The sequence below is a fragment of the Tauraco erythrolophus genome, chromosome 3 (genome assembly GCF_009769465.1).
Source record: "Tauraco erythrolophus isolate bTauEry1 chromosome 3, bTauEry1.pri, whole genome shotgun sequence".
In the NCBI taxonomy this organism is placed as follows: domain Eukaryota; kingdom Metazoa; phylum Chordata; class Aves; order Musophagiformes; family Musophagidae; genus Tauraco; species Tauraco erythrolophus.
In genome coordinates, this window is record NC_141467.1 from 73,353,684 (window position 1) to 73,411,952 (window position 58,269).

At 42.2% G+C, this 58,269-nt stretch overlaps 2 protein-coding genes across 2 annotated transcripts; both read right to left on the reverse strand.

Moving 5' to 3' along the window:
* Window positions 1–11,089: 11,089 nt before the first annotated feature.
* On the reverse strand, window positions 11,090–14,547 carry LOC104371294 (myelin P2 protein). Its single transcript, XM_009989890.2, has 4 exons — window positions 14,475–14,547; window positions 12,798–12,970; window positions 12,435–12,536; window positions 11,090–11,140 (listed from the first exon to the last, which is right to left on the reverse strand). The coding sequence occupies exons 1-4, from the start codon at window positions 14,545–14,547 to the stop codon at window positions 11,090–11,092; spliced, it is 399 nt and encodes a 132-aa protein (XP_009988192.2).
* Window positions 14,548–20,556: 6,009 nt separating this feature from the next.
* LOC104371269 (fatty acid-binding protein, adipocyte) lies at window positions 20,557–23,803 on the reverse strand. Its single transcript, XM_086609428.1, is given in 5 exon segments — window positions 20,557–20,607; window positions 21,932–22,034; window positions 22,263–22,350; window positions 22,353–22,433; window positions 23,692–23,803. Coding segments are annotated over 5 exon segments (396 nt in total). The 5' UTR covers window positions 23,765–23,803.
* Window positions 23,804–58,269: the final 34,466 nt, after the last annotated feature.

Genomic DNA, 58,269 nt, shown 5'->3' on the forward strand with positions numbered 1-58,269 from the left:
TCCCCCAGTAATATCTCAATAACTCTCCGGCAATCAGGGTTGGTGTTGTCTTTTGCCAACTGCTTTGTTAACAGGGCCTGTAGTCTACTGTCAAATATCTGCTTTTCTATTGCCCCCTGCAATCTCTCAACAAACTGTAGAAAAGGTTCATTGGCCCCTTGTTTAATTGTCGAATATTTTGCCTTAGGCTCGGCCATTTCTGTTGTATGTATTAACACCTGCATCCCTATTTGTTTGACTTGTTCGAGGATCTCGGGATGCCATTGAGCTTGTATTACCGGGTTACTAAATACTTGACCCGTTCCCATCAACACATCAGTGCCTACGGCATAGCATGGGTCGCTTTGGGGCAATTGGATATTCTGTAATGCCTGCTGGTTGGCCAACTGTCTCCAAACATTCATGAAAACGGAGCGCTGCACTGGTTGAAACATGACCTGGGCTAGATGTTGAAAATCATACGGCACCAAAACTTCTAAGTTTAATAATCGTAATAATTGCGCTACTGCCAGGGAATTTGGTCCGTATTGTGCTACCGCTTTCTGCATGTCCTGAATCACTTTCCATGACCAGCCCAAATGTTTATTGGGCTGGTTAGAACCCGGGAGGGCCAGTTCTATGGGGAATGCACTCGGCCCTCTCCCCATTTCCATTACAGATAATTTTTTATTACTGACTGGTAACCCCAAAGCTTGCATCAAATTCCAGTCCCCGGCCTCTGTTGCCTTTGTCTTAACTGCGTTCCAGAAAAGTACTGGATCACGATGAACTGTCATGGCAGCCTGGGTAATTTCTGTCGTTTTCAATTGTGGAGCGGGGGATAAACATGCTTTTAGAGGGGCCGTCCGGGCGGATTTCGGCGACTTTTTCCTTGGTGGAGAAACCGGTGGTAACTCCCCAGCTGAGCTGTCACTTGCTTTGGAGGTTTCTCCTAAAATCTCTTTTACTGCAGGGGGGGGTCATGGCCTGCTGCAATATCTCCACTACAGCTGCTAACTGCTGGGACACTCCTTGCAGCATTGTCACGGCCTGGTGTACTAGTACTGGCTGCATAGCTCGTACTTGTGCCATATATGTGGCAGGATATGAAGTTGCCGGGGGTAGGGCCATTTGGTCAAGTGGTGGAGCTGTAGGCGTGACAAATCCTGAGGAGGAAGGGGGGGCTGCTGGGGCAAAGGGTGGGGGACGCTCCAATATCTCCTGCAGGGTGGGGCAGAGTCCCTGCATAGTCCCCGCAACTTTATTGATCTCCGTGAACAGCGAGGATACATCTAATTCGCTGTCCACACTGTCTGGGGCCAGTCCTCCCTCAGACAGTTCGTTGTTTCCTTCATACCCTTCGCTCGCTGATGCATAGTCTGTTAATTCATCTTCCTCCTCTTCTGCCAACCCCTTTTGAATTATGTTATTCAGGGCCCTCCACGTACACAGCAGGTCAATATCAGTTAAGTCCTTTTTCCAAGGACTACTTCACAAAGTAGCTTATCTCCCAACCTTTTCCAAAGTTCTAGGTTAAAGGTGAAAGTAAGGCTAACTAGGTCTTCGTGTCCCGCTGCCCAGTTAAGTAAATTATATAAATCTTCATTACTTATATTGACCCCTGCAGCCATTCCCGCAGATTTAAGGAAGGTGAAGGTCTGGTTTTCCTTCACAAAGTTTCGTCCCATTTTTAGCTCCCAACAGCTCACCTTGTTCCAGGTGTCTAGGTCGGTCCGCAGCTTCTGCCGCTTCTCAAGCTTCGTTGGGTTTTGTATCTTTTGTCTACTCGCGTTTCGACAAATCACGTTGGGGTCACCAGATGTCGCGGACTGCCTGTATCTTCTCACAGTGGGTCGCAACCAAACGGCTGTTGCGACCACGACGTATCTCACAATCAGAAGGCTGATCCAAACTCGCTGCTATCTCAATCCAACAGAGAGCTCCAACTCACGCTCTCCAGGGGCTCCTACCACTCCAGTCTCCAGGAGGGAACTGCCCCCCCTCCCTCTTGGGAGTGCCCTGCCTTTAAGCCTCCATGGGTCACGTGATCTCCGGCTGACCAATGTGACTCAGCACCTGTCTTGATGAGGCACAGGTGCTTTCTGTTTAGCCCATGTAGCAGCCAGAAACTCCCCCGACAGACTGTTTTTTCACTATCCCCTTACATCCTAATGACAAACCAAAATTTGCCTTTACTGTACCTGCGGTTAACAACGCTGAACCTGCAAAGAGATATCAATGGAAGGTCCTACCTCAGGGCATGAAGAACAGCCCGACTATCTGTCAATGGTACGTTGCTCAAGCTTTGTCCGGAATCCGTAAGCAGTTCCCTGAAGCATACTGCTACCATTACATGGATGATATCCTGGTAGCAGCATCCACCCAGGACGAGCTGCTGAAGATACAGCCTCAGCTACTCGCTGCTCTGCATTCTTATGGATTGCAAGTGGCTCCGGAGAAAGTTCAACAGCATCCTCCTTGGAGATATTTAGGAGTCAAAATTTTGGACCAAACTATACAACACCAAGAGGTGCAATTCTCGAGTTCTATTAAGACCTTGAATGACGCTCAGAAACTGTTGGGCGTCATCAATTGGTTACGTCCCTATCTAGGGCTAACCACGGCGCAACTTGCGCCGCTCTTCAATATTTTAAAGGGAGACCCTGAGTTGAATTCACCTCGAAAATTGACTCCTGAAGCGCGACGGGCACTAGAGGAGGTTCAACAGGCCATTTCTGCTCGTCAGGTTTACCGAATAGATCCCTCCATTGATATTACCGTTTTTATTACCACTCCAGATTCTCATCCAACAGGTATCATTGGCCAATGGAACAAACAGTGGTCTGACCCCTTGCATATTCTGGAATGGGTCTTTTTGCCGCACCAACCAAAAAAGACAGCATCTACGCTATTTGAATTAATTGCTTGTCTGATAATCAAATGCCGTCAGCGCTGTCTACAATTGATGGCAGCAGATCCTGCAATAATTGTTCTGCCAGTACAGCAGGAATACTTTGAGTGGAGCCTTACTAACAGTGCTCCTCTCCAAAGTGCGCTGGAAAATTTCTCAGGACAAATTGCATACCATCTGCCTAGCCATAAATTGCTGCAATTGGCAAGATCGACAAGCTTTACCTTGCGGCCAAAAAATAGCCGAGCGAAAGTCTGGATACGGGACCTACTCACTAAGATGTGGGAAGGCCCATATGAGCTTATTGCTTGGGGTCGTGGGTATGCTTGCGTTTCCACAGATACTGGGATACGATGGCTACCCGCAAGATGCGTCCGCCCTGACCTGCAACATCAGAAACAGAACAGGCAATGTCCGAATGATGGCCAGAACAGAGATCATCCATCAAATGACCCTTCTAATGGAAATAATGACATCGGCCATCAACCTGTTCCTTCCATGAGTAGAGACTAAATTTCAAGTCTCCGTCGGAGTCAGAATGTTAGAATTAATAACTAAATGTATGACTGGTTTGCTAGATGTATCTCCCATAGTATTGCTGAAAAATCTCCCTGCTTGATTTAAACTAATCTTAAAACAAAAAGGGGGAATTGTGGAGAAACCTTATGGCTGCTGCAGCATCCTGTGAAAGTTCTTTCCCTATGCAGGCTAACTAAGAAACACCTGTAGCTCGTTACACTGGGAAAGTTGCCTTGAAACAGGTGCTGTAGCATCAGCCAATCACTCTGGGAGATGGATGGTCAAGTGACCAATAGCCTTGACCCATCTAGCAAACCATGTGACTCCTGACTATTTAAGGCAGGGCGTTTACTCCTAAGGGCAAGGCATTTCCTCCTGAGCCTTGGAGGAGTGTGGGCCTTCCTTAGAGTAGAGCCTAAAGCCTTCGCATTAGAACATTGGTCTGCTTGGAGCCACCTGAAGCCTTCCAGCTGTGACACTTCAACAGTTTTCATGGGCCCCTCTGAATAATCTGAAACTTGTATCAAAGAACAATGCAGCAATTCTTCGTTGATTCTAGAAAAGCTTTGGAAAAATGACAATCACCATTTGGTCACTCCCTCTGTAACAATGACAGGGTGATAAACATACCTTCCTTAGGAGTTACAGTGCCTTCTACTTTACAAGCGCTTCAGTATTTCTGAAATGATAACAGATTTAAGTTTTTTTTACTTACTCTCTCTCTTTCTGTTATCTTCTTTTTTTTCCTCTCTAACTGTTTAGCATCCAACTGCTTATATACATTGTCCGAAGGAGTATCTTGTACCAATATATTTCACAGAATCATAGAATAGTTTGGGTTGGAAGGCACCTTCAAACATCATCTAGCCCAACTCCCCTTCAATAAGCAGGGACATCTTCAACTAGATCAGGTTGCTCAGAGCCCCATCCAACCTGACCTTGAATGTTTCCAGGAATGAAGCATCTATCACCTCTCTGGGTAACCTGTTCCAGTGCCTCACCACTTTCATTGTAAAAAAATTTCTTCCTTATATCTAGTCTAAATCTACCCTTTTTTAGTTGTGCATTTCAGATGCAAGCAACTTCAACCTTCTATTTCATATGACAGGCCAGTTAGAGAATATGAGTAATAGAAGGTAATCAGGAGTGTTACTCATGCTCTGAGTGATCTACTCTTTTGGTATAGTTCTTGTTCAAATTGCCTCTTCTTCTTTATATGCCGAGCTTTTGACCTATTAGCACACGTACTTGGATACCTGAGGAGACTTCCACTGTCCTAGCAGGTAGTGCAGAGGTGAGGTTAGGCTCATCTGCATTGACTTCTGGAAAGTTTTGGTGATGGAGACCAGTAGTCACAGGAGCTTGGTCCTGTGTCACAGACTGACTAAAATTGTGTTTATTAACAGATAATTCTCTGTGTGTGGTATGTGTAGATCTACATATACTACTATATATCTTACCTATCCAAGGAATCTGGCATGTCACCACAGTTCCTTGGCCAGTCTCCCTTCCCTGAATCCCTTCTCCCTGGTAATTTCACACTTCCATTTAGAGTATGTTTTTTAGGCCTCATAGCTTTTCTCTGAACTCTCTCCATTGATCCATTCATTCTACACTGCATTATCCAGAATTAGGCACGATAGCGTGCGTCCTTGGAGGCTTTACTGGTGACAAGCAGAGCATGAGGATGACCCCAGCTTGCTGGCTGTCCTCCTGACTGTGCATCCCAGGATGAGGTTTGCCTTTTTTGTCTAATGCCACATCTGTCACTCATATTCAGCCTGTGATCCACTATGAACTCCCAGTGTTTTCACTGGCTTGTGCTTCTTCCTCATCTGGTATTTGTGCTGCTGTCAATGTTGCCTAAAGCATTTTTCCCTCTGAAATGTCCCCCAGACTGTTTCAAACTATTTCCTGAGTTTGTTGAGATCATCTGAATTTGAACCCTGCCCTCCGATATGCTTGCATTTCCTCTCATCTCTGTACAGACTCTAAATAACATCCTCGTTATTACTGAGGAGATTAAATACGACTGGACCAGCACAAGTCCATTTCATACATCCTTCCACTTTGACAGCGAACCATTCACAGTACAAGTATGTTTCTTCCATCTCTTTGTACCCCTTCTCTGTAGCAGCAGCTTAATCTAGCCTAAAATTCACATGTCTATGAATACGTCTTATGGATTGCTGTCAAAGACTTACTGAAGTCAACAGAGGTGACTACCACTGCTCTTCTTCCATCCACAAGACTTGTCACTCTGTGTAGAAGAAAATGAGGTTGGTTTGAAATTATTCATCCAGATAGGCCCACGTTCTTAAGAAAAAGGGAGATAATACAATCTTAAAATTATTCCTCTTCCTTGACCCAAGTTTTCCAAAGTCATTAGCTTAGATTAAAATGATTGCCTTCTAATTTCACAACACGCTCTCTGCCCAACTGGAGACAGAGCCAGTACAAACTGTGATGGTGCTTCTTGATGACACCAAATTCCCCAGAATGAGGAAGCGCTGGGGAGAGGCTTAATATTGGTTCTTGTGCTCCTGGCCAGAGGGCTCAGATCCTATCTGGAAAGTGGAGACATTTATGCACTGAACCTTTCATAATCTGGCTGCTCCATCTCTTGTTAACGTAAATGAAAACATTTGTTTTAACTGGGTAATTAGGGGCCTCAAATGTTATGTATTAGAATGTCAAATTGCTTTGTAGTCTTATTTTTCCACTGTTCATAAAGAGAAGAGTGACAGAATTAATATTCCTCTTAAAGGAATTTGCCTATACAAAATTGTAAGAGTAGGCTGTAAAACTCTGAACACTATATGGTACAAAATACGAGAAGGTGGCACAACGCCTCACAAATCTGTGACCCTCTGCTAGGAGATTGTCTGTACAAGGTGACTGAGGGCTCCACCTTCACTGTCTCACAGATTTTAATATCAAATGTGCAGAGCTTTCAAGTGAAGCATGCATATGTATTTTAGATTTCAGCTCTGGAAATTCATGCTAGGATCTGAGAGATAAATGAGATTATTGTTGGCATGTATAAGTATTGTATATTAGCTAGATACATTAAATATCTCTCCTTTCCAGTAATTGCGTCTACAGATTTCCCAGAGAAACCTCAAAACTCTGTCAGACTTGATGCAGGCTGTGCTTTAGCTGGCATGTTCCACAGCTGCACTACAGATGTCTCCTCCAGTACCTATAACTGACAGTAAGAGTGTTTATAACCTTGAAGGACAAGATCAATTCTTGCAGTGTTTTTGACCCATTGCTGACAGAGATGCCCCTAAGGAAGTCTTATCCAGAAGGGAGTGCACCAGGAAGTAGACCTGTTCACTTGGAAGTAAATAGAAAACCTTTTTTCCCTCCCTTACACTTCTCAAAAATAATACGGTCAATATTGTGATCACGTTATAGCAGATAATATGAAAAGTACTTTAAATACTTTCGATTAATACTCCATTGAGGACCCGAAAATAAATCTAACTGTAATCCATTCACCCCACCCTTCCTAATCCCTGAATCTCCACATTCCTCCTGATTTTAGTTTTTAAAATTTTCATAACATTTGAGGAAAGAATATTTAAATATTGATTTGCTATTTGAAAGGTAAAAGAGCACAGCTACCTTTGAAAATACTGTGTGAATAGTGTCTAACACAGCTTTCTCTCTCTGTAGTGTCTCAGGGACTGTATTATTCCCAATGCTGTTGTGCCCTTTAGTCCAAATAACATCATTTTCTTGTGTTTCCCATCTGCAGCACAATGGCCAATAGCCAATCACAACGTTTTGCATTGAAATGGCAAGGATATGCTCTAATTGCCTCCCTAACAAAGACCTTGATTACATCTAAATTCCAGGATTTCTGAAGGCAATATTTTCATGGCATTAGCCTGTTTGTTTCTGACTGATTACCCCTTCACTGCTGCTAACCTTTCACTCCTTTGTATCGCAGACCAACAGAACATCTTTAATCCAAAATGAAAATCAGGGAAGGTAACAAAGCCTTAAACGACATAGTTGAGTAATTTCTATACAGCACAGTGTTTATGAGCGTAACAAATTTTCTCTCTATGAAAAAAAACCATGCTAAGTTGTGAGGACTTCATCTGAAGCACAACTGAGCTTCATAACACAGCCTAATCCTCCTCTTGAAATCTTTGCCGTTTCTTGAACTGCTCAGTCGTGTGTTTTCTGTCTCGTGAAACTGTCCCTGTAGATGGGAAGGTTTCTGTGAGACTGAAATAGCAGCAAAGGCCATGTACTGAGCCCCTGGATGGCTGCGAATTCACTTTGCAGGAATACGGTTGCCCCGAAAATGAACTTACCTAAAACAGCCAAGAAAAGTATAAAATTAGTAGCTAAGCTATCAGCAGGGACAAAGATGCTCTTGCAGGAGAGTCAGTGGCCTTGCCTCTCCTCTCTGCTCTAATCCACATGGAAAAGACTGAGATATCCCATGTTTAGCTGCGCATTACCAAGGGATGCTTCCTACCCCAAATTGCCAAGTTCCGCCCAGTCCGAGACAGCAACTATGGTACCCAAAGTCCAGATGCAGCTTTTATTAGATTTCAGTGCTCCCTATAGGAGCACTGGGGATGAGGTGGGCTCTTGCCGTGGCTGCTTGCTTCTCCTGCCCTGGGAGATGTCAGACAGGGCAGAGGCAGGCAACGCTGGCAGGTCTGTATCAACTGAAGGACGAATATCCCATGCAGGTGTTTTCCAATGCCTTGGGAGATGCCAGCGAAACAAGGTGTGATGGAGTCTTACAGCACTCGCAGAAAGAGTGACCAACAGAAGTAGCATGTGACTGTGGCCCTCTAAAATCAGGTTCTCATTACCTGGCGTGGGCACTAGATCAAGCTGATTGCTTTAAATAATGCTGTTTATATACCAGCATCAGGCTCTCCGTATTTCTAGATTAAGCTCTAGAAAGACAGGGAAATGACAAGCACTCCTGTCAATGTGGAAGCACACTTCAAGACACAGGCATCATACCTCAGGCTAGATGTTTGTTCCGTAAATAACCGGCCCTTGTAAAAAGTTTAGGAAAGAAGAAAAACTAATACACAATAAAACATAAAAAAGACATTGAGACTACACAATTCATTTTCCCCCCTGAATTCTCCTGGAGACCCCAAGGATTGCTTTACGGACAACAGTATCCCAAAGCGCTCCATTTCTGTGCTGATTTGTACCACCTGCCTTATTGTTTTTGCCTTCAACACTATCAGTTCTGTTGCACTTTTCCTGCTTTGGAAAATCTCCAGGTCTCATGACATTTTTAAGTGACCTTCGTATAGAGTGAAAGTGCCAAATACTAGGCTCCTACTAGCATTTCTTCATTACATTAGGAACTTAAAAACACAAATTTATCATTATTTTAATTCCAAATCTCTGGAAAAATAAATGCAATTAAAAGTTCCATAAGGAAAAGAGGACAGAGATGGGTTATGTTACAGAAAAGGAGAAGACAGCGAATAAATGAACGAGGACTAGGTGAGCAGTCCTTTGTTTTTTCTTTTGTTGCTGTTTCCAGATTTGGAAAAAACACAGTTCGTATCAAAGTGAATGTTTATTTCCTTTTCTCAAGGAAATAAAGAGCTGAAAATGAATATTTTATTGGAGAGGAAAATTTTCCGTTTAACCTCAGAGAAGCATTTACAGGTTGCAGCAGGAAAAGCAAAGGAAATACAGAGCTTGTTTGCAGCAGTAACCACTCCTTTGCCTGCGGCTCAGAGGTGGGACACAAGCTGTGCTTGAAAGACTCCAGACAGCTTCCACCTACCCAGAAGCAGCCAGAGCAGGCAGCTCTGACAGCCTTGCTGGGACCAGGTTGCACTGTAAGGGGAGGGAATGAAGAAGCTGCAGAGCAAAAATCCAGATTCATAAGACAGTTTAAAGCCACAGCAGATTCTGAGCTGTAAGAAATTTGATTTCAGCTCTCTGTTAAGAGTCTAGCAGAGTAAACCGGAAGCTCAGCTACAACAACAGCTCATGCTGTATGACGGTTCTTACAGAAGCCCAGTGGATGATTGTCACTTAAAGTACGTGATTATAATCTGTTTGCAAAAGATGATACAAGAGGTATCATGCTGCCTCCATTCCTCGTTACAGTCACTGAGGACTTGGAGTCACAGAAACTCTGATAGTCACAGAGGTGAGTTTTAATGGTAAGGCTAAAGATGGCGAATTTGTCCTTCCATCTAGGTTAGAAACCAGGATAGACACTTCCTTAAAACTGCTGTCCATAAATCTCACAGCCTTCTCTCATAGCTCATATTTTCTAAGATTCACTCTCTTTGCCTTCTGGCAGCTGTCTCCAGTTAGTCTGCATCTACGTGAAAGTGTATCCAAAGCTGGACCCAGTCTCTGGCTTTTACAGTGCTGAGTAGAGAAGAAAGGTGATGTTTACATTTTGCATTCACATATGATATCCATCTCTTAACTATCTGCCTAGCCACACCAATTTAGATTCTGACTTCCAGGATCTCTCTTAGCCTTGAGAATTCGTGTTCTGGACTGTAAAGGTGGTAGGCAAAGGTTCACATCAGCACTGCAGCTCTCAACAAGCCAAAATAAACACACATGCCTCTCACAGTTGTTTTAACCCCACAGAGAAGGTAGGAAGAGCCCTGCATGATGGCATGGAAGCCACGGAAAAGGATGAAGTACTCCACGTGGTTAGCATGAATGCTGTGGGGTTACTGAACACTAGCTAATGGAGGCAAAAAAAGTTAAGCTGCTACAGTGCTTTTTGGTTAAATAGATTTCCAGAAGTCTAGGTTAGATTTATCTGTTTTTTCTTTAGTTAAAAGCAGAGTAACTGCAATGGGAGGAATGAATATCTTAGCTACTCAGCTGGGCTTGGTAGCAAACTCTATCCAGCGAAAATCTCCTTCGTGTGCTTAACATCACGCACATGTTCTAATTCTGGGCTAGAAGCAGACTGGATTGCTGAGCATTTTCCAAAATGACACCCTCTAGCCTTAAGACTTCTGAAGTTCATTCACAACTACTCCACACTTTGTTTCACAGGCCAAGATCTCTTTTGACATAGAAACATTGAATATATGCTGATATTTTTTCCCTCCTGTTCTCTTCCAAATAAACATCAGGATATAAAAAGTGGTACTGAAGGAAGTACAAATATTTTTGGATGAGAATGAAACAATGATGTGGTAAAACCATAAGGCTGAAACAATAAATCCGACTGAAAGTCAAAATTCTGGCGGTAAAGATGATTTTCTCTATAGGAACTATTCAGCCATAAAATCTTGTACAGGAAAGGAGTATTGAATCCATGAGATGAAGGATAAAGGAAGCAGTGTTAACCCGCTGTCAGAAGCGGATCAGTTGTGTTTCACCATTTTATTCAAAAATAGTCTGACCACTTATATAGACAGGAACAACAGAAAAGATTACGCCATCCAAGGAAAAAAACTTAAATCATTCATGTGGAGACAAACACTCTATTTTATCTGTTGAGAAGCTTTTATTGAATCACCACAATACTTTGGATTAGTTAGACTATGGCTCTGAAATATCAAATTATAGTGTAGTCATTTTTCCAGTAAAAGGAAATAAAATAAAGCAGCACAGTGCATGAGGCTTTGGTCACTGAACTAAGCCGAGTTTTAAGAGCCAGTGCCAGTCTGGTGCAGAGAGGGAATTTCTTCATGCTCTTTCATAGACTCTAGTGCAGACAACGCCTTTCATGGCACATTCCTAAGGCACAAAGGAAAAGATTAATATAAACCTGTTGCTGACAGCAGGTGTGTCTGCTGCAGTAACCTCTGAAGTCAATGAAAATCCAGATGCCAGGTTTTACATCTTTACATATTTACATAATTTTTTAGAGCAAGCAGCAAAGCTATTTTTATATTGCAAATGGAGTGGTTTCTGTTTTAACATCTTTGAATGCAATTAAGAGGCGTATAATGACAAATAGATTGTAAAATTAGTCTCAGCATCCAGAAACAAATTTACCTTCCTTGGTATTATTGCTGGCTTGACAGAAATATCAGCCCCACCTAGTTTATTATACCATGGCTCACAAACACTTTAAATTTTACAGAGGGTTTTTTTTTGTGGAAGCAGAAGTAGCCTGGGTAGCTCAGAGGTCACACTTCTGGCCTAAAAAACTGCATTTCTGAGTCACTTAATATTTCTCCTGATCCTCTTGCCCCAGTGGCCTTCAGCAGCTCCTGGTGACTCACAGCCACAGGACGTGCGTGACAGAGGTGAAAAGTGAAATCTTAATTTTAGCAGTGGACTTTAACATTAGGGTCCCTAAAGCGCGTTTTCTCCCTGGCTTGGCCAACCCACTGCTTTCACGTGGCTGCTAGGGAAAGGCAGGTTGAGAAGGGGATGAGGGAAAGACACTGTTCCCCTGCCCTCGGGAAAGATGCAGTTCCCAGACGGCAGCGGGTGTTTCAAAGGAGCCGTCTGAACCTGTCAGTCCCCATTGCAGGTCACCATGCAGGCAGGTGTGGGCACAGAGGTGTTGGCGTACACTCAATAAACCTCAAGCACCTGCTCAGTATGCTTGACATGTCCACGTGGAAAAAAAAAACAGTCTGTGAATTGATTTGCTGTAGTGGAAATAGATGTGTGAAAAGGTGTAAAATAAGTTTTCTAAGGTGGACAGGCTCTATTCCAAAGACAGCAAAAAGGAAAGAGCCAGTCCAGGAACAGCAGTACCCAATTTGCAAACTTTTATTTGCATTTCACAGGTCTCTGCTATTTGAAAACCTCATTTCTTTAAAGATTAATAATCTTGAAAGCAGTAAGTATGCTGTCAATTTATGGCAGCTCTGCTAATATAGTAACTTTAAAGACAATTTGCTGTATGGAACAATATTTATTTTCTTGCAGCTTGTTTTCTAAGCTTGGTTCTTTTTCTCCCTCTTAATTTATCTCATCAGCCAGAAAGGGCAAAATTGACAGTTTATTTAGGTAGAACCAAACTGAAGGCTGCTTCCTTCTGACCTTTATCAGCATACAAGGAGTGTGAGCTTACCACCACCATTTTCCCATCAACCAGTCTTCTCTTTATAGTAGTCTCTTTGCCATTCCACTTCTGCACTTGCACCAACGCTCCTTTCTCCAAGGTTACGACACTCTGTAAAGGCCAAGGGAAGAGTTTCAAACCACAGTCTGAGCTTTGCAGATTAGAGTAGCAATCACTTTACATTCAGCAAGATCAGCATTCTGGGCTAATGACACGCTTAGTAACATTCATTTCAGCACTATACTATTTCTTCTTTCAATGCTTTCTTTGAATAGTTTGGAAAACTCGTAGTGCTCTAAAGGAGTAGAAAAAAACTGCTCCTGGTGCTCCTCTAATATGTCAAGACCGCTCAGAGATCATCGCCCCCCTTACCTTGACTTTCCGGTCATCTGCTGTTGTTTCATCAAACTGCTGGCCCAGTTTGAAAGAGATCGTTGTATTTTTGAAGGTGCTTTCAGTTCTGATAGTTACTACGTCCCCTTTCATACTAATGATCACATCAGGCTTTGCCAGGCCACCTAGTTTCCTGGTAGCTAAGCCCACTCCTAGAAATCAGAAACAAAACTATCATTACATTCTAGCAAGCAAGAAACCCAGTATCCCTTCATAAATCTTCAGTGGAAGAATAAGGAACAGTTTCTTCTTGAATACTCTAATGACTGATTCAGATGAGACACTAACTCTTCAAATGTAGAAGTACTGCATTCAGAGGCCAAGGCAGCCCCAGAGGATAGAGTGCACCTTCAGCAAGAAATGAAGATATGCATGAATATACACTTGTGTACATTTAGCTATGAAGAAAGATAGATGTTTACAAATATGCATGAATTTGAGTAGAGATAGATTGTGTAGAAAAATTCAGATTCAGAGGAAAGGTCTATTTCTCATAAAAGCTTGCAAAAATCCTTTAAAAAAAAAATCTTGACAAATCTGAGAATCTGCACTTTTTTTAACCAGCTGCATGGAGAAAACTGGATGATGAACTGCCGATATGCTGGTGCTTGTTCATTAAAACACTGGAAATTGGGCAGTTCCTAGGTTGCTACTAACATTCCTTAAGGATCCGTACATGTAAACCTCAGTGAAAAATACAAGTATGAAATCTAAAAACATTGACATATACGAGCAAAGAGCTGCAGAGAGCTTCGGGGAAAATCCCATATCAAAGCCTTTTATATTGCCTAGTGCTTCTCAGTCCAGTTCATTGTCTACAAGTTGTGAGGTCCGGAGCAAGTTAGAATGAAGGCCACTGATGATGTATCGCTGGTTTATAAATGCAGAAAGGGGATAGCTGTAGTTATTGCCTTTGTTAATGCTCTGCTACTCTCAGATGAAAAGATCTATATAAAAGGGTGTAAAATTATCTGTAAAGTATAGCACTATTTGCAGTAAATATTTTATACTAAGAATTCTGTTCAAATCTTTAGCTCGACTTTCATCCACATTTACTCTGGTTAATTAATTAACTGCAATTCTGTTGTTATTCAGTGTAACATTTCAAATAAAGGGAATCAGTGTCTCAATGAATCATTTATAGAGCCGAAGCAATGCTGTAGCTGACTGTCTGTGCACTTGTTATATAGGAATGAAGCCAGCATTAAAATGAACAACAATGCCTAATTTATTACATTCCTGGCATTCTTCAGTAACAGATAGATTCATTCATAGGATTTAGACCTCTGAAACCAAAGTGTCATGAGACATCAGCTCCATTATATATTGTAAATTATCATGAGTTTAATGGTGCAATCAAGAGAAACATAAAAAAATGCTGCATCTCCATAGATTCTTCTCATTACAGGAAAGCAAATTAGATCAGGTTAGTTCAGTAAGACAGAAGTAAATTTATTGTAGTAATTCAGCACCTACCTTTCTGTTTTCCATTTTAGATGCTAAAGGAAAGAAATTAAATTATGCTAGAAAAGTAATTAAAATGCGTTTGTGGCCAGGAAGAAGGCACTGTCCATGAGCAAAGCATAAGGTGAAGAAGAGGTATTCCTAAAGAAAACTCATTAAAAAAAGAAAAGAAAAAGAAAGACCGTTTCTCACCCAATTCTTTCATATAGTCATCAAAATTTTCACTGGAGACAAGTTTCCAAGTTCCCACAAATCGGTTACACATCGTATAGCCTTTGCGAGGCAGCGGTCCTGCAAAGAGAGGCAGTGGCCACAGCAGCTCTTGGTGGGAGTCAGAGAGATTGTGTGCCCGACTCAGATCTCACTGGCCTCCTTTTAAAGATGCCTGGTCCCTCAGCGGTCAGGACGGGCCAATAGGAGAGGCAGTGCCAGGGCAAGACAATGTGTACCTTGTTAGAGGCAGCTGTGTCGCTACCAAGGCTCTGGGTGACGCTTGCCTCGGCTTCCTCCACTGAATAGATCAGGACACCAGGGATGCATGGGGATGGGAACATGAGGTTACCACTGCATCTGCAGGGTAACGCTGCGGTAGGGTCTCAGCAACACAGAGCCACCAAGCACAAGAGCACTGCATCCATACAAAACTCAGCTCTGACTGTCCTCAGTGACACTCTCCTGCTATCACCGAATAGAATAGAATAGAATAGAATAGAATAGAATAGAATAGAATAGAATAGAATAGAATAGAATAATTTTAGCTGGAAAGGACCTGCCATGATCATCTAGTCCCGCTGCCTGACCACTTCAGGGCTGACCAAATGTTAAAGCATGTTATTAAGGGCATTGTCCAAATACCTCTTAAACACTGACAGGCATGGGCATCAACCACTTCTCTAGCCTGTTCCTGTGTTTGACCACTGTCTCAGTAAAGAAATGCTTCCTAATGTCTAGGGTAAACCTTCCCTGGTACAGCTTAAACCGTTCCCACATGACTTATCACTGGATACCAGGAAGAAGAGATCAGCACTTCCCTCTCAGTTTCCCCTCCTCAGGAAGGTGTAGAGAGCATTATCACTATCGTCACCTGTGTGCTAGTCAGGTAAATCAAAGCCATGTGGACTTTGGGGAGGAGCTGTCAAGAAGTTGCTGTACATAATCGACTGGGGTTTTTTTGCCTTTTTAGCTGTGGGTTTTTCCTTGTGGATGCCCAGACATCATCACCAACAGAAGCAGCAGTTTTGCTGCCTCCCTTGTTCCACAGCAGGCCATGTTCAGAAGACCAGTGCACCAGTGGAGATCAACTCTTGTGCTTGGCAGGTGGATGGCATGAAGAGAGGCTGAGTCGTTAAAGGGCTTATTCTCAGTTCAAAGTCACTTGGTGAGAGGTGAGCAGTTTTACTGGGTTGGAAGGAGGGCATATGCTGCTCTTTTTTTGCCTTTCTGCACCTGGACAGTTGGTCTGTCATAGAGTTAAGGGCAGACTTAAGCCAGTACAGTTATATAAGGCATTGCACTCAAATGTGTCCTACTATTGTCAGATTTCTTCAAGTTTCCTGCTCCCATGAAAAGACTCCACAACCTCCCTTGTACTGGGAAGTCTAGAACTGGGCCTAGCATTCCAGGAGTGGCCTTTCTGGTGCTGAGTAGAGGGGGAGGATTATCTCCCTCAATCTGCAATACACCTAATGCAGCCCAGGACATCACTCACCTTCTTTGCCTCAAGGGCACATTGCTGGCTCATATTCACCTTGGTGTCCACCAGGACCCCCAGAGCCTCTTCTGCAAAGCTGAGTATGAAAGTTTGAAAAGTTTGAGTTTGAACATGCAAAAACTTTAAAAAAAGGTACATTTAGAACTATTGTCTTGTGGTTAGTAAGACCAGACACAGAGAACAAATCCATAAACCATATGTATATTTGACAGGCAGGAGTTCAAAGCATTGTTATTCAAGACACCTCAGACTATCTGAAACTATTTAATGTAAGACCACATCAACTGTAATTCTGTCCTTCTGCTTCCTAAATCATCTTCCTGGAGAAAACCACTACTTGCTACATGAAAGGATTAGATGGCTTCTCTCTTACTTGTGTGAACAATAGTTGCCTGTTTGTCTTTTTTGCATGATTACTCTTTCTGGATTATGAGTACTTATAGGGATTTTCAGATCTACCTTGTAAGGATGGAGGAAAACTGGGATTATAGGTTGTGGGACCAAATTTTTTGTGTTTAGGGTAGAAGGAGTGAGATGGAGCTGATGCCGGGCCAAGGAGGGTAAGGTTTGGGTCTTGTCTTGAAAGCTGTCATATGCACGAATAGGAACACACTTAAACAGGAAAACAATACAGCCTGAGCAGTGAAAATATTGTAGTCTTTGGATTATACTGTGGTTGTGTGAAAATAATAAGGTCTTAAGTCACAAATACTGGTTGTATATGCAAAATGGTTTTATCCCGTCAGTCATAACATCAACGAGGGTAAATTGAGCAGAACTTTACGTTACTGCTCAGGTCTAATTACAATGCAGAATAGGGAGGGAAAGTCTAGAGTGATTGAAACCAAAAACAAAGTAAAGAAGAACTTTCTCCCTCACAGCAGCAAGCAGATGCTGTATCTGTAATATGTAAATAAATGTCAGTCTTTGAAGGTGTTGTCCACACAAAGCTCTTCTAAAGCAGAGATGCATTATATCACATCTTGTGTAGAGAATAGTTGGCTGTTTTATCTAATCTCTGGAAATAAGAAAGCTCCTCCTAAATGAAACTATCCATTATTTCTCAAGGAATAATAAGAAAATGTTCTACCGTTGCTCCTCAGGCATTCTTTGTTCTTTCATTTAATTGTCTTATCCACATAAAGGCACTTTGACAAGACAAGGCTGATGCCTTTGGGAAATAAAAGATGATTGGGATGTTGTAAAATCAGGCCCAAATAAATTCAAGAAGAGCAAATTAGTCAGAATAGAACAGCTATACTGCAGTACCAGTAACCTTAAGAACAAAAGTGACAGAGAATTATTTATACAGACAAAACCCTAGTCTTAAGCAGTCTCAAACAATGTTGACATTGCTACCATCTATCTCTTTGTCACTAAGAAAAATCAACACTTTCATTTAAAGGTCTAGAAAGAAGAAGAGCAGGGAATTATATCTCAGTAGAAATAATATCTGTTAAAACTAATCTTTTCTTCAAGTTTAAAGGGAAAAAAAGTGTCAAGGATTGTGAGTATATGTGACAAGAGAGGACTTGGGTTTTTTTTGCTTATGGTTTGAGTAAAACAGTATTTGAGACCAATACACTTGACATTGTGAAGCAGCACTAGAGATAAAGGTAAATATGATTAAAAATAGCGAGCTAAAAATGTAAAAAGACTATTTATAGAAATATGGAAAGTATGTCAATTTCTTTAAAGGAAATATGATCTGGGCAAATTCAGTGCCAAAAAAAGTCTAAATTAAATTCCTAGGAGAGTAATGAAGAAAACAGAAACGAAAGCAGAGAACAGAGGCCGCTGTGAGGACACCAAGGATGTTTTAACACTAACTCTATGGAGCCAAGGGATCGACTCTGAACACGAGGCCAGCAGTCTGCTTCTTCCCAATAGCTACATTGGAGGGTGCAAACAGCCTTTTGTCTCCTTAGCTGGGGCATCCCATGAGACCAGATCAAGACTGCTGGGGAAGAGGGAACAGGTGGCAGCTCAGGGCGGACTGCAGAGCTGGACACGCGCTGGGCTGGACTAGCCAGGAGGCAAAAGTACTCAGAGTTCCTTCCAGTGGAAACAAAGAGTTAAAAGAAACACAGAAAAAATAACAGAAAGGTCAAAGCTCAGAATAAGCCTTGCTTCATCTTTCTCCTGAGCTGCTAAATATCTGTGGGTGTGAGTCCCCTTCCCTCTTGTCATCCAGGAAACCTGTGAGGGAGTAGTGAGTGAACATGCTAATGAGAGAAGATCTCCTCTCAGCATTCAAGGGTGCCACAGGATTTGTAGGAATTTGGTTTCAGAGAAATGCTATGGGATGTCTTCTGATTTTGGAGAATAGTTCAGCACTACAGAAAAGAGAGGGGGTTCTGTGCTGCTTTGCAGGCAAGGACAACACAGTGGTCGCCTTTACCCCTTAGAAAACCTCCACCTCTGTCTGAGAGCACACACCTCTGCTTGCCAGAGAGGAATTATTTCCATTTATTCAAGAAGGCTGCCGCCTTTTTTAGAGAATAAATTTTGGCCTTCTTCAGAGAATAAATTTCAGACATGTTCTTATTCTAAGAAAAGCTTCACTGACACTTCATTATGGTGCTGGCCCTGTGAAAGTTTATAGACAGAATGTCATTTTATTGAAATTTCCAAAAGTTGAAGTTTTAAGTGGCTTGATTCATTCACAAAGTCTGAATTCATTCACCAGGTACTAAAATAAAATAAATGGTGGTACTTTCAGAAGAGATTTCCTGCCTCTGAAAAATCGGGTTATGAATGTTACAATTGTAACTGCAGGCTTTATTAAGAATATGAGATATCTGGAAAATAGAGGCTGTTATATGAATATTTGAATACTGGAAATTTAACCTTTGAAATACACTATTTCCATATCCGTGGACAATGGGACACATTTAACTATGGTCTGACCTTTAGTGTCCATATGCAGCTTATTTAAGTCAATGTTGCTGCTTCTTATGATCGTCTCTCCCATGTAGGTTTTCTGCCACTAAACTGTAGTTTTATCCTGGCTTTTGTAAACAATTTTGGTTCTTGTTAAGTGCTAAGTAGATTTAGTATTCTATATACAGGTACTCCGAAGCGCACTTCCTTCCACTATGCAACTGCTGTTCTTTAAGCTCATGAGATTTCGCAATCAACGAAGCCAAGGTGAAAACAGGGGAGCTGTTTGTTCATGGCTTTTTTAATATTTTCTGCAGAATTTACTGATAGTCTTTTGGAACTGCCCTTAAATGACTCCTTAGCTTATCCAGAGGGTAGAAGTCCTTTTTTTCTTTCTCCTCTCCAGCTGTATTAATAGTGCAGAAACTTGGGAACAGTCTGAGTCATGAAGAGAAAAGTTCAAGTGTATGAGGTCTCTGCTGCTGAAAGAGGGACTCAGTACCCTTGCCTCCAACAGCTGACCTCAGGAATGTCTGGAATATGTGGAATTTTGTTCACAGATCTTAATTGCAAGACTTGAGATACATTCATTTCCCCATTTTGTAATTACTACGCACAATTTTCAGACTCTTCTTGTCCAGGTTTTCCCTAGACTTCTCTTTTTTTTTTTTTTCATCCCCAGTTTGAGTCCTCTCACATGTAGGAAACAGGGCTTCTGTAGATGCAAAGTTTTGAAATAGAAGGCCAGGCTTAGGGCAGTAGAAGAAGGTAGGTCATAAATAAGAAGAGTTGAAAACATTGTGTCCAAAGAGCTTTGCACCTAGAGAGGGTTGTGCTCCCAAAACTGATCTAACCTAAAGAGCTAGTAGAAAATGTATATGGGAAATAAAGGAGGTTGTACCACTACCCAAACTTCTACAGACTTTTAGTAAGCCTGAGAGTACTTTTTAAGCTATGATATGAATTTAAGGCTTTTTGTCTAATCTAGGACAAAAAGAGATGTTAAGGAAAAGGACATTAACAAAATAATCACAGCGCAGAGCTACAGCAGCTATAATTTCACACTGCAGGTGGAAAGGACGAGATCAAGCCACTTCAGATATTCTCTGGGTTCAAATTGTTGTCATTTATGCTATGAGGAGGTGCCTGTTTGCCTGCTCACATTGGAGGTCAACACTGCGCATCCACAGCATCCGTACTCCCTCCTGCCCCAGGAATGATGGCCTTTGCTCGAAGCCAAGAAAAGCAGCCCATAATTACCCTTGCTGTGCACAGACACCTGTGGGTAGCCCACCACATGCTCACTGAAGGATGTTTTTGTGTCCAGTGACATCTGTCACTGTCACACAAGTGCCACTCACGGATCTTCTCCAATCCTCTTTCCATAGTGTGATGGGTCACATTTACTGAGTGTGGTACTAGCTCTCATGCCACGCTTTCCCACACAGCATCCCTTCCCACGTTGTATCCCCTCAAAACCCCTTCCTGAAAGACTCCAGCACAAGCCCAGGTTGTAGAAAGCTGAACACTTTATTGAATAGCCATAACAAATTAATAACTGTTTTGGGATATATCTATAAAAAGTACAGTTCTCTTTAAAACAGATTTGTGGAGTTTTTCTCCTTTGGTTAAGTGGTTTTCTCTGGCTTTAGGCGTTAGTCCTGTGTGAAGGTGGCTTCTTCATGCTTTTTCATAAACTCTTTTGCAGTTAACATTATTCATGGTGCATTCCTGGAAAGAAAGGCAATTTAAACAGCTTTCAACTCTCACTAAATGTTTTTTAGTCAGAAGGTAGAGAACTATTATCCATTATGAGCATGTGTAAGAAAAATTGCATTTCTGCTCTAAAACCAATTGTCAAAACAGTGAAACTCAGGTTTGAGAGCTTCAGAAGCAGAAGTCTGAAATACAAGCACAGGACTGAAAGAACATCAAAGGACTACTCCAGCAACCCTCAGGAGATTTCCGATCTCCTCTTAGAAATCTCTGAAGAAGGCTCCTAGGACTTCTCTGGAGGATGATCAGACTGCAGAGCTGGGCATTAGGCCTTTTTTCCTTTCACCTTTTGCAGCTGTGGGCTTGTCTTCTTCACACACGTGTGCACAACACATACTCACACATACACACGCAGAGGTCCTACACAGCTCTTGGACTTGCAGCTGCTGGTGTCAGCCTCTGCATGTTAGACTCTGTCCTCATCTATTTTTCTGTTAGATCAAACTCTGTTTCGTTCAATATTTCCTTAATGAGTTGTTATTAAAAACTATTTCTATTGTGCTCCTCTGGTCTCTATCCAAAGAAATTTAAATATTAAATTTATGGGATATGTTATTTTCTCTAGAGGGGGGGCAGAACTCTTCAGGGATTTATGTATGTGTATCATTTGTAGCATGTAGGAATCTCAGCTGCCTTTACGAACACAGTTTTAGTTCCCTCCCAGATTCTTCAAAGGGTCTTTACTAAGACTGGAAACGGCGGTGCTGGGAAGCCCCAAACTGGAGGTGGACCTCATTGGTACCAGGCCAAGCACAATACTCTCTGACCAGATAAACCAACCAACAGAGCTCAGATACAGTTGGTTTTTTTTTTTGCTATAACATCATATTATTGAAATAGTTGTTGGTGAACCATAGTATGGTTCCCACAGATTCCCACAGATGGCTTTTGAGTGTCTACTGGAGATGAGCAGATTTTGCATCATCGCAGAGTGGACACACTAAACATGGACTTTACTAATGCTTCCTCTACACTGTCCAGGACTTAAAGATTCTCCTAGACAAAAATTGCTTTCAAGGGGATGTTGTTTTTTTCTCCCTACTCTTTCCTAACCGTGTCTCGCTATGAATGGAGAATAGGCATCTTCATAGCATTCAATAAGTTCAACAGCATTTCAGTTTTAATATGTACTCCAGACTCATTCAGAGAGATTTCTCACCAAGTGCACAAAGCCCTCTCAGATGCTTTCACTCGCTGTGTTTGAACCCAGTGTAATACCTCTGCCAAACACGAATTCTGCACAGTGAATTCAGTGATTAAGTAACAAAAATGAACTCACCACCACCAGGTTCCCATCCACTACTTTTCTCTTTATGATGGTCTCTTTTCCATCCCACTTCTGCACCTGGTTCAGTGTGCCGTTGTCTAGGGTTATGATGTTTCTGCCAAAGAAAAAAAAAAAGCAAAGCGTGGCTGTTTCTTCAAGGTACTCTGGGCCAAAGAGGAGACTGTCTCCATGTCCAAACAGCAGTGAAGCACAAAGCATTCTTAGCACTCTTACCTTTGAAGGTAGCATTTCTACACTGGATGTCAAAATCACGACTCTGTCCTCCTGCTCCCACACCCCCTTTTGAGAGATGTATTTGGGAAGTGCCATTTTAGGACTCACCTTTGTTTTTCTGTCATCTGCTGTGGTCTCATCAAACTCTTCACCCAGCTTGAAAGACATCTCTGTATTTTTGAAGGTGCTTTCTGTTTGATGGTTATCACATCACCACTAATGCTGATAGTTACACTGGGCTTGGCCACACCAGCCATTTTCCTGGTAGCAAACCCCACACCTGTAAATAAGACAGGGCACTATGAAATTTTTACCTTTACTCAATGTTTTCTCTTATTGTTAGGGAAAAAAAAAAAACAACACAAAACTCCAATGCTGATTTCCCTATTACTTTCTGAATTTTTATTAATTCTGTGTTGCAGAGGTTCTTTGTAACATCTCACTAGCTCGGTGTGATTATAGAGCAAGCTGGGTGGGATGACATAAGGAAATTCTCTACTCTCTCATTGTCAGAACAGCAAAAGCAATATTTCGAAGACTGAGACAGATTTCAATGCCAGATATTTGCACATACACTCGTTCAAAATAATTGTGGTGGTTTGTACACTAAGTGGTATGCTACCTGTATCTGAAGTAAATAAGCAGAATATGTGACAGTTTCTAAGCCACAAAACAAACAAACAAAGGAAAAAAAGAAAAAAACAACCTGAAAGCACTTTTTATATTTACCAGTGGCTAGGCTGAATAAAAGGAAATGATTAAGAAATAGCTGGCAATGGTTCCGTCCTGAGTAAAATCTGGGGTAAAGATTAAGAGTGCAAGAGTCCCGCTGAAAGCTGTCCGAACGCTGCACAATTCTCAGTGAGTATTTTACCCCTAATCTCCGAATAAACCCCAGCTTTTTAACAGTACTGATCCAATCAGCGCAAGTCACCCCATAATTTCCTCCCCACTAAAAGAATATGGAAACTTTTTAATTCTAAGCATGAACCTACATCTTTAAGAAGAGTGTTAAACCCTCAAATCTTTTGCGAGTATCTGCACGAATCCATGCAATTTTCTTTGTTAATATTCACTGGAGGCAGCTACAGAGTTTCATTCACTGTAATAGCCATGACAATTAATTGGTCTCCTAGTCCAGCAGCATTATGAAGAAGTTTAGGGGTGTGTGCTTTAGACACAGAGAAGCTGGCTGCATTCTAGCATTACACCACTTTGTAGGTCCAAGGATAAAAGCTAATCCACACAAAAATATTGCAGTAACATGTTTTGCTTCCATTTCTAACACTACTAGTAGGCATGCATGGACCTCGGCTTACCTGAACTGTTCCTCCCAAGCAAGGTTTTCTACATTATAGGAATTTGACACCACTAATTCAAATAGCCAAGTTCTCCATTTTAAGACCATCTGATCAAAATAGTTGGGACTAAAACCCCCTTTGCAAACAGCTTAGCCAGAAAAAGCAAGTAAGGAATAAAGTTCAGTATCATCGTTCCTTCCCTGTCCGAGGTAAAACAACTCCAAATAACATTCTCACCCAGTTCTTTCATATAGTCCTCAAAGTTTTCACTAGAAAGGAGCGTCCAGGTGCCCACAAACTGGTCACACATTTGTCAGGCTAGAGAGGTCTTCCACAGGATCGAGCAGAAGTGCAGGACAGAGGATAGTATGAGTTCCAGGAGATCAGGAGTTATCTTTAAAAGGGAGCCTTGGCCACATGATGCCCTAGGATGACCAATGAAGAGGGAGTCCCAGTACCCAATGTTTTCCTTCCTCCCCCACCCCTCCTTTGCCAGTAGGTCATAGTGCTATTATTCATATGCCCTTACTAGCACAAGATCACTGTCTTGCTTTATTTTTTTTGTCATTCAAGAACACTCCAGTTTAAAAGGTAAATAATTAAATCATATTATCTTTCAGAAGAAAAAGGTAGACTCAACTCACAGAGGGTTAGCTCTCCCGCACTCTTTCTTTCATTTCAGTCTGCCATATCAAACGAACACAGCTAAATTCCTAGACCGTAAGATCTGAAAGGCTCCTTGAAATAATATAGTTTTCTTTCTTCAATGCTGCAGTCAAAGATTTTCTCCAGAGAGCACAGAATTACAGAGAGAAGTGATTTGGGGCAGGACAGAGAGAGTGTTGGTGGCTGTAGAAGGGTAAGGCAATAAAATTGCTTCCTTGATTGGGATCTCCTTATCCGTATCATTGTACCACCTGAATCAATTGACCAATAGGTCTGTATTCTGCTTTTATGTGATGGAGAGGGAGTATATGGCTTTGTGAAAAGCAAAGTAACAAAACAGATGATTTCTTTCCTTTTTGCTCCTGTGTCTTCTGAAGACCTATGTTCTAATGACCAGCATTATGACTAGTTATGGCATAAAGCTAGACTCTGGTATCGACCCACCAAAGATCCCTGGACACTTCGTCTGCTTTCTCTTCACACTGTTCAGATAGTAACCTGTTTGAGGCAAGGTGTGTGCAGGCCTGACATAATGAGGTCCATCTTGGTGATCCCCTAAGCCCTGTCATAGCTCAGATCTGATACAAAAAAACGTATCAGAAAGCAGTAAAACAACTTCTTAGACTTTCCTTTCAGCTGTAATGTGCTAATTCAATGGCAAAAAAAACCCAGCTAATAAGTTAAGAAGACTCTAGCCCCTGCAGTTCTCTTTAGGTAGAATCACTGGAATATTCTGCTGGTTGTTAGGCATAAATATGTTGGTCCGCATATCTTAATGCTTGTTGACTTTGAAAGTAACAATGTTGTAGAAAAATGATTTGTATAAGATTGTAAGGCAAATTTGGAAGTGAAGGGAGGTCAAGAGGTCTCCGGTCCAGCCTCCCACTCAGGCAGGGCCACCTCTGAGCTCAGACCAGGCTTCTGAGCACTGTGTCCTGTTGGGGCTTGGAAACTTCCAAGGATGGAGCCAGCACAGCCCCCCTGGGCGACCCGCACCCCCTGCCCAGCTGTCCACCTGGGGAAAAGGATCTCCTTATCTCTTGCATGAACCTCTCTTCTTTCACCTTTTACCCATAGTCTCTCATCCTCCCACCATTCACTGCTGTGAAAAGCCTGGCTCCAACTCCTCGTTCTCTTCCCCATGGGTGGCATGGGCTGCTATAGGCACTCTCAAAGCCATCTCTCTTAACCAGGACGAATCACCCCAATCTCATAGCCTCTCCTCACAGGCAATTCAGCCCCCTGAGCATCCTGGGGACCCTCTGCTGAACTCGCTTCAAAACTGGATGTGGTACTCTGGATACAGAGGAAAGGGGAACAATCACTTCCACCAACCTCCTGGCTCTGCTCCTGTTCATACAGCCCAGGATGCTTTTGGTCTTCCTGCTGCCAAGGCTCAGCTCACTGCCCACCAGGACTCTGAGGGCCTTCTCTGCGGAGCTTCTCCCTGGCCAGCCTGTCCCCAGCCTGCATTGTTGACAGGGCAGAGTATGTTTGTACAAGTATAATTAGTTACACTCTAGTGCCTTTAAAACTGCTGTCTGTGGGAAAAAAAATCTTTTTTTAACCTTTTTTTTCATCCGTAGAATAGCTAATCTTAGGTTTGGTCTATTCTTTTTTGAGTTTTTGCGTGTTTGCTGACTTGGGGCTAATCCCAAAATAAATAAAATAAGATTCTAATTATTGAAGTCACTGCTGTCTTCTTGATTGATTTCTCAGAGTATCATGTGCTCAGGTCCTCTTTAAAAGGGAACTCTGAGAGGCCCTCAAGTTTGTGTCATTATCTTGGGGTTTTTTACTTAGGACTACTGGCTTGCAAAACACTGCACCACATGTGAGCATTGTGTAAGAACTTGAAAACTGAAATCCAGTAATTACCTGATGTGTACTTGAAAGCATCAGGTGATGATTGTTGCAGCGCCCCGGTAGAAAGGACACAATCTGGCTGAACTCAGTTCCTGCACTCACTTTTCTTGCCTTTGAGATGTTACTACAATTAGCATTAATTTCTTTGGAGGGAAAATAGGGGGTTTATACTCAAAACTATAGCTTGAGAGAGGAGATTGGCCTTCCTTTGGTGTTAACAGCTGTCTGCAACACTTGTGCTGCTGGAAGAGTGTTTTGGGAGAGAAGTGAAGCACCTGTTCCATGCAAGTCAGTTTGGAGCAGACAAGCGCACCCTCCCTAGGCAGTCAATTACTTGCACCTATTTAAAGTGAATCTGAGCTATTTTTAGATGTCTTACAAACACGATGACTCAAAAATGCAAGAAGAAAGACGCTTGTGGGTTGACTTGCTTGTTTACTTCAAAGCAAGCAGCTATCTCGGAGCAGGCTCATGGCTCTCATTGGGAAGTAATCCCACTGATGGTCTTCTTTCCCTGGGGAGAGACTTCCAGTGACAAGAGATAAGCTTGTGGCATTGATGTCATCTAATACAAATCCTGCCTGCTTTCCGGAGTGAAGGCCTCAAGTCACACAGCCCCTGCTGTTAAAACTGAAGTGCTTAATGGTCATGAAGAATCAGTGGGGCTTCTGAGGTAAAGCCTGGCTTCTTAGGCAAAGCCAGGATTCATGTCGCTTGCAGAAGTGTTCTTGCCAGCATGAGCCGGGCAACCCTTCCTTCAAAATAAGAGGGCATTCTGAAGAAACCACAGCAGGCAAGAGGTAACCCAAGGAAGGGAAGCTGGTGAGGATCCAGCACAGTGAGGAAATGCCGGCAAAGTAAATTTGTCACAGAGCAAAACCCTGTCTTCCAATCCTGATATGAACTGAAGCAGCTGAAGTGTGCAAACAACATGATACACTGTCTGCAACGTGCTTTTGGCGTGCTGTGACCTTGGAGGATGGGTCCCTGATGCAGGAGGTACAGAAGCGGAATAGCAAACAGCAGCTGTGCAGAGGAGATCTGCAGATGGGAAGGTGGCGATGGTGGGTTAAATCTTGCTCTGTGAGTCAGCCCAACGGTGGAGATGTACTTGAGACAAACAGCTTTTTACAAAAACGAGCACAATAGTAACTCCCTTTGGCTATTTCGGGGGTGTGGGAGGAATGACGCTGCTTCCACTAGATTATGTGAGAAAGAGGATGCTTATTCTTGTAGTTGAGATCTGTCACTTAGGACAGCTTTTAACTGAGGACTGTGCCTGGTACTTTAGATACATATGGATTTGTCAAAGTAAAAATACAGCTTACTCTTAATGTGAAAACATGAATTAGCAAAACACAGTTATGACTATTAGCATCACTTTGCTTAATAAAGGCTTCTTTCTCCAGTTCCTCCTTGTCCCAGAAGAGTAACAGTATACAGCTCCTTCAACTGTTACAGCTATTGGACTGGTGACTACCATGAACAGCAGTGTATTGGGTTTACACAGTTGTCCCCATAGTTTCTACTATTCTTTGAAACAAAACTGGAATGAAAAGGTAAAAAGACTTCCATGTTCAATTCCACACCTGATCGCTATAGCAGATTATTAGCCTGTTGACAATGACATCCGTTGAAAACTTTCTTGAAAGGAATATGGCCTTCACGTGAGTTATTAGTGGCACAGACAGCAACCTCCATAGTAAGAAAAAAATATGTATTTTTGGAGAAGTAACTGAAAATAGGGATTTTACCTTAAGCAGGGAGGAATTGTGGCTTTGCTGCAAGATTACTGTTCAGACATAGTATATCTATGAGAAGATGGGCTATAGCAGCTCTCATGTCAGGAAGGAGGGATCATGTCACACTCTCTAGTACTTCTGCAACTTAGACTGAGCAGAAAGTTTTCTTAATACTTGTCTGGCTGGATAACAGAGTGGGAATCAGTTCTAAGGCCCCAGGGTAACTTCAAGAAAGGTGAGCTAATGCTGGAGAGCAGACAGGAACAGGTAAAAGGATGCCTATCTCTGCTCCCAGCTTGCTGCTTTCATTTCTGATTAATGTTTGAGACAGGTGAATTGCCTTAGACTTCTGCTTAGCCAGTAAAAAGTAGTAAGTAAAATATAAGTAAATCTTCTGTACTTATGAGTAAGGCATTGACTTTACAAAATACTGTCTTAGATTGGTTTGAAAGCTCAAGAAGCCAGTTGGTTGTCAGTGGGTTTTTTTCTCTCTCCTGAGGTAGGAGGTGATCTAGAGACATGAGCAAGTCCTTTTTCCTGTGCTCAACGGAGCAGTGCCCAACAGCAAACTGATGCTCCCCGACTCGTGCCTGTGGCTTCAGGCGTCCCTCAGGACTGAGAGTCCTGTTGCAAATGGTCACTTTGGCTGAAGGAGCCAAATTTTGCTAGCAGCAGCAACAAATCTCTTATTTCCTTGAGTGGCTACCTGGCACCACTCTACCCAGTTACATTCCTGTGCTGTGACATTTGGGTACCTCAGGCTGCTGGGTCCTAGCACTTGATTTTACTTTTAGTGATTCTGGATTCTTGTATTTCTTCCTGGACTTTAGCCCAACCAGTGAGTACTCTACACACTTAAATAGGTTTCTGAATAGTATCTGAAAGCAGGACTGTGAAAATTGACACATCTAAAAGGTGTTTCTGAAACACTAAGCTAAGTTTTGTGTAATGCTAAGAACAGAAATGAAATCTCATAACTCTAAGGTATAGTAAGATCAAGCCCAAAACAAAACCTGGTGGTTGACACCATTAACTTGCAATTAAAAATACATACGGTTACATTTCTGAACTTGCTTTAAAAATGAAGAAAAAATGCAAATACGGCTGGAGGGAATGGCAAGCCTCTGGACCCTTGCCTTTGCTGGATTCTCGTAACAGTAGTGTTGACAGCTGAGATTCTGGCTTTTCTCACCAATGGCAATGGCAATAATATATGATCTCCAACTTTTGCGGCTCATGCCAGGTGACTGCTATTCCAGAGGAAAACCGACATATACACTGCTCTAACATACACGTATTCCCTCATTCCTGGAGCAAGTCGTTGGCAGTGAGAAGCCCATCAAGCAATGCTGTGAATTGCAGGGAGTGAGTTAAAAGGAATATCAGAAAAGTAAGGAAAAGAGGAGTAATTGCAATCAGTTTTCATTGCAATGAGAAGAAATGCAGGTACACTAGCTCCTACAGGCATGCATGTGAGAGGCTTCCAGAACATAAATGAGCATTTCCGTACAAGAATATTCAAAATGTCAGAGCTCTATCTCAGATATGCTGTATTCAGCAAATGTCATAGTGAGATTAATGACAAATCTAACTTAATGACTTCTGAAAGTCTGTATGAGAGAAGATCTTGTTTCGCTGTAATGTTGGCACTGGCTATAATGTAGGCACTGTAGATGTTTCATGTTTCTAACTACCTACCAGTTTCCCTTGTATAAAGAACAGGTTTAAAGTTGTCTAAAGTTTTCTGTTTCTGATGCTCAAATCTGTTCAACTTTTTCAGGTACTGCACAAGTCTTGCACCTAACATCAGCGAATTTCCTCTTGAGAGTATACAATGAAAGTCAGCCTTTTTCTGAGTCCCACTTTGTTTTGTCTGTGACTTAATTTCCCTGGACTTGCCTCAGAGCACATAAATCCTGTCTATTCTTCCCCCCACCTCCCCCACTCCCTCTCAAAAAAAAAAAAAAGAAAAGATACTTTTCTTTCTTACATCTCTATCCTTAAACTTCTCTCTAGATTTAGGTGTTGCAGCAGACATGCAAATGCAGAAAGCAGTCTGCTTCCCAAAGCACTTCTGAGTCTCTTCTAACATTTGAAGACTTGCTAATAACATTCTGAAAATCCCTTTGTAGTCCTTCCCAGACACTCTCCTGATTATCCCAGATCATCCAGCTGAAACCATCTCTTGAATCATCCGTTTGATCAAAGCCATAAGATCGTTGGTTAGATTTTCTTTGGACTGCCCACAGGACTCCGTTCCGATTCTGCCTTGTTACTGCAGCTCATGTCATACCACCTGCATAGAGCCAGGTTTGTGTCTTATTTCCATTTAGATCCTTCCACTTTAGCTTTGTTTGTTTATTTGTTTGGTTTTTGCTAGATATTTTTAGCAAGGAGGAAAAATCTTCAAATAAATGTGACAGACTAGTGCATTTTGGTAATACGTATTATCTTGTAAGTTTAAATTATTCCCATCAGTGATTGTCCTCTTAACAGTTGCCCTCTTGTGAAGTGAGAATATTCCCAGAATTTTGCTTCTCTTCTAAGAAAGCTAAAGAAAGAAGAAAGTGTAAGAACAATATTTCAACAAGACTCCGTAAAAAACATTTAAGCTTTGCTGAACCTGCACTTTGAGTAAATACACATGCTTTTTTCCATCCTTCTTTCTGCATTCCTTCACTCTGCATGTCGCAGTTTGCTGCTAACAATGCTTTGACAGCTTGCTATGAAACTTTTGGAGATCTCCTCTTGTATTTGCCAGAAGGCTATCTGTTATTACAGATGCATTTGGACCGCATCCAAAGACCTATAACTCCACGTAAAGGAAAGGAAAAAAAATGCAAGTATGAAATGTCCTGAGTTCGGAGACGAAGCTGTACCGACTTTTTTTTGGGTTAAAAACTGGCTGGATGGCCGGGCCCAAAGAGTGGTGGTAAATGGGGCTAATCCGGCTGGAGGCTGGTCACCAGTGGGGTTCCTCAGGGCTCAGTGCTGGGTCCAGTTCTGTTTAACATCTTTATCAATGACCTGGATGAGGGATTGAATGTACCCTCAGTAAATTTGCGGACGACACCAAGCTGGGAGGCTGTGTCGATCTGCTCGAGGGTAGGGAGGCCCTTCAGAGGGATTTGAACAGACTGGATCGTTGGGCTGAGGCCAATGGCATGAGCTTTAATAAGGCCAAGTGCAGAGTCCTTCACTTGGGGTATAAAAACCCCAAGCATCGCTATAGGCTCATGGAAGAGTGGCTGGAGAGCTGCCTGGCGGAGAAGGACCTGGGGTTGTTGGTTGACTACCAGCTTGATAGGAGCCAGCAGTGTGCCCAGGTGGCCAAAAAAGGCCAATGGGATACTGGCGTGTATCAAGAATAGTGTAACCAGCAGGAATAGGGAAGTGATCCTGCCCCTGTACTCGGCACTGGTGAGGCCGCACCTGGAATATTGTGTCCAGTTTTGGGCCCCTCGCTTTAAGAGAGATATTGAGCTCCTGGAGTGGGTCCAGAGAAGGGCGACTAAACTGGTCAAGGGGCTGGAAAATAAAACTTATGGGAGCGGCTAAGGGAGCTAGGGCTGTTTAGCCTGGAGAAGAGGAGGCTGAGGGGAGACCTGATTACAGCCTACAAATACTTGAGAAGGGATGGTGGGGAGGTGGGGGAAGGGCCCTTTACATTAGTGTTGGGTGATAGAACAAGAGGAAATGGGTATAAGCTTAGTCAGGGGAGATTCAGGTTGGATGTTAGAAAGAATTTCTTCTCTGAAAGGGCTGTCAGCCACTGGAATAGGCTGCCCAGGGAGGTGGTTGAGCCCATCCCTGGATGTGTTTAAGAATAGGGTGGATGAACTACTTAGGGATATGGTTTAATGGGGATTAGAGACAGTTGGACTGGATGATCTCTAAGGTCTTTTCCAACCTAGAAATCTATGAAATCTATGAAAACATCACTCTCCCTCTACGCGTGGCCAAGTAGCATGTGGATGTGAAATCCGGCAGCTCTCCCGACTCTTCTCAGTGCTCTGCAGCTGACTGCTGCCCCCGGGAGCTGGAAGCAGGAGGGAAAGAGAAGGAGCCGGTTTGTAGAGGCCATCAGCTGCTGCCCAGCCGCGCACCTTGCCTGGGCCAGTGGCCTCTTACAGTTGCCTCCTCCAGCTCACTCCTTAGGATGGTGTTTCTGTTCAGAAATACTCAGCTTTGGGTTCATATCACTTAATTTCAGCCATCGAATGATTAATTAGTCAACTTAGCTAAGTTAGTCCACTAAGCTCCAGCTACAGACAAGGTGCAGTGAGAGAGGCAGATCCAGGCCACATATTAACGGTGTATATTTTATGGCAGCATACACCTGGAAGTGAATTTCTCTTTCCATTGGCTACAGAGAGAATACAAATGACTATGTTGAAATTAAACCTCCTGCCTGAACATATTTTGGTCTTGCAGGATCAGAGAGTGATTATTCAACACCCAGAAATGCCCATATGCTTTCCTGGGGTTTTATGCTGCGGATTATTAGCTTAGTAGGTTTTGTGTAAAACCAGTGGGTGGTAATCAGTACTGGCTCAATCTGATACCTTTATTAAAGATGGAAATAGATATAAAATCCCTGCCAATAAAACCTATGGGCGAGACAAAGACTGGTAGAATGATAGATTATGACAGATTAAGAGCTGGTAATGCAGCATGAGCTGGACTTGATAACAAAACATGATACCGTATGCGTATAAAGTGGAATACCGGAAAATGATAAATTTGTAAAGGATTTTGACCAAACTACAAAGTGTTAACACCAGTCTAACAGTGGGATGAACAGGGCTAATGTGATTCTTGAGGGTGTTAAGAGGTCAAGGGTATTTTTATGGTATTAACGATGCTGGTTGCAGAGTATAGAACTGCTGCATGTCTTGTGCAGGATCAAGAGAAGACTGGTTGAAGAGCTGCACAAATTTACCAAGGGACGAAAAAATGTCTCTCAGTGAGGGGCATGCATAGCTTGAGTTGCATATAGAAACAAAGACTGAGAAGGAAGCTGAACACAGTATAATCATCATGCCTTCGCTGCAGATACACAGCAAAAGGATACTGTTATAGTCGATACAGCTCCTCATTCTAAGGCATAACAACAGCCTGGGTCTGAAAGTAGAAACTGGACAAATTAAAAATAGAATTGAAGTACACTCTCTGAGTGAATGAGATTAATAAAGCCTGGCAGAAATTCTCTGTATCTTGTTTCCAAGTCAGTACCAGTTATTTTTCATCATCATCATGTCTCTGAAAGATATTTTTTAGTCAAATTATAATTATCTATTCCAATTGCAGGCAGTACTGTGTGAAGTTGAATGATTTAGGAAATACAGAAGTCTGGTCAGATTAATGTCTTAACTTCTATGAATCTGAAATGGAAAACACAGTCCTCATGGTTTTTTAAAATCCTTCCTGAGTATGGAATATCTATTTCCATTTCATTATTTTTTCCAAAAGCAGTTGAGTTTCACAAATATTCTTGCCAATAATTTGTGTCTTTTTCTGCTGGAAATATAGGCAATTTAGTGGAAACCTTTCATCCTTACTTCAGTTTTACAGTCATGTGATGTGGTTTCATTGAACTCCTCACCCAGTGTAAAGGAGATTGTGATGCTTTAAAAGCCACTTTTTGTTTTGATGGTGTTCACATGCCTTTCAGCGCTGATTGTCATGCTGGGTTTGGCTAGCCTGCCCAGTTTCCTTGAGGATAAAACCACTGAAAAAAGAAAACAAAAAGAAAGAAAAAAAAATTCAAATTGTGTAATCTCTGCCAGAAATCTAAGCAAACTCTTGGGGAACTGAATGTCTTGTAAAGAGAAAAGTGGCACTGATGGGAAATGCAAACATTTCACAGCATGTGGTCTGGAAGAGCTCTTAGCATCTGTAGTATTTGATTTCCTACTGAGGATAGGATGTGATGTATCATCTATTAAAGTCAATGGCTCTTTATTTGCTAAGTAGGAAAGACATTTTCCATCGTTGTCAGGTCACTGCAGTCCACTGCTGTCTTTTACAACTGCCTTAGAAATGTTCTGTAGGATATTCTATACACACGTTAAACTGTCACACTGATCTTGCACTAGTGAACAGAATGCACTTCATGAGGTGATGGTAAAGGCATATACTAAACCACCTACATAATACGAATTATTGCTAAGGGCAATAATAAATAATAATAATAATAAAGGGCATTCCCCTTTTCAGCTCTTCTAGTTGAATAAAACATTACTAGTAACCGAGCACAAAGTGGGGAACTGAACACAAATAAGGCTAAATGTTTTTGGCACACGTACCGGCTCTGTGAGGAAAACCAGGTGCATAATAACCCTTGGAGCTGTAGGGTTTCTGCCCACCAGCTCCATTTACTGCCAAAGATGCTCGCGATCAGACAAGCTGAAATACAAGATTCAAACATCCCACCAGCATCAGGCCTGAAAACAGGCCAAGGAGAGAGGCAGATTGACTCAGTCCTGTAGCAGTACTCTTCCAGAGTTTGGAGGCACTTCATGATGTTCTTTAAATTCATAACTGAAGGATGAAATTCGTGTAACACCCTGGTTGAATCTTGTTACCCTCTCCTGAGATGATGCTTACAAGGGAAGGTGAATCTGCAGAACATATAGCTGCTGGATGGTATTCCTCTGCACCTTCCAAGCAACCCATCTCACTTCAGAATGAAATGAGAAAAGACCATAAAAGTTCAGTATAATATTCAATCTTGTGTCAGAGAAGCCAGAGTTTCACACGGATTTGGTGCTTAGAAAAAAATGACAATGGCTGTAGAAGTCAAAAGTGCTGAAAAAATACAGTGTTCTGCTAATTCCTGGGGTGATGCCAACTGAGTTATCGCCAGGTTGCCTGATGTTAAAAGAAACAGGAAACTTCATCTCAAACTTGTGTCCCAGCTGCTCAGGTGGTCCAAAGCTGAAAACAGCCAAAGTCACTACATGCACACGCTGTAGACACAGACATGTGAATGTTGCCTGATCAAAATGCTGTATGTGACCGCTCTGCCTGCAGATTGGAGGGTGTTCACACCTGCAGAGAAGTCCCTGCAGACCAGCAGTATGTTGTGCAAACTGCTGCAACATGTAGATGCTGCTTGTATCTACCTGGCCACACACCTGCACAATCCAATCCAGGCTGATTGAGGATGAACTGCAAGCCTGAAGGAAAACCCAGGAATTCCCAGAGTAGACTGAGCAGGCTGAAACAACTCCTTCTGTTCAATCTCATGAAAAATATTTGCAATGTCCATAGCTCTGTGCCCTTTGTGGAAAGCTGTTAGGAACCTAGTCCAGAGACTGGCCTGCCACAGCTGCTTTTTATTTCTTTCCAGCACTGGTGTTTCAAAAGTGGGAGATGGGCAATAATATAACAATAATTCTTGCTATGGTCAGTGCCATTATGTCTGTTGTTTGATGAGGTCTTTTCCTGAACATTGCTAGCACGTTCTGAAATCTATCTGGCTGCCTTGCTCAGTGCTGGATAAAGATGTCTTACAGAGAACAGTTTTGCAAGTATTTTTATGTAAACATAAACAATATTACAGTTCAAAACCGAGACAAAATGATCTCTTCAAACTTCGTGCCTTACAAAGATAAGGCTGAAGAAAGGACCATTACAAGAAAATCTTACTAGAAGTCCTCTAGGAAGGTTCTGTTATACCTCCAGGAAAGCAAAGTTTTACAAGAATGATTAAAGGAAGGCAGTTGTGCACTTCAGACAGGGCAGCTCAGTGTTCAGGGAACACCTACCAGAACCATATGGATTTGGGAAATTATTATTGAACAGGCATATCTCAGGATAGAAAAGGTGTCTGAGATAAGCTGTAAATGTCTTGATATTAGATTAAAGGAGCACTGCAAAAGCGACAAAAAAATGAAAACAAATCCCCCCAAAGTATTTTACTTATTTCTAGCAACAGAAGAACAAGTGTCTCTGCTCGTCTTGTATATCTTCTTCTAAATGTTGACTCTTTTGAAAGTGTTCTTGATATTTAAATGGATTTTCATTAAAATATTATTTCTTTGCTTTCTAGATGCAGAATTTCATCCTTTTGTTTAGGCTTTTGAATTAATTTTTCTCTGGGAAACAAAAATGATCATTAAGTTGGTAAAACCTAGCTAACCTTTAACACTATTTCTGTGATAAAGATACCATCTTTAGAACTACTTGAATTAGAAGACTGACAGATGGGTTATTAGTAAGTGGATGTAATAGCAGAGATTTGACACTCTTTTTCAAATGAAGCAGATTACACAGGCAGTTTCCTCACAAAGTAGGTTACTCCCTGCAGTTTCATTTCCAGCCTTTGCCCAGTATATTATTCCTTTTCTCCCTTCAGGGTATTCTATGTCTTCATAGTTATTGTCTTTTTATTCTTGCAAATAAGATAGTAAATTATTTCATCCCTTCTATTCTATTTCTCTATTTCTGTTTTATAATCGTCTTGATAAGAGAATTTTTTAAGTTAACATCATATAGATATACTTACATATATATTACATCTATACTATAGATATATATGTGCATATATGTGTGCGTATAAAAATATATATAAAAACATGTTTCATCTAGTTCTTTCATATATATTCCTATTTTTCACGGGAGGTTGATCTCGGGTTCCAAAAAGATGATCAATCACCTTTCTGGGTGTGCTGAAGTGCTGCTTCTGAAGGATAAAACAACTGTTTTTCTAGCATGATCCAAAGCAGACTCATTTGCAATCTGTCCCTAAGTGTCCCTACATGTGTGACATATAGAAAACAGCATTTTCTAGTGTATGATGACATGTATCACTTAGCCAAGACTGATGGAAAAAAGTGCCTCAGAAGCCAACCTACAAGCACTTCACTTTCACATCTCAGTCTTCACCCCACAACATTTCACTTTTTCCATTAACAATTCAGAAGAGTAAAACGACGTAGCTGAGCCTGAATAAAAGCAGCAGCCAGAGACTCAGGCAGGACTGGATCTGCTTCCCACTCCTCCGCTCCGTTCTCAGAGGCATCAGGAGTCAAGTCTAGATAGGTGATTTTGCAGTTTTGGAGGGAGGCTGGTGATTCTGGTATGGCTTCCCAGAGGCAATGGGTGTTCAGTGCTCCGGTCTTTGGCTGAACATCAGCAATAGGCAGGAAACATCAGAGGGAGGGAGGGAAGGTCACTTAGGGAGACACAGGAATACTTAGTAAACCTAAGTTTACGATGTGGCAGACAAAGGCTTAAAGCTAGCTTATAGTGATGCTGAAGAAAAAAGTAGAGGAAGAAATGAGAGTTAACAAGAAGATAAGAATTTGTGGGTTTGAGAAGTTGATTCCACAGTGACAAAAAAACATTTCTGAAGCCTCTGAAAGACAAAGAGGGAGTGAAAGGTCTGGGGGAACTGGGGAGGAAGAGATTGTAGTTGAAAAGGAGATGAGGAGATTCAGGGATCTGCTAGAAGTGGAGAAGAGATGAGATCACTTCTGGATGTTGGCAGCAAACAGAAAAGTATGCATGGTTGAGGGGAAACCTGCCAAATGCAGTTTCAAAGATTCAGAGAAGGAACAGGAGTTGGGAATTACCCAGGCAGGATTCAAGGACTTCTCTGCGTAGGTGCCGGAGATGCTGTTGTCAAGGGCTGAAAGCTGTATGTATGTTTAAATATTAACCAAACAACTGCCCCTGCCTTTTGCTGGTGCTGTATGTTTTTGGTCTGGGTTTTGGAGGGCTGGAATTGGGAGACCCTACTAATGCCACTGTTCATTGCGAAGTGGGGAGGCCTCATCTCAAAGCAGTTTTCAGCATCTCAGCAGGTCCTGCTGGGTTGTCTGGCCATACTCTGCACTGTGTACCACAGGGCTTCTCAGTGTTGTCTATTTTGCAATGGCCAGCAAGAAGATGAGCAATGCAACCTCTGAACAAGATTCCTGTAGAGAAACTGAAGGGAAAATCAGTTTGCTGGGTAGAGGAACATGTTGAAACCCCATTTGCACTTTCTTTTTCTTATGTCCTTCCTTGGTGTTGGAAGCAGCAGATCATTCTGTGACCCTTTAGCTAGTGTCATCACATAAATGTTTTTCCAACTCTTTTGCTTACTGTAGGTCATCTGACACATAGCATTTTAAAAATAATTCATATTTAACTCCTGCTGGATGAAAATAAATGAATTTACCAACTCATTGTTCTAGAATTTCACAAAAACCTTCATGTTTTTGGAGTGGCTTATTCCAATAGGGAGGTATATCCTTAATTAAACCAACTAAAATCATTGAGAACAAAGACAAACACACTTCTACTCACAAAAGACTTTTCTTCACAACTGAAATAGACATCATAGTCTGGAAAACTAAGGTTGGGTTGGAAACAATGAAATGTTCTCAAAGGAATTTCTTGCTGCTGTCTAACTGTATTTATTGCACTTCCATTTTTTTCGTGTGTGTCACATTCAGACTCCAGAGTTGTTTATAAATCCACAGCACAGTAGAAAACTGCTGTTTTCTTGGAAGTGACCTCGAACGGTTTTCTCGGCAGGCCAAACCCGTCATTGTGTAAAATCTGACATGATACAGCAAGTGAACGTAGCCCACCACCTCGGAGGTTTAGGAAGCTGTATTAGGCCTGTGCTTGTGTAGAGCGAGGGTGGGTGGCCCTCTTCTCAATCCATTGTGCAATGCAAGGGCACCTGCTCAGGGCTGGTATAGGCTGTGATGTAAGCAACAGGGAGTGATGTAAGCAGTTATAACTACTAAAACAGATTAGCACTTCCTACTGAACGACTGTTGCCCCATGACTCTCTATGAAAGGACCTGGGAAACTCAGGTGCGTTGAAGCTTAATCCCAATGAGATGCATCCCTCTACAGCTAATACTGGCCAATTTATTCAAGCCACCAGTGTGTTATTTCTGGTGGGCAGTTCTCCATGCCCTTATCATTTCCCTAATCTTCTTTTCACTAAATACCCTTCTAAACAATTACTTAAGAGATAAAGTGGTACTGGGTAGAGCAGGATTAAAATACTGATCTTTGCAATGAGCTGAGACTCAAAAGAATAAAGATATCTCACAAATACAGAAGTCACTAAGGCTTAGATTTACTTCTGCTGAGTAGGATCAAAAGGAATTTGACAACCTGCTAATGCTTCACCTAAGGCTTTCCACCCCAACGCACTACCCTGGACAAGCACATAACATAAGAAATTGCAGAAACTTGTTGAAGAAATTCAAGAGTACTCTGAATCTGAAGTTTTAAAATGAATCCTTGACTGGGGAGAGAGCGAGAGTCATGGACTCCGTGTATAAAAAACACTGAATATCGCTCAGTGGTAGATAAAGCTTTGTGATGTGGTGAAAACTTGTTATTCAAGAAGACACTCTTTAAACAGCGGGTTTATCATCCCTAGGGCATAACAGTCCAAATAATGCTTCCCACACCTTCACAAGACATGTGCTGTTTGCCCTTGAGAACATACCTGGAAAAATATGCGCACCTTCCAGTACCTGATGGGAGCCTTACATGTGCAGGCAGGGCTGGCTGATAAAAGTCTCACGTGTGCCAGCAAGGCTAGCAGGGTGCTGTCACAGCATTTTCTTTCTAGGGAAAACGAGGTGTTTGTTGTTTTTTTTTTTAAATGAAGCAGGTGTCTTACTAAGAAAAGCAAAAAATTAAGTTTTTTTTTTTAAATACAGCAGGTGCCTTGCTAAGAAAAGCAATTCAAGCTATGTGCCAAAGCCCTGACAAGAACTGATGATGAAAATAGCTTGTAGCTGGATAGCTTCACCTTTGGTGAGTGCTTCTGCACTCTGGAAGTCTTGTCACTGATAAGAAGACTGACCAGCTGTGCGAGAAAGGGAAGGGAAGAGAAGGCAAGGCAAGGCAAGGCAAGGGAAAGGAAAGAAAAAGTACCTTACCATTTACCTTCCATAGCAAAACAGGGTTTTTCATGCTGTGAGTAAAAATAGAGCAAGCACTTTGTGCCTTCACAGAAGATGTGCAATTCTGTTATAACACAGATGCTGATGCTTTCTGCTATTCAGTTCATTTTTCTCAATATCAGTTATTCCGTGGTATCATAAACCGGTTTTGCAAAGCATCCAAAACCAGTCAAAGCACTAAAATAAATCTGACCTTTCTTACACCTTTCTTTAAAATAGTTTTTTCTAAGATACGTGACTGTTTTCTGATTCCATCAGTTTTGCTGATATTCTCCATAGTATCTGCACAGAACATCTCTACTCTGCTATTAGCGTTGCCAGTTGATGGGTTTACCTGCACCTCTCAACATTCAGTAGCTTCCCTCAAGCCCCATGGGAGCCAGAGGCTTTCATTTAAAATCTAAGTTTCTAGCTTTGATGACTATGAAAAAAACCCACCCTGAAAGCGTGTACTCAAAAAGAAATATCAATTTATTTATTCAATGTACATATATTTTGAATTAGCTATATGAGCTCACGGTTTTTTGTTGTTTTTTTTTAATGTTGGGGACTGACTACACTGAATTTCCTTATATATTTTTATTTATTTCTAGTGTGCCTAGTCAGAGCCAGGTGTTCATGGGCTGACTGACTATGTCTTTGCTAATACCAGTTGTGTGATGCCACCAACTAAAGAGCAGACCTAGTCTCCTCTGTCTTGTACCATCAAGAGACTGTTAATTTCTGCTGACCCAAACCCACAAAGACGTCTCAGAGAGTGGCAGGGTTTGTAAGGACAATAACAGTATTTACAGACCAGCTGATCTGTAGGAAAAAAATGGACAAGCTTCTGAGCACACCAGCTCTTCCAAGGTTGTCTTTACATTTCAGTCTTTTATGTGTGCAGGACTGCAGGCGCATCAGCCCTGGGGGCTACTGCCCATGAGGTAAAACCCATGTGTAGTCATTTTTGCCTAAAATCACCCAAACTCTAATGGCAGCTCCGAAGCTTGCAGAGATTCACCAGTCTGTCCACCAGTTCTGCAGGCTGTAGCAAGCTCCTGGTGAGCTGTGTTGCTCTACTTCTGCTTGGAGGGTTTTCCATCAGGCATTAGGGTTGTTCACGGCAATGGCTCCTTCAGGGAAATTAGGTGTCAGCTCCTGGACCTGGGCAGGTTGCCAGTGATGGGCAGTGTGGCGGTGCTGTCATCCTGAACAGTTATGGTACCTAATGGTGCTGGAAGCATTGGCTACCTGTATTATTGCCACAGTACTCATGACATTGGCCTTTTGTCCTCTCCTGGCTTGCTCAGGTTGCTCATGTGCATGGCATCCCACTCCCATCATCCATCACTGTGTGGTATCACAGCCTCTGCTGCAGAATGAGGTCTCCTGAGGACAGGTCCCAGCTCCAGAGTCAGATCCAGTGGGCATCTGCTCAGCTTGTTCCCATTACCAGCCCACTGGATCTGCCCACAGGACCTGTAATCTTATGGACCCATTATCCAAGAAACTTTAAAGTTAAGAGTGATATAGCAATACTTTTCTGATATCATCATCGTGACAGATTCCAATGGGTTTCTCACCCTCATACATTCTGCATGTACATGCATACACAAATACCTTGGTGGGTTATTTGAAAACACTTTCTAGGCTCTTTAAACTTAGCCTTCTGTTCCTGCATGAAAAGTAAAACTACATGGTCCAAGCTACTGTGGGCTTTGTCCAGTAAGGGGAGAGGGATTTTTACATTCCAGAGACAAGCTGTGGCAGAGTACTCAGTGAACAGAAAAAATCACAACCAAAACAAAAGTTCACCTGTCCCTTGCCTCCTCACTTCTATCACCATCCCCTAAAATGAGATCCCCCTAAAAAAACTTGATTTGAATGATATAGTTTGGTTTCTTTCCATTTACCTCCAGGCCTTCAGAGACCTTCATTCTGCATCTAGGAGAGGGAGACACACACTCTTCAGACAGAAGTAATTCTAGTGCAATTTCTTGGCTTCTAACTCTGGGTTTTGGAAAAAAAAAAAATCATCAAAGCCAAGAAGAAAGCACACAAATTTATGAGACACTCTGCAGCTTGAGATAAGCACACAGTTAGCTGTACTGCAGCCGTAACAAAAAGGCAGCAGCTCTTTATGAAGCCCAATGATGCTGTCAGACTGATGGCTTAGGCAGGAAAAACGGGGTTTGTTTTTTCTTGATAAACGAGATGTATGTTATTGTTAAACTGACGTACAGAAACAAGTAGGAAGAACAAAGGAAAGGCACTAGAGAAAGGGCCCGTCTCGCTGTGGCTGAATTATAAAAGAGCTGAACAGGGAGAGGTCTCTGAGAAGAGCGTGAACAACAGCCATGATGCTGAGTGAGGGTCGCCCGGTCCAGGCAGAGCGCACTCGTCTAAAAGTGAACTTGAGTGTGACTTCCTTTGGAAATGATTGATGTCGGTTCGTTTTACGAGTACCTAAGATTGAAGGGTCTAAACTCAGGGGGCTCCTATAAACCCGCATCTCTGCCTTCATCTTACACTCTAATACTGCTGAGCATCCATCACACTCAGCACCACCCACTTGTAATTAGCCAGTTTGTAGCCAGGAGCAACAGATTCTAACAGCATTTTTAGGGGAATCTTTTCCTAAAAATAACAGAGGCCCAGAGATCTTACTCAGTAATCTTTCTCTCTCTTTTTTGGCTCTGAATATGGTTGGTACACCCCTGAACATTGTCAGGCAGGAAGGCTGAGACAGGTGGCTTCCACAATGCCCTGCAGCTTTTCAACTAGGTCATTAGTCTTAAAAGAAGGTGGCCTCGGTGCGCCAAGTTAAGGATAGAAAGCAATTTTGCCTGGGTTTCCCATTTGAAACTACTCCAGTTATGGAGAGTCTAGATTCCTTGCTAGCTGTTTTCTGTCATGAGCAAGAAATAATCTGACTGTAGGAAAAGAACTGGTCTTTGACTGGATAGATGAGCCTTTCCCTGACCTGGGTAAAAATCAGGTAAATCTGAGCTGCGTGGGGCTTCTTCCACTCCTTGCCTACTTTGAATTTCTTCCAACCATGCCTAGTTACTCTTCTCTCCATGTGCAGGTTTTTGTGAGTGTTGCCTCTACAGGCTTCTATCTTTCCCCCCACGCTCTTTGCTCCTACCATTCTCAGCTCTTTGTAAAGGAAGGAGACTCGGGCAGGTGGCTGGAGAGAAACACAACATGCTCTGCACAGCTGGAGCCAGGATCCCTGGAGCCTGTTGGAGCATGTGCTGGTCACCCAGTCAAGATGTGCGCCCGTATTTCTGTGTATGTCGGTTCCTATTTTGCAACTTGGCTCCTATTTCTTCATTTGCTCACTTGAGCACCCTTGAGCTCTCTGAGCCCAACAGGTCCGATATCCAGTTGTCCCAGAATACTTGTAAAATTCCAGTTTCAAAAATTTTTCAAGTCAGCATGACCCTGCTCAAATTTTATTTTTTTTAATTTTTTTTACAGAAACATCTTTTATTCCTTTCCTGTATTGCAAAACAGGTAGAGTGTCTGGTTGCATTATGAAACTCCTGGGCTGGGCCACTTGTGTCTTGCTGCAAACCTGGCTGAGTGTGGAGGGAGAATGTCCAAAAAGCTGAGATCAGAAATCAGCAGGTCTTGTTTTAACAGGCCAGTTGAATTCATTACAGGCTTTTTGCTGAATGTGCAAGCAGCAGCAAAGAAGAAAGACTTCAGTGTTCAAGTGGTGCAACTGCTCCTAGCTCTTCCCTGGTCAGGATGATTTAACCTGCTAGACTGAAATCTGCAGAAACAACTGGGACACCTTTTGCTCTCTTCGTGAATGTCTAACAACAATTTTTCCCACCTTCTCCTGGACAAAAAACACACTGCATCCGGTGCCGTGTGCCTCTTAAAGATCAGGATTTTGTGTGTTTGGCCTTAGTTCTAGCATTTTGTTAGAGGTTTAACTAACTCCATAATTAGTATCTAAGGTCCTGATGGTGCTGTCATTAGAGCTGTTGGACTCACTTGACTGCTGTAGTAGCGATGCATACTATTGATTAGAGGACCCCTCCGTTCCCTCCTGGTGCCATTGCAGATAAAGAGAAGCCTGCAATTTCCTGTTACTGTAAATATTTATACATCTTCCAGCTCTCCAGCAAGCCCAAGAGTAATGAAAGTAGATTCCATCTTCTAAGTATCTTTAAGCTTATCATTTAAGCAAAAGTTTTACATTCTGCTTCCACGTTTGTCTGCTTTTGTATTCAGACACTGTCCCAGGAACAGTCTCCTGAGACAGAGCAGTGAAGGAGAGCAACCTTCTAAAGTTTTTAATCAGCTGGATTTTCTGCCAGTTGCTAACATCTCCTGTCATATCTGCATCTGTTTTGTATCTTATCACAGAAGTACAGACAACATGGCTGGAAAGGACCTTGAGAAGTCATTGTCCCTGAAGGGGTGATCACTAACGCCTCATTTCTGATGAATATCTGCATAACTTGTCCTTGGCAACTTGCAAGTAGATATTTCCCAGTCTTTCTAAGATTTTTTTTCTAATGAGAATTAATCTTTCTTGCTGCAGTTTAAGTCAATTATTTCTTGTTCTGTCTCCACTGAATGTTTATTCCTTTACTTTTTGCAGCAGTTGCCTGAGCATTTTAGGTAATATTAAGTATGCTCTCTGTTTAACCACCTCTCTTCTTCACAGCTGAAGTCTTCCAGGTGCCTGATCCTTCCTGTTGCCTCTTTCTGAACTGCCACTGACAAATACTGTAAAATGGGCTTCTCCAACTTGCTTTTTCTTCATTATAGTCAAAGCTAAGCACACTATTCAGTAAAGACCATCAAAAAAAAAAAAAAAAAACTTCAGTATGTCACTCTGGGTGGTCCTTTTGCAGAAATCAGTTTAAAATGTACTTTTATTCTGATATAAAACCAGCTTATAAGGATAGTCACAGTCTTTGGCTTTGTATTCTTAGTCATCTTCCTGGCAGAAAACAACATTTGTGCATAAGCAGCTCCAAAACTCTTCCATGTACAGACCTGCAAGTAAGAGGAAAGGCAAACGATGACCCATTTATGTGTAGAAGGAGAAGTGGGTTCTTTGTGAGGAAATTGAGCAGAATTTGAAGACATGAGTTTCCAAATGAATTATTAATGGTCCTAACCAGAGACATTTGATCCTAACCACAGAGATTTTGGGGTTGCTGCGTGCAGGCATGCAAGGTGCTGATTTGAAGTTGCATGAACAGAGTGCTGGATGCTCAGTTTAAACTCAGCTGGTTAGAAATGCTCAGACACTACCTGGAACATTTTTCTGTGACCAGAATATTTTCTTTCGTCACCAGAAAGCAAAGCAGAGGCTTCTGCAGTCTCCATGCCTGTGCTCCTGACACATGCAACGCCCTTGGTGACAGCTGAGGCAGATTGAGCCCTTAACTAAATCAATAACCTGGGAGACATGCTAAGAGCATCCCCAGGATCTGTAGCACGGTGTCTTTTCCCTATAAGCATCTGCTTATCGCCTGCATTCCTCTGCCTATGCTGGCAGCTTTTACTGCCGAAAACTCAACAGATGTGTTCATCTTTCCCAGTGTGCCTTATCTGCTGCCTGGACACAGGGCTAACATCCTCGCACTGTGAAGGTTTTAGATGCTGTTTTCACTAAATAAACTTTTATGAAGTGCGAAGCTGCAAGTGACATAATAGGTTTGGATCTAGCACTGTTATCAAGATCAAGAGGCTATTATGCACAGATGGTGTGAAGCAATCTTTACAGTCAGAGGTGTCTGAATCATAGGAAATTATGGCTGGAAAGGGCTTCCACAGATCAGTCATTCTACCTCCCACCCAAATACTGGATAAACTCTACCTACAACTTCCCTGGCAGATATTTGTCTTATGTCTTGTTAAAAGTCTCCCATGAAGTTTTTCACAGATTTCCTCAGGCAATTTATTCCAGTGCTTGAATATACTCACTCATTTTCCTAGTGTATAATTCAGACAGAACTAGCATGTAACTTATCTTTAGACACGAAAGCAGTATGATCAGAGAAAGGCAACATTTCTATCTATCTCTAGTACAAATGCAATAAGAGAGAAACACACTTAGCTTCAAAGAGCTAACCCAGAGAGACCTGTGTAGATACGTAAGTGGATCTGAGCATGGCAGCAGCAAACTTGTCAGGGAGCTATGTAAATTAGGTGGCTGGAAGTGCTGAGGTCTGACATTTTTCTTGAGTTTCTCCCTCTCTGGGCTGTAGGTCTTAGTCAGTGCTATGAACTGATGCTTCCCTCCACACAGGTTTCGCAGCTCTGGGCCTCCACCTGGAGCCTCTCCTTTGGCAGCAGAGGCAGAGCTCACTCCCCTTCTTCAACACCGACTGGCAGGAGAACAAACTCTCTTTTTATAAATCCCTCAGTTGTGGAGCACTCATGCAAGATGAGACTCCACCTGGAATACTGTGTTCAGCTCTGGAGCCCCCAACACAAGAAGGACATGGAGCTACTGGAATGAGTCCAGAGGAGGGCCACGAAGATGATCAGGGCTGGAGCACCTCTGCTATGAAGACAGGCTGAGAGAGTTGGGGCTGTTCAGCCTGGAGAAGAGAAGGCTCCGGGGTGATCTTATAGCAGCTTTCCAGTACCTAAATGGGGCCTACAGGAAAGCTGGGGAGGGAATTTTTACAAGAGCATGTAGTGATAGGACAAGGGGCAATGGCTTTAAACTGAAAGAGGGCAGATTTAGGTTAGATATAAGAAAGAAATTCTTTACATTGAGGGTGGTGAGGTACTGGAACAGGTTGCCCAGAGAAGTTGTGGATGCCCCATCCCTGGAATTCTTCAAGGCCAGGTTGGATGAGGCTTTGGGCAACCTGGTGTAGTGGAGGATTTCCCTGCCCATGGCAGGGGGGTTGGAACTAGATGATCTTTGAGGTCTCTTCCAACCCTAACCATTCTAAGAGAATTGAGTTCAACGTCCTCTTTTGCCTAACGAGACCAGGCTCACAGCTCACACCAAGGTGCATTGCCCACAGATTGCTGGCAGTTTTCCCCTGTTGCAATGCCCTGCTCAACATGAAAAAAAGTTTCTTTGCACTGGAAAATAAGACTGTGATTTTCGCCTAGCAATTAGACGCTCGCGTTGAAGCTTGGAACCGCGGGTTTGGGTCTGGCCGCAAGGATTGCGTCAATATTTTATGCAATATTTGTTTTGTGCAAAACGCATACACAAACTTTGGCTGAAAGAGCGTCACCTTCCACCCCCCAACCACTTTTCTCAGGAATCGTGCTCGTTTTCCGTGACTCACTGAACGTTTCACTTCTCCACATGGCGGAACAAGTTCAGCAGGTGAAGCAGAGCTTACCCTGCCCTTGGTTACACACCCTCTGGGAGGTGAGCAATGGTGGTGTGAAGCCTTTTCCACAAAAAGAATGGAACGCTGTAGCCTCCTCCTTGGTGCTTGTTGCAGAGCATTCAACGTTTTCCACCCGGTTGCATTTTGAAGGAAAGTACCAGCTTCCACTGGACTTCATGTGGACCCAAATTTGGGAGTTCAGAGTGACCTTGCCTGCCTACAAGGCAGGCAGGGGGTGTTTGGGGAGACTGAGACAAGTGAGGCCAGGGGCTGAGCTGTGCACTGCGGTCCCAACTGGCCCAGAAATGAGGTGCTGCAAGAGAGAGGAGGTCATGCCAGACAACCTCCTCCCTTCATGGTGAAGTACTAACGAACACAGGTCTTGAGGGTCCCAACTGGAAACAGCTGGATTTAAATTTAAGTGGTCTTCCCAAGAACAAGAAATCTACAGATCTGAAAATGTCCCAGTGCCTTGAGCTAAGTCCCCCATTAAACTTAGTCCTATTACATCAGTAATGTGTTAGGGGATGTTGACTGCTTTTAAATTGTTATCCTGCATCTTGGAGAACAGGGCACCGATTAATTAACATAATCTTCTTGCTACTATTCATCAAAGAATTTTTATCTAATTATAGTTTTACTACAAACTTTTCCCCGGGGAGTTTCAGACTGTGGTATTGTGAGGTGCTGATTAAGTTAAGGATGCACATTTCTAATTCAGCCATTCAGGGTTATTTTAGTGCTTAATCTCCATAGAGTCTCTTATCTCTTTTGTTTTAATATCAGATGTGGTTAAGTTAATTCTGGAAAACTAATTAAAATCCAGCAAAGAGAATCTGAGATTGAAAGCGGCTTGCATGAATGAGGCCAAAAGACAGAGAATTCACAATTAAAAGGTTAAAAAAAAAGGGAGACTGACAAAACAAAACAATAAACCTCAAGAAGGTAGATTTGACTAAATTCAGGTAGCGCATCACTAGCATTCCATAGGAAGCCAACAAGAGGGAAGGGTAAGCTAAGGGGAACAGCTGTCACTCAGAAAGGAACGATATGAAGGACAGATACAGGAAAATTCAGACAGGACACAGGCATCTTGCCTCTTTGTCTGTTCATCACTGTCCTCAAGTGCAAGAGGAAAAAAAAAAATGTAAAGGAGGTCATATTAATAGTTACAGGAAAGAAGAATGAGCATGAGCAATTAGGGACAGGATCCGAAAGACCAAGGCATAAAAGAAGATGCAGCTTGTAAAAAGATGGCAAATAACAAGAAATTTGGCTATAAATGATCTTAGTAAGGGAAGAGCCAGGCAATAGGAAGGCATCTGCTTCACTTGCTCAACAGCTCGATGTGGAGCTTTCCATAAAAGTTAAATGATGAGCAAATCTATAATAATCAATAGCAGATTTCAGCCTGGAATAGAAGAAGGATGGGGTAGGGAGATTTTGCAAGATAAAATTCTTAAATGTTGGATGTTTCAGCATGGTTGATAAATTGTCAGGTATGATATTTAAAGACAGGCTGAAGCAACCTCAGTGGAGAGCACATGGGAGCGGAACAAGAGTTCAGGAAAAACACCTGCCCTTAGGAGAGAGGGAGAGAATTGGAGAGGAAATAGGGAACAACAGGCCTTGCTGACAACAATTGAAAAACTAGTTGTAAGTATCTGGATGATGAAAAAATTTCTGGTACTTGCCAACATAGATGTCAAGAGCAAATTGCATCAATTCAACTGTATTTTCTTCTTCAAAAGGGTAATTTATCTTACTGTTAGGGAAGAAGTAATACACCATCTGTCCTGACTTTAACAGGGGCTTTTGACACTCGCTTTTGATGCTGCTACAAGGGTATTAAGGAGGCACAGGCAGGATGAAATCAGTAGAAAAGTACAAGGAAAACTGTATTTCTCCATGATTTGTTGTCAAAATGGAAGGACCAGGGTTTCTGTAAGGCCCTTACTTAGGGTATTTAGCTCTGTTAAATTTTCTACTCAATATAAGAATAATTTTTGTTTTACATGCTCACACAGGATGGAACAAGAGGTAATGAGCTTAAATTTTAGCAAGATTCATTTCAGACATTAGTAAAACATTTCTGACTGTAAGTGGCACAAGGAGAAGGAAACAACTGCAGAGTGTCCGTCACTGGAGGTCTGTAATAACCGTGTAAACGAACACCTGTCAGGGATGGACAATTGTAGTTGACCCTGACTCTTCTCTCCCTTCTTTTTGGCTGCGATTAAAGGTGCTAAAAGAAAAAATTTTGACTGCAAATGCAATTTAAAAAATCATTTTTCTGACTTTAAAAAGAGAACTCTCCCATTGGTTTGTGGAGTCAGGCACTTACATAGCTTTGAGAATCAAAGCCTCTATCGTATCAAATGTTAGTGATGTTTGTTAAGATCATTATTTATCCGTATCTTTTATCTTCGTTTCTAACAGCTGTAATCATAATTAAATTCCAACATTGCTCTTGTGGTTCGTGTTAAAGCTTCTTGCTTTGCAGCGGCATAGCTGAGACTCTGATCAGTCTCTGGAGCTGTTTGTTAATTAAAGGATGAACATTCATGGCAGAGAACTATAAAAAAATGTGTTTGTTGTGGGAGACTGGGTGCTAAATGGAAATGCAGGCATCCATCAAGAGAAGCAATAGCACATGGAGAAAATCATTCCAATGAGTGAACATGACAAAAGAGAGCTTCAGCAAACGCAATTATTAAGAAGAAATGTCAGTGTTGCTCCAGCAAAACCCTGAAGCCTTTGCATGTCCTGATGAGAACAGCCGTAAAGGCGGCCTGCTTGGAAGGGTGAAAATTACTGAGCAAAAGAAAATGTTCTGCTGAAAAACTGAGAGGGAAAGGCCTGCCAGCCTGGAACTGTGAGCCAGGGGACTAGACCTGGCAACTAGAAACACCCTTGAGAAGGGCAGCTGGGCACCTAGAAACCAGAAACATCCTGAGATGCTGTCAATAAGCCCCAAAACAATAGGAAAATAAGATGGTTCTACAAGAGCATAAAACAGCATCATCTGTTGGCTGTTACAGGTGAAAAATCAAAATTAACAGTATCTATTGGCTGCTTGAGGTGGTCATGTCCTGTACCCTCTTATGCCTCTATGATCTAAGAGGAACTTAATTTTTATCCAAAACGAAGTCTCCCTCTCTGAAAACTTCTCATGCTGCATGTGCTTTTCCTTTCCTAAACAGGTTGAAGCCTGCACAAACGTTCTATGAGCACTTGAACGCCCACCGGGGATGCCTGGCTGACGCCAGACTCCATGATACAGATCATCTCCGAAGTGAGACTCTGTCTATTTTATCTCATTGGACTCCCTTTGGGTCCAGTTTCGGGGTTTTTTCCTCCCAGCTCTGGGACAGTTGGGTCCGCCCCTTGGATCAGCTTGTCCTCTGCTTTGGGATGGTTTGGTCCCTTCTGAAATCTGTCTAATTCACTTGATATCAGCCAGTATTATATATTTACAAGTAATCTATTATATCTGCTACATTGTTGATAAGTTACTTCACTAATTGTTTATAGTAACCTGTAATACCGTATACCTACTTGGTTGTTGCTATACAGTTGGTTGCTGCTATTTTTAACTGCTGCCATACTGATGACTGATACTATATTATTGATTGCTGATTGTCATTTATAATAGCTTGATATATGTATATATTCACTTTATTAGTCATAGGTATACTTGCTGTTGGTGATTTTGTGGTATATGTCCTACTCTGTAATAAGGCAGAGAAATTTAGAGGACAACACCTCCGTGTCCTTGTGTATTACAGAGTCCTACAAACCACTGTTACGATCTCTACTCACTCGCAAGCCGAGTAGCCTTTTGGGTCGTGGCATATTCCCAGACATGCTCTTAGTTTCTCTAAGTGTCCATTATGTCACTGGGGATACAAGTGAACCTCAAGGCAAGCACATGACAAAACATTTTGCTGGATCTACATGAAGCTGTAAAAATCAATAGCAACCCACCAACAGACAGGATCGTGTAGGAGACTCAAGGCAGGGAAAATACACCTGCTTTAATCAAATGGCTTGTCATCCACTAACGATGTTTGAGAACACACTGCTCTCTTCTTTCAGATCTGTGGTGTTGCAGTGTGGGGCTGCTGAGCATGCAGCTACTCACAGGGACACTGCAGCTGAAGAGGCAGCCGGTGATCTGAACACTTGTGTCCCCAAAAGCTGGGGAAAAAAAGGGACTGTTCACCAGTGCCACCTGCTCCTCTCCAACAGGGTGTTGGTTTGTCACGGCTGGAAGTGGAGGCTCAGTGATGTAAAGCATTTGAGTGGCGTTGAGCAGAACATACTTGGCACCAGGACTCCTAGCCTAGCCATGAGAAAAAAGCAAATTGGTGGGTAGAAGTTAAATTAGTATTTACCTAGTTAAAGTTTAAAAATTTAAACTTCATCATGCATGAATTTATTCATGAATTTTAGCTTCTCCAAACCAGTTTTGTTTTGATGTATGTGGACATTGGCTGGGTGATAATATGTATAATATAGATGTATATGGATTTTGGCGGAGTAACGTAACACTTTCTCATGATGCTACAAGGTGTCATTTCTGCGGCTCATGAATACACACGACTTACAGTTCCAACACAAAATCAATGGCGTTACACGTAGAACTACCTTGCTCTTCTATGTTTCCTCCCCTTCTTTCAGTCACCTAATTAGCTCAAATTGCATCAGCTATGATCTGGTTTAACACGACAGAGTACCTGCTTTATGTCTCCCACCTACGTACCTGCTGTGAATGTCTGCTTTAAAAAGCCAGTGAACTAAGAGCCAAAACGAAACCAAACCAAGCACACTCCGTCGCATGAAGCTTCAGTTTACCCAACCATCTTCCCTCTAGTGGAAAGCCATTGCAAAACCTCCTCTCTACCATTAGCTTGCAAAATCTCTGCCACTGTAAGACTGCCCTCCTTTATGTACCCTTCTTAAAAAAATTAATTCTGTCTTTAATGGTATTTCAGTCCGAGTTCATTAAGTTCATGTTGTCTTTGAAGTTGTTGACAGAAGACATTACAATAGGCAGGGTGGGAGTGGATTTACAGTTACTGTACTGTATTTGGAAATGCTAGGGACAAGATTTCACAGACTGTAAGGGAAGAGTCACACATCTGAGGCACTGCCTCTGCATGTCATCTTGCATATCGCAGAATATGAAGCAAGTGGGGGGAAAAAAAAGCCTTCAAATGAAACAAATCTTTAATGAGCTCAGGTAAAGATGAATACAGCAGAAAATTTGATATGTGGTTTATACAATAAAATTTCCTCTCCAACACAACCTAGGCTGCAAGGAAGACTACTATTAATCTGCCTACAGTATTATCTAGCCTTTGAGCCTTGCCTCTAACGCAAATAATACTATTCACGTATTTGCAAATCTCACTTTTTTATTTTATTTGATGCTTTCATTATCTCAACAGCTGTAATTTGATTTCAGAGTTTTTTATTGTAACTGATGCCACTTTTAGAAAATCATTAGTCTTTTTATAGGTTAAAACCATAACTGAGTCTTTCCTACTTTCTTATCTTCTTTCCCATCTCTGCAGAGGGTGCCTTTTTTTTGAAGGTTAAGTCAATAAGTTTTAAATATTTGTGGAAAAACTGACTGATTACTTTTTTTCCTAGGTGTTCTGCTAAAACAAAATTATTCTTTTAATAGATGAAAATGTCTCTTTTCCAGAGAGCACTCTCTAAAAGCTTCGTTCTGGCTTACATCAGAACCACAGGACTCTGCATAAGTACAGACCCTCCTGGAGCAGAGCCATGTGTGGAGTTGGAAGTAACTGGTTTTAGTGTTCATTTCATTTTCCAGGTATTCACTCAGGCTCGTTACCACAGAATACAAGCTAAATAAGAAATATCTGAAAGATTTCATACGGATAGTCTGTTAAATGCACGTACACAAGCAGTTGAACCCTCTGACTGTAATCAGAAAGTACGTTCTTCAGTTACGTATGTACAAATGTCTTTGCCAGATCAGACTGTGGACGTGACCTTGTGCTGCTCAAGTGAATGCCAAATCTCCCACTAAGTCAAGATTATTTCACAAATGGTTTCATTCTAATTCTCAGTGAACAGGTAACCACAGAAGAATGGAAAAATAGGAGGAAAAAAACCCTCAAACATCTCCACACAGTTGCCAAGGTTATACTGAACCCTCTATAACAAGTCTGTATCTTGCATCACTTGCGTGCCAGTGACTGGGAAATGTTAGGTTTTGTATTGCATGTTTGTTTTGTGTATTGCATTTTCTTTTCCCTGTCAGTGGAAGGAAAGAAGTCTGTCATGGTTTCCCAGTATTCAGGAACAATATAGTTACTGAACTTTCTCTTATCATCTGTTTTCTAGGAGTGGAGATCACAGTGCAACACCAAGGAGGTACTGGCTGAGTGTGGTTGGCCATGTTGCATTCAAACCCAGGGATCAGAGGTCCCACTGCAGGTGCCTGACACCCAACAGTGATGGCCGCAGACAGAGAAGATGCTAAAGCATCTGCAACATGATGAAATGTAGGTGCTTTGGTCTCCACATTCATTACTTCACAGATCTAGTTCCCACCAGAGGCACCTAATCTCTCTTATTACTGCATTATTTGTCTTGAGAATTCCCAGGTGCCCAGAAGGTGCAAATCTGCAAATGCCCAGAATGGCCTAGTACTGCCAATGCTGAACATCTTGAACGCTCCAATTTGGCAAACATTTTACCTATCTGAGACTAAAATCAGACTAAGCCTCTTGAAGAATTCTGTCCAGAAGTTCTCCCAGCATACTCGCCTGGAGGTACCAGGATCAGACTCTACAGAAAACACAGTTGTGGTCACCACTTTTGAAGTTTAAAGACTGTGACATACTTTTATGGTCTTTTTTTTTGCACTTCTTGAATCATAGAATCATAGAATGGTTAGGGTTGGAAGGGACCTCAAAGATCATCTAGTTCTAACCCCCCTGCCATGGGCAGGGACACCTTCCACTGCACCAGGTTGCTCAAAGCCTGAAGTTGTGTCACTGTTAAGGGGAAGAGCGGAGCACATCCTAGCCTAAAGAAATCAGCACTTCAGTGAAGATCATGGTTACCTAAGAGAGGGAAGGAGGCTTTGATTTCTCTCTCTGCTTCCCATTGTTTGTACATTTTGTCTGTAATTCTTTCTTTTAGAATGCGTAGTAGTTCTTGGACCAGGAACTGAAACCAAAGACTCTTCATTTCATGTCCAGGTGTGCAGCCTACCCAACAAACTACACCCCTAAAGTCTTTCTTGCTTGCTCTCTAGAACCTCAAATTCTTCTTTGGTAGTTAGGATACCCTCCAAGAATGGAGGTCTGAGCCTCCTGAAGCAGAGAAGGAACTAATTGTGGACTCCTGTGAGCTGTGAGCGCGCTCTGCCTCCTGCACAAAGTGGTTGCCTTTGTCTCTGGTCATGCAAAAAAACTCCCAGTTTCTGCTCCAGTATCACAATAAGAACAGTAGAACCACAAAAAAAACCCTCCCCACCTGTATGCTCCTAGCTATCAGACACTTTCAGCTCAAGAACTTCCTGAGACAGATGTGATTTATATGTAACAACTCTCAGCGGCTTTCATTTCACTGGCAATTTCAGTCTCCTCTACATCCTTTTGTGAGGTCTGGTTTTAAACTTCTGCTAGGAATAGCATTCAAGACATATTGTCATTCTTTAGCTTTGCCTACTGATTTATTTTAAGAACTTCCAGCTGAAGACTACTCTGCTTTGAGGAGTCCCTAGTTCTCCATGTTTATTGCACGGGAAAATTAGGCAATCAGCTCTCTATTCTGGATTCCCAAGGAGACATATAGTCAACATGACTTCAGTTGAGGTGCACTGAAGATTGTAACGAAAACTTCAGGAAGAAGAAGAAGAAGTAAATACTAGCAATAGAGCCTGCTGAACTGGAGGAACTAACTTGACTATAGGGTTGGGCTGGCATTTCCTAAAATGTCAAGTATTAGGCTTAATAGTTGGCAGGTACACAAGCGGCAGAAAAAAACACTTCCAACAGAGTCTACTAGTTATTCATTTCCCATGATATTTAAATAAAAGGAGAAATGAACTGAACAGGAGCGTGCACTAGTGGAAAACTTACTTTCTCTCTTAATTGGTTCGGTTGACTGGACAGCAGTGTTTTTCAGCGTCAGATACACAAACAACTGTTGACGGGAACAATTTTGTCTGCGTTTGCACTTCCTTTCAGTGGGAACTGCTATTAAGACGTAAGCGCCTACAGAAGCAGAGCTTTTAACCTCCCCCTGCTACGACAGTTTGTCATTATGAATTCCTTCTCAACATAGCAAGCTAAACAAGGTGCTCCGATGAAGTGGGATACTATTTACTTTTACACAGCTAATACATTGCTAATTACACCTGAATAAATATTGAAACAGGAATTTCTAGTAACATTAACCACTATACTCTTCTAAATGTGCTTTCCTGGAGGACTGTTCAGAACTGCAATCACAATTTCAAGTATAATGAAGAAGAAATAAAGGGAGTTTTAATTATTTTTAGCTTTCAGTAGTGAGGTGAAAATAATAAGTACTTTTTAGCTTTTGCCTACACGAGGCCAATGCAAACATCCAGTAATCCGGAGGTTTCTGCCATTAATAATAGATGAAGTCATCCTGATGAATTTACAGATCAGAATTAACTTTTTTTATTCTGGAAAAGCTATATAAATTGAAGCCTACAGAGGCTTCCTTAATGGCTACATGGAAATGTATTAAGACATCACCCTGCCTGCTCATTGTGAGATGGAAGAGAATGACCTTTTTAAAACTAGAAAAATTCCCTTTAGGTACCAACATAAGCTGGTCTCAAACCAGGATCTGTTATCCTTTTTGCAGCTACCTGCTGCTGTTGGCCTTCTCCCAGTCCCTCTCCTGCCTTTCCCCAAGATCACACCCCCGTGCATTCCCAGGCTTACACATCTTCTCAGCTGGGACTCTTTCTGCAGCTGTCTTGCAACACCACAGAGAAGTCACAGTAGAAGAGAGTTATATTATGCTGATCTCACACTAGAGTAACTTGCTCATGTTAAGTCACCCCGACACGTACTGACAGTGCATTGCAGACACTCTGGGACATCACTCTCCTTTTGCTACTCACTATTAGGAAGTCGAGTGCCTTGGGGCCTGCCCAATAACCCAGGCAGATGTGCTTGGCAGTGTGCTAACGCTGGGCATGTTCCGGACGGTGTGCTCTAGCAGGGCATCTCCAGATGTGGTTACAGGGAAGGCAAGAAAGACTTTTCCTGAGAACACGGTTGAGGTAATCCTTAGCTAGCCACACTAACACAAATAGAGAAACTTTAGTCAGTAATGCATTGGCACAATCTCTAGGCCACTACATTCCTGGGCAAGGTCACACATACAGAGAAACTTTTTATAGGATGCAGCACACAGACCTGTGAAACAATGAAATAAGGAGGTGAGTTACCTATCCACACTTGAACAGGTTCTGAAAAATAAAGTCTCGATACACTATACAGTGACAACGCAGACAGAGCTGGTAAAGCTCCTTTACATCATCATAACACATTTGTAGGTAAAATAGTTGCTACTGGGCTTGTGTTCTCTTTGGAAAATAAAACAGTTGCATCTCAAAGATCATAAAAAGCTGCTCATTTCTGTCTGGGTTTGTGGTCTCAGGGCTGTTGTCTGCATACAGATTGATGCACGCTTGCCCAGAAGATGATCTAGTAGGTTTAAAAAGCGGCTTCCAGAAGTCATGTCCTAATTGATGACAGCAAAACTCTAGGGGAAAGGACAACAGCCTTAAATCCAGTATAACCTGGTCATTTTTACATCTTTTATCTTCTTTTACAATTCAGATTTATGTTCTTGTGATAGTTACCACAATCTTCAATATACTTACACTGAAAAGCAGGGGATGTTAATGCTGCTGACACAAGCCTTGTTTCAAATTTCTTGTCAAATCACGAAACACAGAGCCCAAGTTCTCAAAAATTCGAGGCATAATTCTTTTGAATGATTCTCAGATATGCTGTCAGTTGTATCCAACCATAACTACAGGGAGCAGAATGAGGGTGGGAGGGAGGAGTGGAAAAGGGAATCTCACCTATAAAAAAAACCCTGAGTCTCCTGGTGTTTTGCTGGTCCCGGCTGCCATCTAGTGTCCTGCCAGGCATGGTGAGGAGCACGGCTTGCTCTGAGTCTGCGTGAAGCTTCTCCGAGGCTGAACTGCGCCTGTGTACTCAAGCACGATAAATAGTACCGAACCGCCTCTTCCAGGGACAGCAGAGGGGAAAGATTTAGCACACTGAGCTGAGGAAGAGCTCCTGTGAAATTAGTTCTCAAGTATTGAGGTAGCAACGCTTCCTCCAAATGAACTGCATTACATGCTTGTAAGCGTGGTCCCTACTAAGCCAAGGACAGACATAGTAAACCATAAACGTTGATCTTCCGCTGCGTAAACAGGAGGTAGGCTGCTGCCCTTCCCTGCTGCGGTGCTACAGCAGTTGCTGTTGTATTTTGGGCTGCTTTTTCTTTCACTTAAACGGGTGCACAGAAGGCCTGATTCCTAACTAGAGCAACATCCCTGTAGGGAGAATCGTCTCAGTGTGAAACTCATCCCTGCAGCTGTGCAAACCAAGCGTGAGTGTGACACAGAAGGTATAAACTCAAGCTAATGCAGCAGGCATCAGCACAGGCTATAAGCTCCTGGAACAGCACGTACATACACCGTTATTTTTGGCAACTTAGTAGCTCGAATTGTGCTAGGAAATCATTTCTGCTCTGCTGTGGGAGATCTAAGCCATCCTCCTCAAACAGGCAAGAGTTTGTAGCTCTTTATTGCTGCGGCATAAGGTGCTCTCAGCTGAGCGCGCTCCTCCAGTTTGTTAGTTCCGGGTGTTGCGCATGGCTTTGAAGTGTGGCAGGTTTTGTTTGCCCTGTTGTTGCAGCAGGCAGACAGCGATAGTGGGCACAGAGGACATTTCAGAAGCTCCTGATCTTTGGGAAGCCACGGATCTTTGTGAAGATTGTACAAAGTGAAGAGTGATGTGACAGACTACATTCACTGTCGCTTTTGGTGCAGGACAAGCAGTAATCCAGAGATGGAACGGATTACGTTGTCCAGGAGATCTGGCTGATTCCAGCTCTGGCAGAGACTCTTGAGGTGTCACATCACTGACAATATCCTTCTGATGCCTGGAGTTTGTGCAAACACAGGAAGCCATGCCAACTGCTGTAGATCCAAAACCAATGTGCTGTTGGAAAGTTGCCTGTCAG

Excerpts from the sequence above, each read along its gene's own strand:
- LOC104371294 (XM_009989890.2), bottom strand. The coding sequence starts at position 14,547 with ATGTGTAACCGATTTGTGGGAACTTGGAAACTTGTCTCCAGTGAAAAT. Across the intron at positions 12,971-14,474 it reads TGACTATATGAAAGAATTGG|GAGTGGGCTTAGCTACCAGG; the intron begins GTGAGAAACGGT and ends TCTGATTTCTAG. Across the intron at positions 12,537-12,797 it reads CAGATGACCGGAAAGTCAAG|AGTGTCGTAACCTTGGAGAA; the intron begins GTAAGGGGGGCG and ends TGGCCTTTACAG.